Source organism: Nelumbo nucifera, chromosome 7, assembly GCF_055504915.1.
Source record: "Nelumbo nucifera cultivar China Antique chromosome 7, China Antique-T2T, whole genome shotgun sequence".
NCBI classification, from domain to species: domain Eukaryota; kingdom Viridiplantae; phylum Streptophyta; class Magnoliopsida; order Proteales; family Nelumbonaceae; genus Nelumbo; species Nelumbo nucifera.
Genome location: NC_142655.1, coordinates 9,855,560 through 9,927,648, shown reverse-complemented (window position 1 = coordinate 9,927,648; position 72,089 = coordinate 9,855,560). Strand labels below are relative to the sequence as shown.

General features: G+C 36.9%; 2 protein-coding genes, 4 long non-coding RNA genes and 1 pseudogene across 11 annotated transcripts; 6 read left to right on the top strand and 1 right to left on the bottom strand.

The window, feature by feature from the left end:
- The first annotated feature begins 523 nt into the window (after window positions 1–523).
- LOC109115533 (uncharacterized) lies at window positions 524–3,693 on the top strand. Its single transcript, XR_002023294.2, has 5 exons — window positions 524–611; window positions 775–1,658; window positions 1,768–1,847; window positions 1,935–2,611; window positions 2,693–3,693. It is a non-coding gene; the product is annotated as an uncharacterized LOC109115533 (long non-coding RNA).
- A 122-nt stretch (window positions 3,694–3,815) lies between these two features.
- Window positions 3,816–9,961, top strand: LOC109115526 (uncharacterized). Of its 2 annotated transcripts, none has more exons than XR_016078795.1 (13): window positions 3,816–3,905; window positions 3,996–4,053; window positions 4,163–4,555; window positions 4,910–4,983; window positions 5,075–5,134; window positions 5,243–5,322; window positions 5,678–6,070; window positions 6,152–7,199; window positions 7,277–7,514; window positions 7,624–7,703; window positions 7,963–8,186; window positions 8,296–8,375; window positions 9,630–9,961. It is a non-coding gene; the product is annotated as an uncharacterized LOC109115526 (long non-coding RNA). The 2 variants fall into 2 exon arrangements; XR_002023291.2 differs by having other exon boundaries at window positions 7,932–8,186.
- A 9,785-nt stretch (window positions 9,962–19,746) lies between these two features.
- LOC148790149 (uncharacterized) lies at window positions 19,747–34,074 on the top strand. Its single transcript, XR_016078948.1, has 8 exons — window positions 19,747–20,093; window positions 31,207–31,286; window positions 31,368–31,454; window positions 31,626–31,864; window positions 31,971–32,050; window positions 32,132–32,217; window positions 33,072–33,782; window positions 33,910–34,074. It is a non-coding gene; the product is annotated as an uncharacterized LOC148790149 (long non-coding RNA).
- Window positions 34,075–46,221: 12,147 nt separating this feature from the next.
- LOC104608884 (uncharacterized) lies at window positions 46,222–51,844 on the top strand. Of its 5 annotated transcripts, none has more exons than XR_016078447.1 (7): window positions 46,222–46,953; window positions 47,119–47,190; window positions 47,319–47,417; window positions 47,902–48,291; window positions 48,522–48,623; window positions 48,959–51,556; window positions 51,689–51,844. It is a non-coding gene; the product is annotated as an uncharacterized LOC104608884 (long non-coding RNA). The 5 variants fall into 5 exon arrangements; XR_016078446.1 differs by having other exon boundaries at window positions 46,224–47,190; window positions 47,902–47,932; window positions 48,115–48,291; XR_016078448.1 differs by having other exon boundaries at window positions 46,224–47,190; window positions 47,902–47,932; window positions 48,108–48,291.
- Window positions 51,845–55,158: 3,314 nt separating this feature from the next.
- On the top strand, window positions 55,159–55,654 carry LOC148790148 (uncharacterized). Its single transcript, XM_088891529.1, has 2 exons — window positions 55,159–55,468; window positions 55,632–55,654. Exons 1-2 carry the CDS (start codon window positions 55,159–55,161, stop codon window positions 55,652–55,654), a joined length of 333 nt encoding a protein of 110 aa, XP_088747655.1.
- Window positions 55,655–59,606: 3,952 nt separating this feature from the next.
- LOC104608945 (L-type lectin-domain containing receptor kinase SIT2 pseudogene) lies at window positions 59,607–60,608 on the bottom strand (annotated as a pseudogene).
- A 5,776-nt stretch (window positions 60,609–66,384) lies between these two features.
- Window positions 66,385–68,244, top strand: ERD15 (dehydration-induced protein (ERD15)). The gene is made up of 3 exons (XM_010275006.3): window positions 66,385–66,541; window positions 67,309–67,713; window positions 67,812–68,244. Exons 2-3 carry the CDS (start codon window positions 67,368–67,370, stop codon window positions 67,973–67,975), a joined length of 510 nt encoding a protein of 169 aa, XP_010273308.1. The 5' UTR covers window positions 66,385–66,541; window positions 67,309–67,367; the 3' UTR covers window positions 67,976–68,244.
- The last annotated feature ends 3,845 nt before the right edge of the window (window positions 68,245–72,089 follow it).

Below are 72,089 nucleotides of genomic sequence, written 5' to 3'. Positions count from 1 at the left end.
TGGGTTTAACTGCTCATGGATGGCTAGAACTATTCACTCTGCCCTCTTTGTGGTGGAGGGTGATTGAAGATATGCCATATGATGGGCTGCTAACCAAGAAGAGGTTCCTTGGATTTTGGGCCACTTGCTCAACGAAACTCAAGAGCTTTTTCTTCTTTTAGATGGGTTCTAGGGAACTGAATATGACTGATTCTTTAGGAAAATCAGGGGTGGATAGGGCTTCACTGTATAGTGCTAACACATTTCCATTGTAATTTTTTTGCTTTTTTGGGCTCTCAGTTTTTTGTACATACTCTCATGCACACCGTCTCCTTTTGGTTCTTAATGAAAGTTACCTATTGTCAAAAATAAAAAAGAAATACATATTAAGTAATTAAAATAGCAGCTCAAGAATATTCCATGTCCCCAGATATACATTCTATGCATTCGGTGTATTCTTTGGTGTAAGCTTCTCAATTCTCGGTGTCATTTGGTGTTCTCTTGTGGGTGTATGGGTTACTAATTTTCTTGGGCTATATGTGTAGTTTTGGATTGCTCGAGGAGCTGCTACTTTTGGGGATGGACTTGCCGACTCCTGTGCCTTACCATTGTTCTCGATTTACAATATCAAGGTAAGTATAAGAGACACCCCGTGCTTAATTGACTTCCGTTTTATTTTAATTCCGTAGGATAAGTGGCTGGTTGTTTCTTCTGGGTGTGTGGGTTACTAATTGCTCTATTGCCGTTGTTGAGCTTGTAATTTTTCTTAATTTTTTTTAATACTCCTCTTGACAGACATCTTCAGGCATTGCCACTTTTAGGAGATTTAGTTGGCAGAGCTGATTCAAGCGTTCGAATTGTAGCAGAAATCAGCCATATCCTAACATACGCTGGAGTCCAGAATGAGCCACTCTAAACCATTTCTTCTATATTTACTTTTAAACTATTTCTTCTCCACCTATTTCTCTTGTGGGTGTATGGGTTACTAATTTGCTTGGGTTATATGTGTAGTTTTGGATTTCACGAGGCATTGCTACTTTTGGAGAAGGGCTTTCCGACTTCTGTGCCTTACCATTATTTCCTGTTTTTGGTAACAATGTAAGTATAGACACATCCCATGCTTAATTGACTTTCATTTTCTTTTAATTTCTTGGAATAAGTGGCTCACTGTTTCTCATCAAGCATTGAGTGTTGGATGGACCGGAAATTGGCCGCCATTCAAGATAGGGTTGTCAACGGGTGGGATCCGGGTTTGGTCTAGGTAGAAGCACTCCCGAACCAATCATTAATCAAGACAAAATCGTAGACCCAAAACCATCCATTTTGACTTAAAATTTAGGTAGAAACAATAACAAAGGTTAAAAACCAAACCATATAAACATTAAAAAAAACCACTTTTCTTATTTAAATCGCAACCTAAAATTGAATCTTTAATAATATATCATTAATAAAATTGATAGAAAAATCCAAAATTATTTATATGTTAAAACGTTAAACACCTTTCTGCATCTATCTATCAAATTTTACACTTTAAACCTATGATAAGAGAAAAACTATAAGAAAACAAAGGAAATATTATATATGGCAAACAAAATAATAGGTTTTGGGCTTGAATCAATTCGAAGGGGTGAGAATCGGAAAGGACACTTGAAAGTGATACGGATTCGAAAGCAGCACAGGTATGTGATTGTTGTCGACTGTGTGCATCCCTAAATTTTAAAATTTTTAGAAGAAAATGTTTGTTGGTTGTAGAGGTGACAATAATATCCTTGGTTCTTATGGGTGCAGGCACAAAAAATGCTCGACTTGCAGGCAAAATGCGCAACCTCTTGTGGCAATACTATAAGGAAGCTGATCAACTCTTCGATGTAAATTTCTCGAATCTCAGGATCATTCGGTGTTCTCTTGCGGTTGTATTGGTTTCTAATTTGCTTGGGTTATATTTGCAATTTTAGATTGCTCGAGGCATTGCAAATTTTGGGGATGGGTTTTCCAACTCATGTGCCTTACCATTGATTTCGGTTTTCGATATCAATGTAAATATACGACACATCCCTAGCTTAATTGTCTTAATTTATCTTTTAAATCCGTAAGATAAGTGACTAGATGTTTCTTGTGGGTGTGTGGGTTACTAATTGCTTTATTCCTGTCATTGTGCATGTAACTTTTCTTAATTTTTTAATACTCCTCTTGACTGGCATATTCCGGCATTGCCGCTTTCAAAAAATTGCGTCTGCGGAGTTGATTCAACTGTTCGAATTGTTGCAGTAGCCAACCATGGCGTCGCATACGCTGGAGTCCAGAATGAGCCACTCCAACCCATTTCTTCTATATACACTCTTAAACCTTTTCTTCTCCATCGATTACTGGTTTGATATTCTTGATAGGTGAATGGCGGGGGTGCGGAAAGGAGACTCGGAACTGATACGGATTCGTAAGCGGCACAAGTATGTGTTTGTTGTAGAATGTTTGCATTCCTAGATTTTAACACTTTTGGAATATAAGTTTGCTAGTTGTGGAGGGGGCCATAATATCCTTGGTTACTATGGGCAAGCACGAGGAATGCTCGATTTGCAGGCAAGCTGTGCAAGCTCTCACGGCTTTACTATAAGGAAGCTGGTCAATCTTCGATGTAAGCTTCTCAACTCTCCACTTCATTCTGTGTCCTCTTTTGGGTGTATGGCTTACTAATTTGCTCTGCTTAAATGTGTAGTTTTGGATTGCTCGAGGCATTGCTACATTTGGGGAGGGCATTCCGACTATTGCGCCATACTATTGCTTCCGGTTTCCGTTAGTAATGTAAGTATATAGGAAACATCCCTTGCTTAAAGGACTTCCATTTTCTTTTAATTCATTCGGATAAGTGACTAACTATTTGTCATCAAGCTTTGAGTGGTGGCTCGACCAGAAACTGGCCGCCATTCAAGATAGGGCTGTCAACGGGTGGGATCCGGGTCCAGTTTAGGTAGAAGCACTCCCGAACAAATCATTAATTGGGACAAAATCTTAGACCCAAAACCGTCCATTTTAACTTAAAATTTAGGTTGAAACCAAAACATAGGTTTAATACCGAACCATTTAAGCTAAAAAACACCACTTTTCTTATTTAAACCGCAAACTAAAATTTAAACTTTAGTCATATATCGTTAATTAAATTGATAGAAAAATACTAAGTTACTTATATGTTAAAACGTTAAACACCTTTATTTATCTATCTATCAGATTCGACACTTTAAACCTATGAGAAGAGAAAAACTTTAAGAAAACGAAGGAAATAATATAAATGGCTAACAAAATAATCGGTTTTGGGTCTGAATCGATTCGGGAGGGGCGAGAACCGGAACCAACCTAATTATTTATTTCGACATAATCATGGAGCCGGATCCTTTATAAATGGTTGGGTTTATTCGGGCCAGTTGGGTTGACCTGAACCGTTGACAGCCCCTTCAAGAACATGAACGATGAGAGGGATTGTGCTGCAGCAAGGTTGGTATCCCTTTTTCTTCTCGCTTTGGACCTGTACTTCGAGGTAAGGACCATTCAAAACCGCACTCGATGTTCGTACCTTTGTTATTGAAGCATAAGATTTTGCCCTGGGAAGTTGAATTTGGATTCACACGAATTAATAAATTGTGCTAATGCAATTTCTGCCTCATCATTCTAGGAACATTCTAATGGGTTCGCATTGTCAACTGCCGTATCAGAATGACTGCGATAGTGTAAGCCAACATCAGTTATATCTGTTGAAACTTTTTATATGGGCTTCTTTTGCTTTATTGACGTTGTTGTGCTTGTAACCTCTTTTAATTTTCTAATACTCCCCTTGGCTTCTACAGGCATTGCCACTTCCATGAGATTGCGTCATTGGAGCTGATTCAAGCATTCGAATTGGAGCAGTAGTCCGCCGAGGCCTTGCATACGCTGGAGTTCAGAATAAGCCACTCTAGCCCATTTCTTCTATATTTACTTCTAAACTATTTCTTGTCCACCTGTTTCTAATTACATATTCTTGACAGGTGAACGGCGTGAGCGCATAGGAGACTCGGAAGCGATACGGATGCAGAAGCTGCACAGGTATGTGTTCTTTGTACAATGTCTGCATAGCTAAATTATATCATTTTTGGAAGACAAGGTTTGTCGGTCGAGGCAGTGGCTATAATATCCTCGGGTTTTATGGGTGCAGGCACGAAGAATGCTCGACTTGCGGGCAAGATAAACAACCTCTCGCGGAAAAACTATAAGGAAGCTGATCAACTCTTAGGTGTAAGCTTCTCAATTCTCATATTCATTTGGTGTTCTCGTTTGGATGTATGAGTTACTAAATTGCTTTGGTTATATGCGTAGTTTTTTATTTTCTCGAGGCGTTTCTACTTTTGGTGATCGACTTACCGAATCCTGTGCCTTACCATTGTTCCCTGTTTAAGATATCAATGTAAGTATAAGAAACATCCCGGTTGTGGAGGTGACCATAATATCGTTGGTTCTTATGGGTGCAGGTACGAAGAATGCTTGACTTGCGGGCAAGATGCGCAACCTCTCGCGGCAATACTATAAGGAAGTCGATCTACTCTTCGGTGTAAGCTTCTCAATTCTCAACTTCATTCGGTGTTCTCGTTTGGGTGTATGGGTTACTATTTTGATTTGGCTATATGCGTAGATTTAGATTGTTCGAGCCTTTGCTACTTTTGGCGATCGGCTTGCCGGATCATGCGCCTTACCATTGTTCCCTATTTTCGATACCAATGAAAGTATAGGAAACATCCCGTGCTTAATTCAGTTCCGTTTTATTTTAATTCCGTAGGATAAATGACTGGATGTTGTTATGGGTGTGTGGGTTACTAATTGCTCAATTGCCGTTGTTGTGCTTGAAACTTCTCTTAATTTGTTAGTAATCCTCATGATTAACACCTTCTTGCATTGCCACTTTCAGGAGATTGCATCCGCGGAGCTGATTCAAGCGTTCGAATTGTAGTAGTGATCAGAAATTCTTGACTGGTGAATGGCGTGGGTGCATCCTCATGATTAACCCATTTCTTCTTTATTCTCTCTTAGACATTTTGTTTTCCACTTGTTTCTGATTAGAAATTCTTGACAGGTGAATGGCGTGGGTGCGGAAAGGAGACTCGAAAGTGATACGGATTCGGAAGTGGCACAAGTATGCAATTGTTGTCGAATGTGTGCATCCCTAAATTTTAAAATTTTTGAAGAAAAGGTTTGCCGGTTGTCAAGGTGACAATAATATCCTTGGTTCTTATGGGTGCAGGCACGAAGAATGCTCGCCTTGCGAGCAACATGCACAACCTCTCGCGTCAATTCTATAAGGAAGCTGATCAACTCTTCAATGTAAATTTCCCAAACATCCGGCTCATTCGATGTTCTCTTGTGGTTGTATTGGTTCCTAGATTGCTTGGGTTATATATGCAGTTTTAGATTGCTTGAGGCGTTGCAAATTTTGGGGATGGGCTTACCAACTCCTGCACCTTACCATTGATTCCGGTTTTCGGTATCAATGTAAATATTTGACACATCCCTAGCTTAGTTGACTTCTTTTATGTTTTAAATCCGTAAGATAAGTGACTAGATGTTTCTTGTGGGTGTGTGGGTTACTAATTGCTCTATTCCTGTCATTGTGCATGTAACTTTTCTTAATTTTTTAATAGTCCTGTTGACTGGCATATTTCGGCATTGCCGCTTTCAGGAAATTGCATCCGTGGAGTTGATTCAATCGTTTAGATTGTTGCGGCAACCAGCCATGGCCTCGCATACGCCGGAGTCCAGAATGAGCCACTCCAACCCGTTTCTTCTATATACACTCTTAAACCATTTCTTCCCCACCTATTTCTGATTAGATATGCTTGACAGGTGAATGGCGTGGGTGCGGAAAGGAGACTCGGAAGCGGCACAATTATGTGTTTGTTGTAGAATGTCTACATTCCTAGATTTTAACACTTTTGGAATATAAGTTTGCCGGTTGTGGAGGTGACCATAATATCGTAGGTTCCTATGGGTAGGCACGAACAATGCTCGATTTGCATGCAAGCTGTGCAAGTTCTCACGGCTTTACTATAAGGAAGCTGGTCCAATCTTCGGTGTGAGCTTCTTAACTCTCTACTTCATTCTGTGTCCTCTTTTTTGTGTATGGCTTACTAATTTTCTCTGGTTATATGTGTAGTTTTGGATTGCTCGAGGCGTTGCAACTTTTGGGGTGGGCATTCTGACTATTGCGCCATACTATTGTTTCCGGTTTCTGTTAATAATGTAAGTATATAGTACACATCTCTTGCTTAAAGGACTTCAAGTTTCTTTTAATTCCTTCGGATAAGTGACTGACTATTTCTCATCAAGCTTTGAGTGGTGGCTCGACCGAAAATTGGCCGCCATTCAATATAGGGCTGTCAACGGGTGGGATCCGGGTCCGGTCTAGGTAGAAGCACTCCCGAATAGATGATTAATTGGGACAAAATCTTGGACCCAAAACCGTCCATTTTAACTTAAAATTTAGGTTGAAACAAAAACATAGGTTTAATACCGAACCATTTAAGCTAAAAAAAAACCACTTTTCTTATTTAAACTGCAAACTAAAATTTAAACTTTAGTCATATATCGTTAATTAAATTGATAGAAAAATACTAAGTTACTTATATGTTAAAACGTTAAACACCTTTATTTATCTATCTATCAGATTTGACACTTTAAACCTATGATAAGAGAAAAACTATAAGAAAACGAAGGAAATAATATATATGGCTAACAAAATAATCGGTTTTGGGCATGAATCAATTCGGGAGGGGCGAGAACCGGAACCTACCCAATTATATATTTCAACATAACCATGGAGCCGGATCCTTTATAAATGGTTGGGTTTATTCGGGCCAGTCGGGTAGACCTGAACCGTTGACAGCCCCTTCAAGAACATGAACGATGAGAGTGATTATGCTACAGCAAGGTTGGTATCCCTTTTTCTTCTCCCTTCGGACCTGTATTTCGAGGTAAGGACCTTTCAAAACTGCACTCGATGTTCGTACCTTTGTTATTGAAGCATAAGATTTTGTCCTGCGAAGTTGATTTTGGATTCACACGAATTAATAAATTCTGCTAATGCAATTTCTGCCTTGTCATTGCATGAACATTCTAATGGGTTCGCATTGTCAACTGCCGTATCAGAATGACTACGATAGTGTAACCCAACATTGGTTATATCTATTGAAACTTTTTATAAGGTCTTCTCTTGCTTCATTGTCGTTTTTGTGCTTGTATCTTGTTTTTAATTTTCTAATACTCCCCTTGGCTTCTACAGGCATTGCCACTTCCATGAGATTGCGTCATTGGAGCTGATTCAAGCGTTCGAATTGGGGCAGTAGTCCGCCGAGGCCTTGCATACGCTGGAATCGAGAAGAAGCCACTCTAACCCATTTCTTCTATATTTACTTCTAAACTATTTCTTGTCCACCTGTTTATGATTACATATTCTTGACAGGTGAAGGGCGTGAGCGCATAGGAGACTCGGAAGCGATACGGATGCAGAAGCTGCACAGGTATGTGTTTTTTGTTCAATGTCTGCATACCTAAATTATATCAGTTTTGGAAGACAAGGTTTGTCGGTCATGGCAGTGGCTATAATATCCTCGGGTTTTATGGGTGCAGGCATGAAGAATGCTCGACTTGCGGGCAAGATACACAACCTATCGCGGAAAAACTATAAGGAAACCGATCAACTCTTCGGTGTAAGCTTCTTAATTCTCTTATTCATTTGGTGTTTTCGTTTGGATTTATGGGTTACTAAATTGCGATATCAATGTAAGTATAGGAAACATCCGTGCTTAATTCAGTTCCATTTTCTTTTAATTCTATAGGATAACTGAATGGATGTTTCTTGTGGGTGTGTGGGTTACTAATTGCTATATTGCCATTGTTCTGCTTGTAATTTTTCTGAATTTATTAATAATCCTCAGCACCGACACCTTCATGCATTGCCACTTTTAGGAGATTGGATCCACGGAGCCGATTCAAGCGTTCGAATTGTAGCAGTGAACAGCCATGGCCTCGCATACGCTGGAGTCCAGAATGAGCCACTCTAACCCATTTCTTCTGTATACACTCTTAAACTTTTTCTTCTCCACCTATTTCTAATTAGATATTCTTGGCAGGTGAATGGCGTGGGCGTGGAAAAAAGGCTCGGAAGTCATACGGATTCGGAAGCGGCACGGGTATGTGTTTGTTGTAGAATGTGTACTTCCCTAAATTTTAAAATTTTTTGAAGAAAAGGTTTATCGGTTGTGGAGGTGACAATAATATCCTTGGTTCTTCTGGGTGCAGGCACGAAGAATGCTCAACTTGCCGGCAAGATGCACAACCTCTCGCGGCAATACTATAAGGAAGCCGATCAACTCTTTGATGTAAATTTCTCAAACATCCGGTTCATTTGGTGTTTTCTTGTGGTTGTATTGGTTCCTCTTCCTTTTGTTTTTACTCTCAGCAAGGAGAGCTTGCAATCAGGTTTTATATTCTACGTTTCTACTCTCGAACTTACGGTATTTATTGCTCAAAATTAAACCAAACTATTGGTTCCCTTCAATGTATTTATTCATTTCTTACTTTATCAGCTGATATGTTATAAGGCTTGTAGATGGTTTGGGACCCTGATACACCATGCGTCCCATAGGTTTCATTGGAGACTGCATATATTATAATCAACCTATGCATTTCCTGGTTTCCTTTAAGTTGCAGTAGAGCTCTTTCCCACCAGACAAATGAACCCAATAATATGTATATAGTTACATATTCTGTTTCAAAAATAATATGTATATAATTACAGGTTGGCAATCATTGGTTTGGCTTATTATTAGCCCATCCAATCTCTGAAGTTGGTCCCATTCAATATGTGTGCACATCTGCTAGACTGCTACAAACATCTCAAATTGTTGAACTGCCTAGGTTGTATTATGGATCATTTAACAACCCCCACCCAAATCTGAAATATTGCTTATTAATTCTGTTCTGGTATCTTGCTCTGTAGTAGGTGATTTTTTTTTTAAGTAAAAATTGTCCTTGGATATCTCACTAGGTTCCATGGCAACTAGCAACTGTATTTCCGTGATAATTGTCCATGATTTTCATAAGTGTAAACTTAATCTTAAAGTATAGAAACTCAGCAACGAAGAATAATTTTATTACATTGAGTAGAGATAAAGTAAACAAAGATTGAAAGGATGGTCAGCCTCAACTAACCTTCAAATTCAGGTTCATTGTTAAGTACAAATCCCCCTTGTTGCATTCCCCTAAACATAGAACTCGTCACCCCCTGTTTTGCCAGCAATTCAACTAAACCATGGCCTCAGAATGATTTGTTTATATGCTTAGCAAATATATTCATGGCCAGATTGAGCAATCTCTAGTCTGTGGGCAAAAATTACTGTCTATTCTTTCACATAAATATGTAGGCAGTCTGAATGTCTGACCATTCAATATCCATTCTAATTCTTAAGACATCCTATACAAAATTAGCAGTTGGATATGTTAATGACGGTGATTTGATGGTTATTTTATTTTTCTTGCATTAAAATATAGAATGGAATCTGTGATTCCTAATCTGTGGTCAAGGATATGTTAATGATATCTAACCTTCCTTCTGTTTGAACTCAACCTGACAGGATTGATGAGAACATGGACGACACACTGGCAAATGAGAACTCAACCTCAACATTATCTCATCCAACCGGTGGCTGATGATTAAGATAATCTTTGTATTGATTGTATTCCTCATGATTTTCCTATTTTTTTGGGGCATAACATTATATCAAGAATAACTGAAAAGAAGAAATAGAAAGAAAGTGCCTTTTCAAAGGCCACGGGCCTTACACCGTCAAGTGATCAAGTCTCATCCAACATTTCAAAAATTATATTTGCAGTTTTGCACTGCCTTGTACATAACATCATAAGCTTTTTGTGTGTATATACAATTAGAAGTCTACCATTATTCTTCCCTTGTATCTTCTCGGGTAAGTTGCTGCTAGGATGACATGTCTTCATAGCTTCTTCTTCAGTTCTTTCCCATTTGCATTTCATCTGTGTGTTTGAAAGTTGAAACAGAGAGCAGAATTAGTATAAATTCATTGAGTGGTCGTGCTTATTCTCAGTTGATGTCTGTGAATGAACAAAAGTACACCTACTAACTATAAAGATTATGCATTTGGTTTGACGAGTTAAAGACGTATCAATTATCGATTTGAGTGAGACTGATGAACTCCAGCAAATTGTTAAAATATTGGTGGACGCTGGTATTGCATTTCTTGGCACTCCATTTGTTCTCATTGTAGTTTCATTTGAGTGCAATCTGGTCTACTTCTGTTTTTCTTTACTTTGCTTCATATTTTATTTTCCTTGATCCATACTGAAACAAACTAACCCATGCTGAAACTCAAAACTAAAATAAACCAGAATTTGCACTCAATAGTCAATTTGTTTACAAACATGGAAATGGGATCGCACAACAAACTAACAAGTAACAAGAGGGGACTGGGGATTCTCTTAAGAAGTAAGAGTTAAGAGGAAACAAACAGGCCCACACTTTAGCCTAGATCAACTCCTAGGCAGAAGTCACATATCCTGGATTCGCCCTTGACACATGAATATAATTCTCAAAAGATTTGACCCATGACCCGACAAGGATTTTGGTTTTGTATCAGGTTCGTCTGAAAAGAACTGATCCAAACATTACCAACTAAGATATTTACCACTGTTAATTACTCAATTTTCATGTTTAAAAGAACTGATATTTAGCCATCATCGTGTCTAGAGAACACAGGCTTCGGTTCCACCAAATGGGCTTAAGTTATAACTAAGTTTTAGGAAATGGACTTATATGTTATACACCCGATTGTTTGCCAAATCCTTTAAAATGCCTTCTACATTCTAACAATTGACTAATTGTACCAATACTGTCACATTCCATTGGCACGTGATTGTTGTAACTTTTTAAAACCCAATTTTCTCCTTAAAACCATTCATATTCCATTGTTGTTAGATTTGACAAGGGTCACCAATTTTCAAGAACCTACACCCAGCTATTTGTTATAACTTCATGTGGACCAAACTAGATTAGATTTTAAACTGCATGGTGCAGTAGCATAACTAGGGGTGCAAATGGATTGGATCATGATCCGATTCGGTCCTATTTGATTGAATTTGGTTCACCTCTGTTCAGATCTTCACATCGGATAATATGATCCGACCAGAAAGTGGATCAGATTAGGATCAACCCAATTACAAAGGGTTAGCAAAGGGAGAAGATATGGGAAGATGATGAGGATGAAAACAGACCTTTGTAGAAGATGAGGATGAGAACTCCAATTTCCAGAGACGAACCTATGCTCCTTGTCTGCTAAGCACCTAAAACACATGGAAGGAAAAACGTTCTTGATAAAAAAAATGCAAAAATAAAACATGGATGATGTGCGAAACGGAATCCTGTCTCCTTGCCATCTGAGAAGACGAAGACAAGGCTACCTTCGCTAGAGAAGACAAAGACAATATCCTATCTCCTTGTCGTCTGAGATCTAAGATCAAAGTTGATGGAGGAAGATAAGGGTATTTTCTGTAGAACAAAACACCAAATAGCATGAAAGCCTGAAAGGGGATGTGAGTATTTACCGAAGGCCGTAAACCTTGCTGGAGATGAAAGATAAAGTGGTTGGAGTTTGGACCGTTGCAGAGGTGGGAGATGAGAACAGTCCACCCTCAACAAAATTTTCTCACTCGTCATGCAACTTTTGTGTCTCACTGGGGTCGCACCTATTTGGTGAAACCCCACGTCCCTTATTTTGAGAATACTAATCCCATCTCATCGCATCATATCTCTCAAAACGAACATGAGAAAATAGAAATATTCGGCAAATATTCCTATTTTCTCATCCATGTTGCGCGAGCCAAATGGGTTGCAAGGGAAATGCTCTATATTTTTCCTTTTATATGTTCTAACCTCACTTCTAATCTTGCCTCCTTCACCCTCGCTTCCCCCCTCCTTCAATCCCTAATTTTTTCTCCCCTCCATTCTCCTCTACTGAACCTCTATCCCCTTTTTTCTCCTATGCTCCTCAACAGCTCTTCCACATCCCTCGTTTCCTTTGCCCCTTCAACCCCGTCCACCTCATCTTTCTTCAAGTTCCACTTCTGCGTATGCAGATGTTTCTAATGGTTCCTCGTTTTTCTGGATTCGTCGGTCCACATCATTGAACAGCTGAAGCTGGATTTGGAAAAATATCAGGTACCCGTATCTTGGACACATAAGGACCTGAGTAAGACTATGAAGAATATCCTAAACCTGCAAGAGTGTTGCAATAAACAGCCATTTCTACTCAAAAGGAACTTATCTTTTCTCTCTCTCCCATTAACTCTTTTAATAATCTCTGTTCATTAATTATCTCCTTCAATAACTCATGCCGCTACTTCTCTCTCATCTCAGTTACTCTATTAAATTGCATAAAATACATTAACTTTATTTATATATCCATTTCAATTTAACTATAATTTTATATATATTAGATATATTCGCATGGAACTATAATTATTGTTAAAGATTAATTATATTGAAATTGGGATATTCCATGATATATAATTGCACTAAATTATTTACTTCCATTTGAAATTATAATCCATTTATATTCCATTTGAAAAAAAATAAAAATTAATTAACCATAATAAAAATATTACAGTAAGTTACTTAAATAAAACAAAAATAATTAATAATTATTTTTATTGATAAAAATATTTTTATTAATATAATAAAAAGAATTTAATTAATAAAAGGAATAAGATAAATTAAAAACTAAGATGGAATTGTCAAAAAATTATTACTTTTATAATTAAATTCAATTTAGAACCAACTTAAGTGCTACTGAAATCAATTATCAAACAATTATTAATTTTAATATAGTTTGGTTATTTTCAAATCAATTTAAATTCAATTAAAAATAAGGAAAATTATAAAAAAAAAACTCATTGGGTTTTCTAAAAAATTTATGAAACTCCCCACTTTTTTGACCTCAACAAAAACCTTCACTATTGTTTTGAAGAAAAGGTGCAAATACCTTCCTTTTGTCAGCATTCCAAATAAAAAAAAATTGATGTAATGCATGAATTTTACTTCACATCAGCCTTTTTACCTTTGTCCAAGAAGAGCAAGGAGAATTATTCTTTGAAAGTTGTCTAGTAAAATAAACTAGTGGAGGGTAAAGTTAAAACTGTAGTTATGTATGATAATGCACTAACAAGGATAATAGTATTTTGATAACTTCAATGCCTTTGTTGCCAAAAAGCCAAGGGAAATGAGGTATTTGCACTTTTTTCTCAAAACTATAGGGGAGGCTTTTGTTAGGGTCAAAACACAAAGGTGGTTTATAAAATTATTATAAGAAGATATTTTTTTTATAATTTTACCTAATAATAGTATAAAAATAATAACAAACCAATAAAATTAGCATTAAGATATAAAAAAATACAAAATTATCTAGAGAATAGGAAATTGTCACTCTCATTAAAGCGGAACTTATATTGTGATTGGACAAAACCAAACATAACCCCCAAAAATAATACTTTAATTGAATTTAGATGGATACTATTTAATTGAAAATGTCGTAGAGCTTCATCTTCAACTTTGCTTATAAATAAAGTCCAAGCGTCTATGAGTCCTAACTAGTCTTTCACTTTATTTTCTGTAGCTGTAACTGCAATTTTCTCTCCCAAAGAAAGAGGGGAAATGAAAAAAGTGAGGAGAGGGGGAGGAGAGAAGGAAAAATATTTCTAATAAACAGTAAAGTTTTTGGAGGAGATTTTCGGTACACGTGTTCCATAGTAGTAAAATAATGGGACAACCATCGGTCCGTCCGTTATCTGACCCCTTGGCGCTCCTATTTCATGCCAATTGCCAAGTTCGCTGCATTGGATGTAACCCACTGGGCTCTTATTTCATGCCAGCTGCCAAGTTCGTTTTATTGGATGTCGAATGATCCTAATAGTAGCTAAAAGTTTTATGTTAAATTCTGCACAATACATCCGAACCGTGTATTAGGAACATCTACCAGTGACAAGTACGGGAGATGTTCCTATAGATGTGCATGTAGGACTGATGTGATCTCCCAAGTTTGCCATAAATCGTTGTTAGAACTTAGAACTGTCAATTGCCTCTAATGCTGCCGTTGGACTGCTAAAGTTGATGTCACCACTTCACCAACTACACCAACACCATCCACCGATGTAGGCAACTAAATCAGCACTGATCTCTTGACGATTAACTCATGAATCATGTCCTAAAGCCCTATGCGTGCCTCACTTTTAGAATCCATATTTACCCACATTACCTGCACCTAAATTTCTATGATCCACTCAATCAGTTCTTGTTGTTTACCAACCGCAAGGAGAGAGCAAAAAGAGGGAAGTTGCTGGAGAAAAAAAATGTCAGCGAAGATACTCTAAGCAAGGTTTAAGACATGATTCAAGCCATGAAAATAGGGAATCAGCAAAATCAACAGTGAAAAAAATCAAATACAGGAGCATAGACCCAAGCCTTAGATGACTTTACCAAACCTGTCATGACTTTGACCAACCCCATGGGTACCCTTGACCCAACCCACCCTCTTGACCCAAATGGGTTGCTTGACCCATATTGGCCCACATGATAGATGGGTGGGTTGGAGTCAAAAGTGTCAATCCTTAATTCTTCATGACTTTTTCACATTTCTCTTAAACTCACCATTTTCAAAATCTCTAGGGAGCCGCTCGTGAGTGAGTTTTATTGTCTATGACTCACCTTATGTTATATTTCCTTTAGGCCACATTGGTGAGCATAGACCCATTCACGGGCCGGGCTTTGCCTCTACATTAGCAGAATATGCTCAGGCCCAAGCCTGAGCCTGGCCAAAATTTGGAAAAAAAGATTTTTTTTCCTTTCTAATTCAATTAAAAACTATTTTATTTATATTAAAAGACCTCAAAACCTTAAAAAATTAATGAAAGATCTCATTATAACTTGAAAAAAAGAGAAGAAAAATAAAGAAAAACTATATTATATATATGCTTTTTTATTATATAAAATATATTTTTATTATATAATATATTATTAAGTCGGGCTTGGGCTCAGGCTAAGCTTTTTTGAGAAAGCCCGAGCCCAAGTCGAAAAAGGTCAGGCCCAATATTCTAGGCTCGAGCCCAAACCCACGGGCCTGAAATCCTATCCAAGCCTGACTTAAATTGAACTAGGTCGGGCTGGCCCATTGGGCTAATCGGCCCACGAACAGATCTAAGCACTAAAAGAAATTGTCCATATAGCATTTAAGCATTTTAAATGACCAAAACTACCCCTAAAATTCTCAATCAATCTTATTAAATATTTTTTTGTAACAAATTCTATTAATATATATTAAAACATTGATGACCACATAAGATGACCTCTCTTTGCTCCCTTACCCCAACCCTACATTCTAGAGGATCTACATTATTCACTCTCAGAGCCTAAGGAGTTGGCACCTAGCATGGCAATATTTTTCTTTTATGCCCCAAAAATTTAGAAACAAAATCTTTCAGGATTGTAAATCATGATCCAATAGGAAACTAACGACAATCACGCCTCTCTATATCCAAATTTATCTCCATCCTTGTACATTGAAATTATTGCCTTGTTTTTTTCCCATTGTCCCTTATTGTTTTGGACTAATTAAGCAACATTTATTCTTCATATCCCTCTTCCCTCATCGTTTTTTTTCTTCCCAACTTCCCTCACCGTTTTGAATGAAAAAAATAGGGTGGAGCTGGTTCACTCATGTTGATACAAATACAAACTTTGGTACAAATACAAACTTTAATTATTAAGAAAATACAAACTTTGAGGTAATTCTTTGCACCAATTTAAAATGTTTTGATACAAATAATGGGCGAACCATTATTTGGGCAATATATCGGGCGAACCATTATTTGGGCAATATTTGGCAGCCAAGTTACTATGAAAAATGATGGAGGGTGATTTGACCCGACCTCCTAAGAATGCGACACGTGGATGTGACTCAACATAAGCAACAACTCAGCATGACAGCCTGGCTACAACTGAGTAACGAGCTCGTTAAAGTCCTCGCAGGTCAGCTCGCCTCGGAACGAGCTCGCTACAATGCGAGTTCAAGGACCCCAGTATGCTGAAAGGGAGTACCCCAAGCCAATTCTATCCCAGCTCGCAAGTAGGGAGAATCAGCTCGCTCCAATACTTAGGTAAGAAGATTGCCCCAAAGGCAATCTACGGTGGAATCACCTCGGGATACCTTCAGGATCTTGCTACAAGGCAGTTCGCTATTGAGCGACGCGGCATTTTCAGGAAGCTTCTTATCTGATGAGACCGTACCCGTCAGACTGCCCCACGTCTCCTGACTGACGGCGTAGTCCCTGCCAGCCCAGCAGACTGCACCCACGTCTCTCGACAGGTGGTGTCGTGTCTCTCATCTGATTGGCCAGTACTCTGCAACGGTTACCTGCGCAGCCCTGACAAATAACGGTTGCGACAGAGGGCCAGTGGCGGTTATGCCCGATTTGACAAGAACATCTGTATTTAAAGGCCCCAGTTTCGAAGGGGCAAGGGTAACTGAACTTGAACTGATCTAGCGCTATCCGCACTTTTAGCTCTCTTTGCATCCTTTACAACTCTCCCAAGTATTCTAACTTAAGCATCGGAGTATTCCCACCGGGCAAGTCCCCCGGGAATCCTTCACCTTCCTCTTCTCAGGTACCGTCCATCGCCAGCTAGGAGCCAAACGTCCGCCAGCTAGGAGTGCCCGGATCGCACTGCATCAAAAAACAATCACTATAGCTGAACAAAACAACTTGATATTTTGGGATTTTTTTCATGAAAATATTGGCCAACATAACCTTTGGGTATCTTCAGGAGCTAAAACATTGTAAAAAAATGTGCTTTTTTGTTTAAAATACCAGTTTGTTTTGTTATTGTGATCGCGAATGACCACTGTAACTAAAAAATGAGTAAGGAAGGAGATATTGCGTTGGGTTTGGACAATTCAAACCGGATCCCAATCCATATCCATGTTTACATTAGTGATATTCAGTCTAGCCAATCAGTCTATGCCGTTTTCTAAGTCCAAACAACTCAGGCCCGACCAACTTGTCATTCATTCTATCAACTCAGGCCCAATTAACAATGGTTTGACCACACTTGTCAACTTAGGCCTAGTTAATAGTGGTCCGACCAACCCAAATTATGGGTGTTCACGGATCGAGTTGGATCGATTTGAGTGATTTTCTTAAATCGACTCGACTTTGTCGGTTTACTTATTGATTAAACCGAAATTGACTGGCCCTAAAGTTAAACTGACACAAACATGAAGGGTCGGTTTATCGATTTAGTCGATTTTTAAATATATTTTAAACTGAAATATTTATATCAAAATATCTATTTATATTTAAGTATTTTTTTAGTTTTTATGCAAAATCAAAATATATATTTAATTTGATTAGTTATCTTGTACAAAACTGATTTTTTTTGTCAATATATATTTAAATTTATACAAAACTGAACTAAATATTGTACCGTTATATTATATTTGTATTAGTTTTGCGTTTTTTTTTTTATCATAAGTAACCATAATAAAATATATCAACCTTTAACATATAAGGTAGGGACTAATTAGTGATTACATAAACAAAGTATCGGTTTGACTTTCATACATGAAAGTCAAAAACGAACCGAGTTGTCGGTTTATTTTCTCACACAAACTGAAACTGACCGGTGGTTTTGAAAAACTGACCAACTCGGGTTGGGTTGGGCCAATTTGGTCGGTTTGACATTTAATGTGAACACCCCTAACCCAAATTATTGTTAATAATTAATAAGTCTAGAAATACTATTAATAATTATAAAAAAATTATTAACATGAACAAATTACCATAATTTTTAGGAAAATTTTATTAACAAAACCATCATTATATTACTTCCTTTAAATTATGGAAAATTACCTATAGTAATTATTTAACTAATCAATCAATATTAAAATTATCAAAATGGTTATTAAAATTAATCATCTATGGTAATTAATATTATTCAAAAACCAACAATTGAATCAAGATAATTAGTTAATGATAATTAATATTACATTAATACATCTGATAATTTTTGATAATGATAATTCATATTAAAATTAATATTTCAGATAATTAATAGAAAATGAAAATTGATTTATGACAATTTTTATATCCACTCAAAATTATTTACTACAATATTTTATATTTTCTATAATAATTATTTGAAATAGTAATTAATAATTATCAATTAACAACAATTATTAACAATTAATAGAAATTATAAAAAATATTCATGATAATAACTTTTAATAATAATATTGATAATGATATTAATATTCCTTTGATAATATCTGATATTATTTAAATTTTTATAATAGTTGATATTAATAGTAATTATTTATCTTTGAAAATATTAATAGCAATTAGTACTTATTAAATATTTATGAAAATTCTACAATTTCTAAAAATATTATCAATTTAATAATATATGAAATTATTAATAATTTATTGTAATTATTGTTAATAATAATTAATTAGTATCATCCTGATAATATTTGATATTTCTTAATATTAATAAATAATGATAATAAATTAGTTGAAAATAAATTACTAGAACTTACCAAAATAACCAGTAATTTATGACAATGAATAAATAATTATCAAAAAATATTAATAATTATTATTAATAATATTTTCTATTAACCATAAATTAGTAGAAACTAAATTTCTATAAATTACCAATAATTATCATAAATTCGTAGGAACTGAATTACTAGAAATTACACGAAATCTTCAAATAAAATAACCAAAATAAATTACCAATGATTGTCAAAAATTATCATAAAATAGTAGAATTTTCTAGGAACTAGTAGAAATTATCATAGAATAGTAAGAATGTCCAAAAATATCAAGGTTTTTAAAACTGGACCAAACAAGAACCATTTTGGGGACCGGTTCCCTGGTCGAATGGTCCGACTGTTTGGCCTAAATGGACGACCATTCTGACACAAAAAAAAACAAAAAACAGCAAAAAACCACTATTCAGGCTGACGATTCAATGGTTTGACCGCTCAAGTCAGCGTTTTGTTGGCCAAATCAATGTTTTTTGGCCAAAAACCGGTTTTGGGGTGAAACAGAACCTATCATGTAATAATTTCCTAGTTTTGGGTCCGACTGTTTGGTTTGGTCTGGTTTTGAAAACACTAAAAAATATAACTATACAATAGAAAATACTAGAAATTAGGAGAACTTTGTCAAAAATAACCTGTTATTTCCAGAAAATACAATAAATTACCAATAAGTTATCTTATAATTAGTATAAAAATCTAGTAGAATTTGACCACAAATTATCAGAAAATAGTAGAAATGTCCTGAAATTATTAATAAATTACCAAGAATTAGCACAAAATTACAGATAACTACTATTGATAAATCAGTAATATAGATCATAAAATTAGTATTGATTTACCAAAAATTATCATAAAATTAGTAAAACTATATTAACTTTCAATATACATCATCTTATATTTTTGTCAACTAATTGGATTTATTTCATTTGCCTATAATTTCTATTATTTCATTTTTGTTTAATACAATGTAGGTTTTGCACTCCACATCTTTGTACTTGGTGATGGCATATGATATTAACGTCATTTTTTAGTTTATTAACGTCTACAGGATCCGATTTGAGATCGACGAGTATCCAATTTAACCGTTAAGAGGATCCAATTCGATACGATCTTGATTTCCTTTACCGAAGGCTTTGGCCGGGAGTGAAGGGTCCGAGAACCCATTCTGATAGCAAGCGTAGAAATAGGGGGCTTTGGCCTGGAGTGAAGGGTCCAAGAACCCATTCTGATAACAAGAGTTGAAGTAGGGGGACTGCGATGAATAGCCAAAAGATGCAGGTGAGTTGAGTCGCAGAAGGCAGGGGATTCAGAGGCGACAATGCATCTAACGCCACAAGAATAAAGCAAAGGATCGGAGCCAAAGTTCATCTTAGCAGAGAGGTTCGCCGGCTGGTCATCGCCTGTCTGAATAACTTGGTAAGTTCTGGTCCTTCTCCCAATATTTCCCCTTTGACGAGGGTGGGAACTCTTTATAAGGAGGTAAGTTCTGGTCCTCCTCTCTTGTAGGTTTGTTCCTTTGTTCCCTCCTAAGTTATCTCCAAGGCCAAGTTGTGACTTCCTGCTAAACTTTGTTGGAAGTTGCAGAATAATTTCAGATGGTAGGGGGTGGCAGGGATTGGTTTTCTCATAACCAACTCTGCTGGGACAGTATTGTGGGCTTATAGTGAACCTATTGGCATTACAGACGTGGTTGAAGCTGAAGTCAGAGAACTTTTTATGGGCTTAATCGCTTAAGGATGGCTAGAACTATTCACTCTGCCCCCTTTGTGGTGGAGGGTGATTTGAAGAAATGCCATAGGATGGGGTGCTAATCAAGAAGGGGGGTCCTGGGATTTTGGCCCACCTGCTCAACGACACTCAAGAGCTTTTTGTTCTTTTAGATGGGTTTCTAGGGAACTGAATATGGCTGATTCGTTAGAAAATCAGGGGTAGATAGATAGGGCTTCTTTGTATAGTGGTAACACATTTCCATTGTAATTTTTTGGCTTTTTTGGGCTCTCTATTTTTGTACATTCTCTCATGCACACCCACTCCTTTTGGTTCTCAATGAAAGTTACCTCTTGTCAAAAAAAAAAAAAAACATATTAAGTAATTTAATATAGCAGCTCAATAAACGATCCTTGTCCCCAGACATACATTCTATACATGGTTGATTAGTATATACCATGAAAGTCATTTGCAATTATATAATAAGTATTCGTGCTTATTGTCAGCAAGATATGATTTGTGGCAAATTAAGAAAGATATGATTTGTTGCAAATTTAGAAAGATTTGATTTGATTGATTACAGATTTGAATAAATTTAGGAAAGATTAGATTTGAATAAAATTAGGAAAGTCATATCCTAGGATTAAGGGAAAGATTTAATCAATCCCTAATTGAGAGAGATTCTAGGAGTAATTGAGAGAGATCCTAGGAGTTTGTCTCTCCTATCTTTTCTTATTTAAGTTGTGTGCTCAACATGTTTTATCAACACATTATCACTATAGAAGTATTTCTTCTTCTCTCCCTCTTCATTTCTTCTTTTCTTCCTCTTTATTTTTCCACATGGTATCAGAGCTTTAGGGTCCGATCATGAACTTTAAGGCCACCATGGTTGGCTCTGGTTCATCCTCTTCAGATGCTACCAGTAGTGTGACATCTTTGGAGGGAGGTATTCAGTTAGCGACCATCTCTCTTTCTGAGAATTCTCTTCAAATTACCATTCACAAATTGAATGGAAAGAATTATCTTGAATGGTCTCAGTCCGTGCGGTTGGTGATCAACGGCAAAGGGAAACTCGACTATTTGAATGGCAAAGTAAAACCGCCAGCCACTGATGATCCAAAGTACAGGCAGTGGCGTTCTGAAAATTCTATGGTTACCGCCTGGATGATCAACTCTATGGATCCTGTGGTTGGAAAACCATTCATGTTCCTGTCGACTGCTCGTGATGTATGGGAAGCTGTTAGGGAAACCTATTCAGATCTGGACAATCATTCACAACTGTTCGAACTGAATACCCGAATGTGGAAGATGCAGCAAGGTAAGCGTGAAGTAACTGCTTATTATAATGAGATGATGGCTGTTTGGCAGGAACTGGATTTATTTGAAGAAGAAGAATGGGAAAGTCTGAGTGATAGTGCTCGGTGAAAAAAGAAGATAGAAAGAGGCTGGGTCTTTGTCTTCTTGGCTAGTTTGAATAAAGAACTCGATGAGGTCCGAGGACGTATCTTAGGGCGAAAGCCCTTGCCTACCATAAGAGAAGTTTTTTCAGAAGTGCGTAAAGAAGAAGCATAGCGGCAAGTGATGTTGAAGAATGTTAATGAAACAAAAACTGAGAATGAAGGGTCCGCTCTTGTGGCCCGAGGTGTAGATGTAGATGGAGATAAACGAGGAGGAAAGCAAAGGCGTTGGTGTGATCATTGTAAAAAGCCATGGCATACTTGGGAAACCTGTTGGAAGCTGCATGGGAAACCAACAGGTTGGAAGAAAAATCAGACAGTGACAACAAGTCAGGGGGAGATGTCCACCTTCAAGTAAGCAATTCGGATCTAGGGCAGCAATCATCCTCAGAGTCTCTTCCTTTCACAAAGGAACAAATAGAGCACTTATATAAAATGTTTCAATCTCAATCGTTAAGAAACTCTAACCCATCCTGCTCTCTAGCCCAGTTAGGTAATTTTTTCACTGCAGCCATTGCTTGTACCAAATCTAATGGCTCCTGGATATTAGATTCAGGTGCCACTGATCATATGACCGACACTTCACAATTCTTCTCTTCATATACACCCTGTGCAGGGAATCAAAAGGTTAAAATTGCATATGATTCCCTTGCTACTGTTGCTGGGAAAGGAACTGTGTCTATTTCTCCTTCTCTAAACCTTAAAGATGTCCTACATGTTCCTAACCTATTACAATCTCTTATCTGTCAGCAAACTAACCATTGATCATAATTGTCGGATTAATTTTTGGTATTCTTGTTGTGAATTTCAGGATTTAACCTCGAGGAAGATGATTGGGGGTGCTAAACTGGATGGTGGCCTCTACCTCTTTAATAAAGGATCAACCTTTGGAAGGCAAGACCGACAGACTTGTTTCAGCTCTATCTCTGTTTTTAGTGACAGTGAAGTTTTGTTATGGCATTATCGGTTAGGACATCCTAGCTTTCAATATTTAAAGCATCTAATTCCCAAGTTATTCATGAATAAAAATCATTTGTGTTTTAAGTGTGAATCTTGTGAATTAGCAAAACATCATCGTGCTGTTTTTCCTTCCCAACCATATAAAAAATCAAAACCACTTACCATGATTCACAGTGATGTTTGGGGTCCTTCTAGAGTAACAACTCTTTCTGGAAAGTGTTGGTTCATTACTTTTATTGATGATCATACTAGGGTCACTTGGGTTTTCCTTTTAAAAGAGAAATCAGATGCTGAAACTGTGTTTAAAACTTTCTATAACATGGTTCAAACACAATTTCAGACTCAGATTAAAATTTTTCGAAGTGATAATGGAAAGGAATTTTTTAACAATGTGTTAGGGAATTTTTTTGCTAAGAAATGAATTGTACACCAAAGTTCATGTAATAATACACCTCAATAAAATGGGGTGGCTGAAAGGAAAAACAAACATCTCCTTGAAGTTGCTAGAGCCCTAAGTTTTCAAACTAAGGTTCTTAAGTATCTTTGGGGAGAATTCGTTTTAACAGCCACTTATTTGATTAACAGACTGCCTGCACGAATTTTGGATTTTAAAACACCCATACAGGTTTTCATTGACTATTTTCCAAACTCTCGGCTAGTGACAAGCATTCCCTTAAAATTTTTTGAAAGTGTGACCATTGTTCATAACCATGATCCTAAATGTTCAAAACTTGATCCAAAAGCACATAAATGTATTTTGTAGACTATCCCACTAATCAGAGAGGTTACAAATGCTTTGATCCAATTTTGAAAATGATGTTTGTGACTATGGATGCCACATTCTTTGAAGGAACCTCATACTACAGACACTCCCATCTTCAGGGGGAGAGCAACACTAGTGAAGATGGTCTTTTAGATGGTTCTGATTTAATGTTTGAATTTGTCCATAATGATGTTCCTCACAACCAGTCATCGAAAGAAAGTGAGGCAAAAAATACAAAATCAGTGGAAACAAATGAATTAAATATTGAAAATGAACAACCTCCGGTGATGCCATCTCAAAATAAAAAAGCTGAAACAACAGAGACGTATGTGAAACAGTATAAAGGCCTTGTATATTCAAGGGAACATCTAGCATTGAAAAGGAGAGGCACTATTCCGCAGCATCAACAAGAATCTGATCTGAGGGTGGATCATGAAATTCATGATAATTCTCCAAAAGTACCTGAAAATATTCCTCCAGGTAATTCTAATTCTTCCAATCAGCTTGATCTTCCCATTGCTCTTAGGAAAGGTGTTAGATCTTGTACAAAACATCCTCTATCAAATTTTGTATCTTACAAAAATATTTCACCTTCATATTGTGCCTTTATTTCACAAGTGTCTAGTGTATCCATTCCTAATAGTATCCAGGAGGCTCTAAATGTTCTTGAGTGGAAAGAAACTGTTTTTGAGGAGATGAGAGCTTTGGAAAAGAATGCTACTTGGGAGAAAGTGGATTTGCCGGATGGAAAGACAGTTGTTGGTTGTAAATGGGTGTTCACTCAGAAGTACAATTCAGATGGATCCTTGGAGAGATATAAGGCTCGCCTAGTAGCTAAAGGCTTTACTCAGACGTATGGAGTGGATTACTCTGAGACTTTTTCTCCAATGGCAAAACTAAATACAGTTCGAGTACTCTTATCTATTGCAACTAACCTTGACTGGCCATTGAATCAACTAGATGTGAAGAATGCCTTTTTGAATGGAGACTTGGAAGAAGAAGTATATATGGAGCCTCCAACTGGTTTCACTGAGAAGTTTGGAACTAAGGTATGCAAGCTAAAAAAGTCTCTATATGGACTTAAACAGTCTCCCAGAGCCTGGTTTGAAAGATTCACAAGGTTCGTTAAAAGTCAAGGATATAGTCAAGGACAATCTGATCATACTCTTTTCACAAAAAGATCCACCAAAGACAAGGTATCGGTTCTGATTGTCTATGTTGATGACATAATCTTGACTGGAGATGATATTGAAAAGATGAGCAGACTAAAGCAGAGCTTAGCCAAGGAAATCAAGATTAAAGACTTAGGCCAGCTAAGGTACTTTCTTGGAATGGAAGTGGCTAGATCAAAGAAGGGCATTGTGGTTTCGCAACGAAAATATATTCTAGACCTCTTGAAAGAAACTGGAATGAGTGGATGCAAACCTTCAGACACTCCGATAGAAGTTAAGGCTAAACTCGGAGAAGTTAAAGATGGGGTCCCAGTAGATGCAGGTAGATACCAAAGGCTGGTAGGAAGATTGATTTACTTGTCACATACACGTCCTGACATTGCCTTCGCTATGAGCATGGTGAGTCAATTTATGCACTCCCCGTACGAAGAACATCTTGAAGCTGTGTATCGAATTCTTAAGTATCTAAAAGGCACACCAGGAAAATGAATCTTCTTCAAGAAAAATGAGAAGAGAGGGGTTGAAGTGTATACAGATGCGGATTGGGCAGGCTCAACCACTGATAGAAGGTCAACTTCGGGGTATTGCACATTTCTTTGGGGCAATTTAGTTACTTGGAGAAGCAAGAAGCAAAGTGTAGTTGCTAAAAGTAGTGCTGAGGTTGAATTCAGATCAATTGCTCAAGGAGTGTGTGAGGTTCTTTGGCTAAAGAGGGTGCTAGCAGATCTTAAGAGACCAGTGAGTTTTCCTATGAAACTGTATTGTGATAACAAGGTAGGTATCAGCATTGCTCATAATCATGTTCTACATGACAGGACTAAACATGTTGAGATTGACAAACACTTTATAAAGGAGAAACTTGAAAAAGGAATAATTTGCACTCCGTTTGTACCAACCACGCAGCAAGTTGCAGATGTTTTGACTAAGGGCTGGTTGAGACAGCCATTTGAACTTCAAGTTAGCAAGTTGGGCATGATAGATATCTTTGCACCAACTTGAGGGGGAGTGTCAGCAAGATATGATTTGCGGCAAATTAAGAAAGATATGATTTGCTGCAAATTTAGAAAGATTTGATTTGATTGATTACAGATTTGATTTGATTAAATTTAGGAAAGATGAGATTTGAATAAAATTAGGAAAGTCATATCCTAGGATTAAGGGAAAGATTTAATCAATCCCTAATTGAGAGAGATTCTAGGAGTAATTGAGAGAGATCCTAGGAGTTTGTCTCTCCTATCTTTTCTTATTTAAGTCGTATGCTCAATATGTTTTATCAACACATTATCAATACAGAAGTATTTCTTCTTCTCTCCCTCTTCATTTCTTCTTCTCTTCCTCTTTATTTTTCCACACTTATCGAAAGATGCAAAAATATTTTTCCATCCTATTGATGTCTAAAGTTTTGTACTTCTGGCCTTCAAAGTACTTTAATATAGAGGTCCAGTCCATTAGGGTTCTTTCAATGCAACCAATGGGGGCTTCCACGGCTGAGCTTTTGTTTATTGGATATATGTCTATTTCAGTCTTTCCACATGAAACCATGAGAAAGCTTAGAAGAAAAGGGGCTTCCATGGGTGAGCTTTTGTTTATTGTCATGTTAGGAAGGGGTTTTTGACTCTTGTGCCTTACCATTCTGATTGGTTTTTTTGCTGACACTGTAAGTATAGGACAAACCATATACCATTCTTTTGCCATCTTGGTACTACTGGATCTTCTATGAAACTTGGAAATGAAAGGAGGATGGGGAATAAAAGAGGTGGCCAATGATCCGGTTTGCTATTTCTTAAATGTTATGGTAATACAGCACATACTCTCTCTCTCTCAGACACACACACATACACACTAGAACACATGCACACAGATACCTCTGAATAATGAAATATCTAATCATTCAAATTAGTGTTTTGTGATAAATGAAATACCTAACCATTCAAATTAGTGTTTTGTGACAAATGGGAGACTTTGATAACAATCTCTAAGTAGGTATCATACCATTCCAGCATCATAGATTTACACCAAACAAGGGTTGACTTTGATAACAAATGGGAGACTTTGCTGTTATTTGTTTCTTTTTGCCTCTTTTTTTTTTTGTAAAGTTCCAAATATTGGGGAGACATAGTCATCCTAGTACATCACTTATATTTATATCTAATGAAATTATTGTTATTGATTAAGAAAAGAATTTTTTATTTAAAAAAGGAAGAAACTTGTTTATGGAATAAGCATACCTGTACAAGTTTGTGCAGTCTTTGGCATATTGGGGTGTTTTCAGAACCTAGAACTTCGTACTTGTGCTATTTTCTAGAGAACCAAGTGCTGCTAAAATTTTTTATCATTCCAGATTTTTTTCTTCTTGATGCAGGTTGTTTGTTAAAGGAAAATATTATTTTCTTTAACTGAATAATGCAATTAAACTGTTGATGAGACTGCCCTTTCTGAGAAGCCAAATGTTACAAAACTTAAAACCCAACCAACTATTAGGCCACCATGCTGGTTGGTTGTTAGAATTTATGAACCATTGGGACATCAAAATAGAATGGAATATTAACTGGGCCTGAATTCTTAATTCCATCTTGCACAACAAGTATGTTGGACCCAAAACTATTTAATATACATCGACCTTGTTATCTACATTTTGTTGTTGTTGGGATTCTTCTTGACCTTTCTTTTACTTGTAGAGAGAAAGAAGTAGATGAATGGAATGTTAAGAATGATTTAATTGGGCCTTTCTCCATTAGATTCCAGCAACTAACATGCTTGTGTGCATAGTTATGTATTGCAACTCTTTGATGTTATTAATTTGCTTACTGAATCCATTTATCGAAAAAAAAAATGCTTACTGAATCTAATTACCTAACAAAATTTTACTTATTAGGGTAGAAGATGGGAACTTTGTTAAGTACTTGGTATTTGATGAAGGTTGTCTTGCCTGAGTCAGCTTAATAATATATAGGTTTAGGTTGGTCCCAACTTCCAAGTTAGATAGGAAGATGAAAGCTTTATTGGTTAGGGGATAAGTATTATTTACTTTCTAAATCTGTTATGTGGATATTTTATTGCTTTGGCAAAGGAAACCCTTTACATATTGTGCTCATTTTATTCAACAATCAAGAATACTATGCTGACCCCCAACCCCAAACAGTAAAAAAATGTTGGACTGACATGGGAGTTTTAGCAAAAAAAATGCTCTATACCAAATTGATGTAGGATCACTGGGTAATCTTAGTAAAGTGTACCTGGTTTAGGGTCAAAGGTGAAGAAGGCAAAAGTTTAGAAAGTTTGGAAAAACTAAGACTGTGTTTGGTTTGAAGGAAACCAAACCTGTACAATTAGGGAATTGATTTTATTATTTTCTGATCTACATTATGGATTCAATATTTAACAAATGGTGATCTGCAATTGTTATGTGCAGAGAGAGAGAGAGGTTGGAATTTATCTTATGTCTCTCTCTCTCTCTGATGAGTAACTTTTGTGCTTTATGAGTGATGTTTCTTTTAAGCTTTATAAGGGAGAGGTTGGAATTTTCTTTTAAGCAATTGTTATGCATCTTCAATTTTATTATTATCATCTCGAATCGATATTATCCTTGTATTGGTTTCAAATTTCTCATGAAATAGATAGAAGTTACTGAATTGAATGTGTTCTCCTCATGTGCTTAGTGATTTGCTAGTCAAATTGCACAATACCATGCATGTTTTTGTGTCTACATATATTGGTTTCATCTTACTATATGGTTGTTATGCCATTGATGTGTAATATTAGCCTTATCTATGGTGTTTTTGTTTTTACATATATTGGTCTCATCTTACTATATGGTGGTTATGCCATTGATATGTAATATAGCCTTATCTATGGTGTTCTTTCCACCAACAAAATATCATATGCATTTAAAAATTGAGTTCTGGTTATATTTCAGCAGTTAAGAAATACACCTACGAAATTTACTTACAAATCTAGTGCCTCTGAAATTTAGTAGTTGTACAGAGAATGGAAAAAATGGATTATGGTCACACATATTCTCTTGAAGCAAACTACATATCAACTTTCTGTTTCTCTCTTATTTTTCATCAAACCAAATAAAACTTAAATCATTTGTTATTACCTCCACCCAATATATCCTGTTTTTCCATTTCATTCATACCGCGTTTGTGTATTTTTTGAAATTTTAATTGGAATGAACATTCCTGTTGATGGTACTGACTAGTGCGTCTGAAACTCTCCCTGTAAAGCTTTGCTATCTTCAAGGGTAAGAAATCCATCCTGGTTTAACCCATGCAAGTACTAATGTATTCTTACCAGATGAACCTTTTAAAAGATTTTCATGCAAATACTAATGTTATTAACATGAACAGTTAACCATAATTTTTGAATAATTTTTAGGAAAATATTATTAACAAAACCATCATTATATTACTTTCTTTAAATAATGGAAAATTACCTATACAAATTATTTAATTAGTCAATCAATATAAAAATTATTAAAATGGTTATTAAAATTAATCATTTCTGATAATTAATATTATTCAAAGATCAACAATTGAATCAAGATAATTAGTTAATGATAATTAATATTAAATTAATATATCTGATAATTTTCGATAATGATAATTCATATTAAAATTAATATTTCAGATAATTAATAGAAAATGAAAACTGATTTATGAATTTTTTTGTATCCACTCAAAATAATTTACTACAATATATATTTTTTTATTTTCTATAATAATTATTGAAATAGTAATTAATAATTATTAATTAACAACAATTATTAACAATTAGTAAAAATTAAAAAAAATACTCATGATAATAATTTTTAATAATAATATTGATAATGATGTTAATAATCCTTTGATAATATCTGATATTATTTAATTTTTTATAACAGTATTGATATTAATAGTAATTATTTATTTTTGAAAATGTTAATAGCAATTAGTAGTTGTTAATTATTTATGAAAATTCTACAATTTCTAAAAATATTATCGATTTAATAATATCTGAAAATATTAATAATTTACTGTAATTATTGTTAATAATAATTAATTAGTATCATCCTAATAATATTTGATATTTATTAATATTAATAAATAATTATCATAAATTTTTTGAAAATAAATTACTAGAAATTGCCAAAATAACCAGTAATTTATGACAATGAATAAATAATTATAAAAAATTTATTAATAATTATCATTAATAATATTTTCTATTAACCATAACTTAGTAGAAACTAAATTTCCATAAATTACCAATAATTATCATAAATTAGTAGAAAATGAATTACTAGAAATTACATGAAATCTTCAAATAATATAACCAAAATAAATTACCAATGATTGTCAAAAATTATCATAAAATAACAGAGATTTCTGGAACTAGCACAAATTATCATAAAATAGTAGGAATGTCCAAAAATATCAAGGTTTTTAAAACTGGACCAGACAAGAACCATTATGGGGACCGGTTCCCTAGTCGAATGGTCAGGCCGTTCGGTCCGAACAAACAACCCATTATGACAAAAGAAAAACAGCAAAATCAATGTTTTTTTGCCAAAAACTAGTTTTGCGGTGAAGCAAAACTGGTCAGGTGATAGTTTCCTGGTTTTCTAGTCCGACCATTTGGTTTGGGCCGGTTTTGAAAACATTGAAAAATATAATTATACAATAGAAGGCATTGCTACTGGTCAGGTGTAGTTTTGGATTTCTCGAGGCATTGCTACTTTTGGAGAAGGGCTTTCCGACTCCTATGCCTTACCATTATTTCCTGTTTTTGGTAACAATGTAAGTATAGACACATCCCATGCTTAATTGACTTCCATTTTCTTTTAATTTTTTGGAATAAGTGGCTCACTGTTTCTCATCAAGCATTGAGTGGTGGATGGACCGGAAATTGACCACCATTCAAGATAGGGTTGTCAACGGGTGGGATCCGGGTTTGGTTTAGGTAGAAGCACTCCCGAATCAATCATTAATCGAGACAAAATCATAGACCCAAAACCATCCATTTTGACTTAAAATTTAGGTAGAAACAATAGCATAGGTTAAAAACCAAACCATATAAACATTAAAAAAAACCACTTTTCTTATTTAAATCGCAACCTAAAATTTAATCTTTAATAATATATCATTAATAAAATTGATAGAAAAATCCAAAATTATTTATATGTTAAAACGTTAAACACCTTTATGCATCTATCTATCAAATTTTACACTTTAAACCTATGATAAGAGAAAAACTATAAGAAAACAAAGGAAATATTATATATGGCTAACAAAATAATAGGTTTTGGGCTTGAATCAATTCGAAGGGGTGAGAACCGTAAAGGACACTTGAAAGTGATACGGATTCGGAAGCAACACAAGTATGTGATTGTTGTTGAATGTGTGCACCCCTAAATTTTAAAATTTTTAGAAGAAAATGTTTGTTGGTTGTGGAGGTGACAATAATATCCTTGGTTCTTATGGGTGCAGGCACGAAGAATGCTCGACTTGCGGGCAAGATGCGCAACCTCTCGCGGCAATACTATAAGGAAGCCGATCAACTCTTTGATGTAAATTTCTCGAATCTTAGGCTCATTTGGTGTTCTCTTGTGGTTGTATTGGTTTCTAAATTGCTTGGGTTATATGTGCAGTTTTAGATTGCTCGAGGCATTGCAAATTTTGGGGATGGGCTTGCCGACTCCTGCGCCTTACAATTGATTTTGGTTTTCAATTTCATTGTTAGTATATGAAACATCCCTACCTTAATTGACTTCTTTTATCTATTAATACCATAGGATAAGTGACTGGATGTTTCTTGAGGTGTGAGGGTTACTAATTGCTCTATTCCGGTAGTTGTGCATGTAACATTTCTTAATTCTCAAATACTCCTCTTGACTGGCATATTCAAGCATTGCTGCTTTCAAGAATTTTGCATCCGCGGAGTTGATTCAAGCATTCGAATTGTTGTAGCAACCAGCCATGGCCTCGCATACGCTGGAGTCCAAAATGAGCCCCTCCAACCCATTTCTTCTATATACACTCTTAAACCTTTTCTTCTTCACCTATTTCTGATTAGATATTCTTGACAGGTGAATGGCGTAGGCGCGAAAAGGAGATTCGGAATTGATACGGATTCGGAAGCGGCTGGGTATGTGTTTGTTGTAGAATGTCCACGTTCCTAGATTTTAACACTTTTGGAATATAAGTTTGCCGGTTGTGGAGGTGGCCATAATATCCTTGGTTCCTATGGGAAGGTACGAAGAATGCTCGATTTGCAGGCAAACTGTGTAAGCTCTCACGACTTTACTATAATGAAGCTGGTTCAATCTTCGGTGTAAACCTCTCAACTCTCCACTTCATTCTGTGTCCTGTTTTGAGTTTATGGCTTACTAATTTTCTCTGGTTATATGTGTAGTTTTGCATTGCTTGAGGCGTTGCTAATTTTGGGGAGGGCATTCCGACTATTGCGGCATACTATTGTTTCTGGTTTCCGTTAATAATGTAAGTATATAGGACACATCCCTTGCTTAAAGGACTTCCATTTTCTTTTAATTCCTTCGGATAAGTGACCAACTATTTCTCATCAAGCTTTGAGTGGTGGCTCAATCGGAAATTGTCCGCCTTTCAAGATAGGGTTGTCAACGGGTGGGATCCGGGTCCGGTTTAGGTAGAAGCACTCCCGAATAGATCATTAATTGGGACAAAATCTTAGACCCAAAACCGTCCATTTTAACTTAAAATTTAGGTTGAAACAATAACATAGGTTTAAAACCGAACCATTTAAGCTAAAAAAACCACTTTTCTTATTTAAATCACAAACTAAAATTTAAACTTTAATCATATATCGCTAATAAAATTGATAGAGAAATACTAAGTTACTTATATGTTAAAACGTTAAACACCTATATTTATCTGTCTATCAGATTCGACACTTTAAACCTATGATAAGAGAAAAACTATAAGAAAACGAAGGAAATAATATATATGGCTAACAAAATAATCAGTTTTGGGCATGAATCGATTCAGGAGGGGCAAGAACCGGAACCGACCCAATTATTTATTTCAACATAATCATGGAGTCGGATCCTTTATAAATGGTTGGGTCTATTCGGGCCAGTCGGGTAGACCTGAACCGTTGACAGCCCCTTCAAGAACATGAACGATGAGAGCGATTGTGTTGCAGCAAGGTTGGTATCCCTTTTTCTTCTCCCTTCGGACCTGTACTGACCTTTCAAAACCATACTCGAAGCTTGTACCTTTGTTATTGAAGCATAAGATTTTGTCCTGCGAAGTTGATTTTGGATTCGCACGAAGTAATAAGTTCTCCTAATGCAGTTTTTGCCTTGTCATTGCAGGAACATTCTAATGGGTTCGCATTGTCCACCCAACCAAACAGTTGGAATTGGAATGACCCATCAATATTCTAATTCCAATTCCAAGTATCTATTCCTACAGACCAAACAGGCCTTGATTCTCACCACTCTTTCATTCTAACAATGCCCACCCTCAAATACTAGCCTTGTTAGTCACACACAATGAATTAGACCAGACTCGTAACGTGATCTACCATTTCATTATGGGGATTAAATATAACGTATATTATATATGATTACAAGTTTCAATAAGGTGGAGCCAGTTTCATGGTAAGATAACAACGTGGCAGTGAATTTGGCCCACGTCCTCTTTCCTAGCTCTATATATGGCGGCCATGAGAGAAGCCCAACGATTGCACCAAAAACCAAACTTAGAGAGACAGAGTGAGTGAGAGATTGAGGAAAGGAAAGAAGAGAGAAAGAGATAATGGCTGGTTCTAAGTATGGTTGCTTGGCCTTGGCAGTGTCGTTGGTTGCCGGAATTCTAATTTCCGGCCATCAGGTATCTGCATAGGGTTGGGCCACAGGTTCCACCATCGCAAGCTTGTTGTGATGTTGTGAAGAAGGCTAATATTCCATGTTTATGTCAACACATCACCAAGGAGGTGGAGCAGATGATAAGCATAGATAAGGTCTTCTACGTCGCCAAATACTGTGGCAATCCGATTCCCCAAGGAACCCCATGCGGAAGAAGTAAGCAAGACTCAATCTCTTTAACCAATCCATCATCAGTTATCTCATTTAATTTGTCATTCTCTTCCTTTCTCCTAAGTAAAAATTGCTTTGATTCATTAAATACTGTTTGTTCTTTTGCTTTCAGGTTAATTGCACAGTCCCAAAGGAATGGAGTTAGATGAGAGAAGTAGAAGGAATAAAGGAAAATATTAATTTGTATTCTTAATAAATGAAGTGGGCAAGATTTTGTACGAGAAACAACCATTTTCATTTGTTCTATGTACCCACACTTACTAATATATAGTTCTCATATTTTATTTTCATCCAAGTATTTTGTGTTTGGGAAAATGCTATGTAGAGGGTCGGATATCAAAGTGGGCCATATGAATAATCCATCGGTGGGATGTGAGTCCAACATGCTCCATCTTACTCCTCAATGAGACTCGTTCGAACCCTTAATTAATTAAAGCGAATAATTAATTAATGACTTGGACTGTTAAACGAGGGAGTTCTCCAATTATTGGATAAATAAAATTTGAATTCGAATTCGATTAAATATTTGAATATTTGATTCGAATTGAATATTTGAATATTCAATTCGTTAAGACTCCTAGTTCTCATAATACCTTTCATTCTAACTTTTTATCTTTATAGTTATATACTAAACAAACTAGCAAGCCATAGCCCAAAAAACTATGACACTTCATCTGCATGCGCAACAGATGACTTGCTTGGATTTTCAAAAGCCCACTTTAATATCCCTTCCAAAAGATGGTTCAATTAAATTGTCTACCGCAGCTTAAGAGATAAGCTCTAATTGGGTACATACTGGTATATATGGACCTCCCTGTACCTTCTGGCAGATGTAGTTTAGCTGATAAAGTAGCAAAATTATCCAAATACCCAACTTTGACTATTTGGGAGGGCTGAAGTGCATCGGCTTTTGGCTTTCTGAGGTAGGATCCACATGGACAACTAATAGGCTGTATTTGGCAAAAAAACTGGAGAGCCCAAATCAATTGTCTATGTCATTTGAAGGGATTGTCTGCTTCAATCTCTTTGAATAGCTTATTGGAGTGCAATTACACACTTAATGCTTCGGTTGAATTGGACAAATGGACAATATCAACCAATAGTGAGCCACGGTGTTATGGGGCTAGTCAACGAGGCCCTGTGTGGCGTTCAATTGTGTCAAGAAAACCTACAAAATAAAGCAACAAGCAACTAAAGCAACAATGCTGGCACACATTACTCAAAAGGTTCTTTGTATTGCATAAAATAGTGACAAACACATGCATACAGTTTATTGTCGAGGGTATCTCGTGCTTAACCTTTACACATTCTTGATTCACTTGACTACCTATTTCCCCTCAAAGAGTAAGAGCTTGTTCGTTTCCTCTTAACTCTTATTTCTTAAGATGAACCTTTTAACTTTAAGAGAAAAATGGTTGTTTATTTCCTCTTATCTCTTATCTCTTAAAGTGCAATCATACAACTTTTTTGTTTTTTCAATGATACCCCCAAAAAAACAAACAAAAACTCTCATATATGAGGTTAAAATGGACATTTGATAATTTTCAGAATTTAGAATTCAGAATTTAGAACAACATTCTTTTCATTTAGAGTTCAGAGGAAAGAAAAGTTCAACAATACCAATATACCTCTTAAGGTAATTATTGTACTTTCAGATATCAGACTTCAAACCAAACGAATAGGCCCTAAGTTAAGCTTTTGAGGGAGTGACAGAAGAAAACATCAAAATGGTGAAAAATCATATTATATAATTATAAAAATGCCATGGACATTTCTCCCATACAAAATACATGTATTGCCCCACCCAAGACACACTTGATGGTGGCATGATGGCACGTCCCTGACACTTGATGGCATGGCGAAGAGTTCCCTTGCGACAGCCTCCCCCACTCAATTTAGTCTTTGTCCTTGAAAATTAGCTTTTACTTGCTGCTTAGATCTATTGTTGGTGAAGAAGGATTCTTTGGCTATTCTGCGAACATTATTTCTTCCAATGCCTTGGTACAAGGTTGGGTGGAAGGCTTGAAGGTGTTCTTGATGGTGGGAGAACCTATGGCTAATTCCTAAGTTAAGTCCCTTCCTAGCTGCTTCAAGGTAGGATTTTGGGTGTTCTGCTTTGGTGATTGGAGAAGTTAAGACCAGTGTCGGGTCAAAAAGATGGTTTGGATCCTTAAGGAAATGGTGTCCATGAATGTTTTCCCAAAGGGGTGTCTTCACAGGGCTACTAAATGTGTTGGGTTGAGGCCAAGTTGTGTTATGGTCCCTATTTCGGGTGGTTGGCACTCTCTCTCCCATGTTGGTTTGGCTGTAGATGGGTTTGTTGTCAAAGATGGCCTTGGTGTCTTCTTGATGTCTTCATCACCGTGTAGTTACTACATTGATGATGGCATTAGAACGGCTTTGGTGGAGACTGCTTCTTGATGATGACTTCCCAGTCCGTCCTTGTGCAAGTGTGAGATGCTGGAGTGGGGGTCTTCTCTGCTGCTGGTATGGCATTGGCATTGACGGTGTCTTCTTCCTAGTACAACTGTAATGCTAAAACTTGCTTCCCAAGTACCTTTACTATACAGTTGTCACCGGGATCATGCAAGGTGAGCTCCCGTTTAGGATAAAGAGGTTGTTAATGTGTGGCATCAAGTCTACTTCCACTTGTGTCAGGAACTCCATCCTAAGGACAACTTGAAAATCATCCAAGGATATCACAGATAAGTTGATGCTTCCCTTCCGGGGTCCTACTTGGAGCTCTACACCATGAGCTACGCCTTCCACTTCTTTGGCGTTGGAGTTGACCGCTTTGATCCACCCTGCTTGTTTGGATGTAGCCAAGTTAAGTCGCTTGGCACCGGAGTAGGCTTATTCTCATCGCTTTGTTCATCATCACTGAGCTTGGTGAAGAGAGCATTAAGTTTCTTCCTTGTAGGGTAGTCGCTTGTCCAATGCATCTTATTGCAAATGAAGCATGGTTGTGATGGGGTGGCTAGCCACTTGTACTTGTAAGTGTTGTGGTCTCCTTGTGACTTCGTCCCATTACGATACTCGGCTAGAATGTTGTAGTGGGGTTGCTTCTCTCGTGAGGGATTTGATTGTCATCCTCCCCCACTTAAGCACGGGGCACACGAGCTTGGAGGATTTTCGTCATATGATATTCTCATGTTAATGAGTTGTTTGGCTATGACCATTGTTGATGCAAGATCTTGAGCATTTCGACATTGAAGCTCTACTTCCGCCCATGGTTGTAAACCGTCCATGAAGTTAAAGAGTAAGTCATTCTCTGACATGTCACTGATCTCGAGCATGAGAGCTGAAAACTCTTTGACGTACTCATGGGGTGAGTTCTTGTGTCGGAGTCCTTTCAGCTTTCTGAGGGCCAGGTATTCTACATTCTTTGGGTAGAATTGTTTCTTTAGCTCTCTTTTGAACTCGGCCCAAGTGTCAATGGTGCATGTGCTACGTGTGCTTGAATAAGGAGTTCTATGTTCATGCGCATCACGTGTGCTTGAATAAGGAGTTTGCTCCCGAATTTTGATGTGGTCAAGAGTGAATGTCATTGCAGGGACTGCCGATCGAATTGGCGATTCCTCTCCTTAAGATGTTACACTCCTCCCTAATCTCATCTAGTTGGGCCTGCATGTTGGTTGAGGTGCACATGGCCGACTTCATGGCTGCCCATTTTTCCTTCATTACCTCAAATTGGGCCTGAACAGCCAAGGATGTTGACATGGTTATCTTCCACCTTGCCCATTCATCTTTCATTTCCTTGAGCCGTGCATGAAATTTGTCAAGCATGTCTTGAATGTGCAATTAGGATGAGCTTGCTTCTTGCCAACGCGAGGTGCTCAAGACCTCCTTAAGGGTTCCATTCATCACATTGCACACTTCCACCATCGACTCGACCGTCTCCATGGTGAGGTGAAGCTCCTATACTTGATCACGTGTCTCACCCACTGTTACTTCATAGCGTAGCATGCGGGTGTCAATGTTGGCGAGCCTATCCGTAGATTTCTCGTGCTTGTTGGATTTCGATGTCCGGCCCTTTGGGGCCTTGTCCTTGCCAGGGTCATCTTTAGGTACATCATTGGCCTCGTGGGTGGGGAAGAGTTCTTGTCGTATCTCTTCCTCAAAGTCCTGAGTATTCTTCATGTTGTCGCTACTATTAAGGGTCATGTGCTTGGTTCGCAGTGTGAAGTGAGCTCTAGTTTTGTTACCAATTGTCACGAGGCTAGTTGACGAGGCTTCATGTGATACTTGATTGTATCGAGAAAGCCTACGAAACAAAACAACAAGCAACAGAGACAACAACGATGGCACACAAATTAGTCAAAAGGTTCTTTGTATTGCATAAAATGGTGGCAAGCACAAACACACAGTTAATTTAGTGTCTAGGGGATCTCATGCTTAACCTTTCTTGATTCACTCAACTATCTACCTCCCCTCAAAGAGTAAGTTAAGCTTTTGGGGGAGTGACAGAAAAAATACCAATATGGTAAAAAACCATACTGCGTAATTATAATAATGCCATAGGCATTGCCCCATACAAAATACATGTATTACCCCACCCAAAACACACTTGATGGCAGTTTGATGACACATAACGGGCACAATGATGGCATTTGATGGTGTGGTGAAGAGTTCCCTTGTTACAACTCAGGCAAAGTGTTAAAATGTAGAAGTTGGTAGTATCTTTATCATAAATGTATAAATAAATTGAGGGGGAAGTGTTACCACCCCTAAGTATAGAGTGGATGTCTATAATTTATCTTTTTTCTTTTTTCACAATTTTAATTCCTCATATTCTATTTGATAGTTTGTTAGTTGTGCATAGGATGTCAAGCTATTCCTTGTTGGTAAAACCTTATAATATGAAGTACATGTAAGCTTAGAATTAAGGTAAGTGATCTAACCTTCTTCCAACATGGGGTCTCATCCCACATTAGGCCTCTAATTATAACACCATTTAGGCCCCCAAAATAAACAAAGGCAAATTTGTCAAAGTACTCCAAAGTTTTAGGAAATTGACTTACTCTTACTATTTAGAAATTGACTTAAAATACCCTTAAGTTATCTGACAATTGACAATAATTTGTTACCATTAATGAAAAGATTGAAAAGATTATTTTAACCTTCAATCAATTTTCAAATAAAAACAACTACTGCTCTATTTCTACTTTTTCGGTGTCTGCTTTGGCTTCCCCTGCGTCCTCTTCACATTGTTCATCAATCATCATCTTCTTGTCAATGGCGGCGGTGGAAACAATGTGTTTGAAGAGGAACAGGATCTGCTCCTCACACATGGGTGCCTCTCAGGCACATCCACCGTGCATTGGAAACATCTCCCATGAATAATAACTTATAAGTACGGGAGGTGTTCCCAATGCATGGTAGGATGTGCGTGTAAAGTTTATTTGAGACGCCCTGTGTGAGGATATCCGGTCTCGTTTGAAGACTACTTATGACAGTGGGGTTTCTTCCCGAGTGTTTGGAAAGGCAGCACTAATACTGTTTACTATGTGCAAGACTAATGTATCCAGCTTCCGGCACAAAAGATTCAAAATAACTTCAACATTAAGAAAATTAACTGAAATATTGTAACTATTTTTGACAAAATGGAAAGTTTAAATCCAGTGATATTGCCTTTGGTTGATGGCTGTAAGAGTGACTGACAACTTGATTTGAAGGCCTCAAGGGTTCCAAGCCTAATATTGGTTGAGGAATTTACACTGCCTTGGGCCAGGCCCTTGGGTTAAAAATCCTCTCAAGCAAGATTTTAAAAATTGACCCAGAATTAGAATCATTCTTCTCACCCGTTTCTGAGTTGACGGTTCAAACAGACAGCTCGTTCTAACTTAAAAAATAAAAAATTGAAAAAAAATTAAAATAAAAATGGCCAAAATTGTTGAATGGGTCAACAGTTTAATCATCTAAGTTGACAAATCATTGACTAAATCAACAGTTTTTTGCCAAAGACTGGGTTAAGAGTGAAATGGAACCGGTTGCCTTGACAAATCTTGGACCAAACGGTCCAACCATCTGGGTCAATAGCCGTTGAAAAACACTGCTCTCAAGTTTTAACAAATTCTCAATCCGAACCTTGCAAAATTAATTGCACCCATGTTTAGGAAGAAAAACTGACAAAACAATTCTGTTGAAGCAGTTCAACTATTAGCAAATGGTCTCAAAAAGTGGTTTCACACAAGGTTTTTAAAATTGAATTGGACAACAAATCAGTTAGGGTCCGGTTCCCAGGTCAAACAGTCTGACTATTCGAATTGAACAGACCATCCATTCTGACAAAAAAATAAAAACCACCAAAATCATTGGATAGTTCGAATGGTTCGAACACCCAAGTCAACAATTTGCTGACCAAATCAATAGTTTTTGGCAAAACAACAGTTCTAGAATAAAACGGAACCGATCAATTCTGAATTTTTCCAGTCCGACCCGATTCGGTTTTGAAAATCATGGTTTCACATGAAGAAAAGCTCAAGGACACATGCAAGCAAGTCTGGTCTGCTTGCCAATAGAGGCTATTGACATTTAATTTGGTCCTTTAATGAATTGAATGACAAATCAAGAAGAAGATACCGTCAGATAACAATTAATTAATTGTTTGAAACTGAAATTGCAATTCTTAATTAACAAACGGGACTTTACACCAATTTGGTTTATAATAATAAAAATAAAAATAATAATAATAATAATAATATTAATAATTAATAATAATAATAATAATATTAATAATTAATAATAATAATTAATAAAGGACAAAGCAATACTTGATTCAGTTAAATCTCTTTAGGCTTCATTTAAAGCGGCCCCTTACATGCATATGCTTGGTCCTTCCCTTCACACAATTCTATATATACCCGCCCTGCATTTAACTTGCTGCAAAGCAAGAAGGGAAGAGTGTGAGAGGAGAGAAAGGTAATTAAGAAAAACGAGAGAAGGAAGGACTAAGGAGATGGCAGCTTCTTCTACTATTCGGTTGTTTTTGGTGTTGGCAGCTTTGTTACTGGTTGCTGTGCACCAGGTCTGTGCACAGGATTGCCAAGAAGATATTAAAGGTTTAATAAAGGAATGCACGATATATGTTATGAAGATTGGACCAAAAATTCCGCCATCTAAAGGATGCTGTGACGTTGTGAAGAATGCCAACTTAGAATGTGTGTGCCAGCACGTGACTCGCAAGGTGGAGCAGTTGATTAGCATTGACAAGGCCGTCTATGTTGCTGATTCCTGTGGCAGACCTCTTCCCCATGGCCAGAAATGTGGAGGTGATTAATTACCATTTCATTCATTCAATCCTTCTTAATATCACTCACTTCTTTTTTTTCTTTAGAAATTGTTTAAAATTTATCACGAGTTTTCAGCATTTTTCTTAAATTTATCATAACTTTTTAAAATGTCTAAAACTCATCATGTCAATAAATTTTTATTTTTCAAAAATGCACTGTTAATGCCTCTTAATAAAGGTGTCCCCGTCAGCATAAATAACAATTTTAATGACCAAATTACCCTTGAATGATGTATTAGAGGAAAATGGTCATTTTCAGTTTTCAATTTCTTTTTTTTTCATTTTCTATTTTCTACAATCTATAAATTTTTCTGTATTTTTTTATTTATTTGCAATTTCTGTGTTTTTCTATAATTTTTTGTGTTTTTTCTACAATTTTTATTTTCTGATTTTGTTTTTCAATTTCTATAGTTTCTATAATTTAAAAATATATTTTTTTATTTTGTTTTCAATTTCTATAATTTTTTTATATTTTTTGTAGTTTCTTTGTTTTTATGTATTTTATATTTGAAAATATTTTATGAATTTTTTCCTTTTTTCATGTCTAAATATTAATATATATAATATTTTTCTATAAAGTCTAAAATGATAATATATTAATACCATTAGTCTGTTTAATGTCAAGTTATTGACATTGAATTTTAGACAATTTCCCTTTTTGTTCTTTTGTTCATTTTTTATCTACACAATCTCACATGAGTCTTGATTCATTGTTTTATGTTTTGTTTCAGACATCACTATTCCATAGGCATGAAGTTGACGAAAAGGTGGAGGAATAGAGGGAATAATTAATATTGTCTATTGAGTGAATTCCTTAAATGTAATTTCTTATCAGTTTCGTGGAATAATATATATATCTAACAATTACCTTATTGTAAGCAGATTCAGAGTTTTAATTCTAGCAGAAAAAAAAAAACAAAAAAACATAAAAAAGATGCATTAATTGCCAAAGAAATTAAACATAAGAAAATCTTGTTTAACGATTTTTAAATATGTCAAGGGATTAACATTTGCCAAATCTCACTTTTCTCAATGCAACAATGCAATCTAAGCACAAAAAGTCAGTTGGTTTATCAACAAATTAGGTATCTCTTCCACATTCCTAATCCTAAACAGATTATATATGTATGGCCAAATTTCACATATATACTCTGAATGATTGAAATTTGAATGGAGTTATGACCAACCCTGGATGAGAAGTTTTTCATGCCAAATCATAAGATACAAGTCTACGAAGTTGAATAGAAATGCATGGACGAGAAGTTGTTATTACCAAACTATAGAATCAGACAATCAGTGGATCGAACTGCCGTCCGGTAGTCTTACCTTGCCCTCGGCAGTGGGTAGATTTTTTATCATCTCTTGGGTCCTCTGGCTGGGCTTGGCCCCAAAACCCCGACTTTTTTATTTATTGGGCTGGGCTTGATACATATGTTGACACACGTATGCATGTATATACATACACATGCAAACATTCTTATATATATAATATAAAAAAATTTAAATTATTAATAATAAATAGGTTCACTCAACTTTTTCATACAGGCTCACTTAAATCCAATTAACCCGAACCTAACCCGTGCCTATTTCCCATCTGAATATGTCGAATTTCAGTTCGAGCTGGGTCTGGGTTGGGAAGTTTGGACTTGACCCCAAGCTCTGTACAGGTTCAACCTTGAACCCAATAGTTAGAGTTGTGCCTGAGTTGACTTTAAATTTCACTCAACCTGTTCGACTTACACCCCATATCTCAGAAAGAGATTCCATAATAAATCCACCTGCACAGCAGGTGAAACCAACATAGGGTTAAATATTATTAGAGGTGTCAATTGGACTGGATTTGATCGAATCCGATTCAGTTCAATGTGAATCCATCATAAATGGATCAGGTCTAATCCAATCCAATGAATATTTGGATCATTGTGGACCGGTTCAATTCAATTTCTAGATCATTCAATCTGTTCAAATTTGTTTTGATTTAGATTGGTTTCAACACAAACTCAATCCATTGACACCTATATTCTTATCTTATATCAATGAACCAGATATTAATTTAATCCAACCTAATTCAATATAAATTTATTATGGACTGATCAGGTCCAATCCAATCTAATAAATATTTTAGACCAAATTGATCCAATCCAATATGTCTCATTGGTCCGTCCAATCTGTCCAAATTGATTTTGGACTGGATGAATCCAATCCAAAACCGGTCCATTGATACCCTTAAATACTAACTTAAGAGCTTATTTAATATTATCATCGAAGAATTTACCGACCTGCACATTGGACTAATATGCATAGGATTAATATATGTAGTGAATCTTGCATAGTTGCAACCATATCCAAAAAAAATAAAACTGACAGCAATTCAGTTTGGGGTGATGATATTTGTTTGAGCACCTAACGAATTCGCCTTATGAGGCTTAAAAAAAATTCGGTTTGAGGCAGTTTGTATTGCCGATAATATTTCTTTGAGCACTTAATGAATTCGCCTTATCAGGCTTGAAAAAAAAAAAATCAGTTTGAGGCAGTTTGTATTGCCGATATTTCTTTGAGCACTTAATGAATTTGCCTTATCAGTCTTAAAAAAAAAAAAAATCAATTTGTATTGCCGATAATATTTCTTGGAAGTTGGAGCACCTAATTAATCCGAGCTTCAAAAAACTTCAGTTTGAAGCAATTTGTATTGTCAATAATATTTCTTTGAACACTTAATGAACTCGCTCGCCTTATCAGACTTCAAAAAAATCAGTTTGAGGCAGTTTGCATTGCCAATAATATTTCTTTGAGCACGTAATGAATTTGTCTTATCGGACTTAAAAAAATTCTGTATGGGGCAATTTGTATTGCCAATGATATTTTTTTGAGCACTGAATTCACCTTATCAGGCTTCAAAAAGAAATCAGTTTGGAACAATTCAACTATTAGCAAACGGCCTCCAAGAGTGGTTTCGATCACATGAAGCAGAGCTCATGGACATATGTATAATTCTTCCTCCCGGTCCCCACATCTAACACCAAAGTTGGATCGTCCCAACCATCCAAAAGATCGTAAAAACACAAGCAGGCGTCTTTCAAAAAGATTTACAACACATGATCATGATCTCTTGATTATAGAGTGTGTTGGCCCGAACCCAATCCAAAGTTGGGTTCTGATTGATGTTCGGGTTAGGATTAGGGTTGAAATTCATAAACCCGACTTTACTTTAGGTTGGGTTAGGATTGATCCCTTAGCCAATCCGAAACCGACTCTATAGTAATATATCATATATAAATATATAACATATATTGATTTGTTTAGATGCATGATATTTGTATAGCCCCCATCATATAGTATCATGTATTTCTTATAAGATAATCACTTCATTTAATCCTAATCAGAAAGACTAAAACCTTAATAACATTATTTTATATTTTTAAAAAGAATTTATTTTATGTTTTATCGTAAGTCATAACTCATAATAAACTATAGTCATTTCTAACACTTGTTTTTCTGAATTGTACCAAAAAATTAGAAAAAAAAAACGTCAACAAACAAATACTAATGAAACATAGGATTAATATATGCAATGAAAATTGAGTTAAGATCTAAATCAAGAAATTATATAAGGTTTTAAGGGATGGGAAGAAGGTTGGGTTGGGCCCATCCCAAGTCTTAGGGTTGAAGGAATTTAGTTAGGATTAGGGTTAGGATTGGGTTAATTGGTTGGGTAGGATTACAGTTGGGGTTTAGAACTTAGGGTTGGACTAGGATTGGCCTCAACCTGACCTAACCCAGCCCGACTTCCCCAATCCACTTCCTGAAACCGTTTCACTTGTAGAGTCCAATCTGCAATATCTTTTAATTGGGTCATGGCTAATAGGCGACTGAACTTTTGATTAAAGCCCTTAAGGCCTCAAGAGAGCTCAACTTTTCTGGATTGAACTATATATATCTACAATGGACATCATTCCAAAATGTCATTGCTCTTACAAAAATAAGATAACTAGTTCGTGAGTTCAGAGTTCGACTTCAGTCAGGGCAAAGCCCATTCTAACAATCTTTACTGCCTTGCACTGAGAATATCTCCATACTAGTATGCTTTATTTCATGGGGAGATATTCCCAATGCAAAGCTGTAAAATACTGTTAGAACAATGTGGACACAGATTTGCCCTGACAGAAGCTGATCTCATGAATTCAAAGCCTAACCCACAATACAGGATGGTTCAGTTAATAACATGGTCTCCAAAACATCGTTGATCTGGACGGTTAGACCATTCGGCCCAGAATCGTTAATCAAATAGTTTCGTTTTACAATTGAATTGTTTCTTTTCCGAAAAACTGTTGACTTGTTAACAACACACAGACCATCCATTCAGACTGGATGGTCAAACCTCTGATGGTTCTGTTTTGGCCATCCGTTCAAACCTCTGACGGTTAGACCATTCATTCAATGTTCTCATCATCCATACATAACGAATTGGTATGGTATATTCATACCATAACATATGAACAGTAAGAACTAGAATTCTTATCGATACTGGAACTCATAGGGAAGAAAATAGATTTATGGATGGAATCAAATATGCAGTATTTACGGACAAAAGTATTTAAAAAATAATATAGAATCGGAATTGTTTTGGGGTTTTGGATTGGCGGTTTAATCATCTAGTTCGAATGAATAGTCTGTTCTAACAAAAAAAGTTAAAATACAAGTCAGCCAAAAATTATTGAACAAATCGACAATTTGACCGCCTGGATTAATAGGTTATTGATAAATTTAATGATTTTAGAAATCAAGTTTGGAATAAAACAAAACCGATTGTCTAATGGTTCCCTTAACAATGCCGGCCACAATGTTCATGTTTTGACATCTGACATCAACCGACACTACAAGAAAAATGGAAGAGGCCGGCGGTTTTCTGTCGGTAGCCTTATGTAAATGTCAGCAATGATCGGCAAATCAAAAAAATGTTACCCGTTCAAGAGCCGGTGGTCAAGTTTTAAGTAAAATAGGTCACGTACCGCACCATGCGTCCAATGGTTGTTATTTGCAAATAAAATAAAAAAATAAATAGATGATAAAATTTTAGGGGTCCCACCAAAATGGTTTAGTTGCACAAGAGAGGGAGTCGTTATCGTTAATACCGAATGACGAATCCCTCGCTAGAATATCTTGGTTTCCATGAACCTCGATGGTATATCTTCTTCCTTCTTTGAGTATATACATCTTTTTTCCTCCACCGATTCAGAGAACTGAATCCTTAAATCTCCATTATCTTCTTCGAGCCTATTCTTCTTTCTTCACCGATTCAGAGAACTACTGTATCTCCTTCATTCGGAATACTCTCCACCGAGCTTACTATTTCTCTTCCTCCACCGATTCAAAGAACTATGAAGCCACGAACAGGGAGGTCGATTTGAATACTCAACCGTTTCAGAGAGGTCGATTTGATGAAAGGCATGAATAGAGAGGTCAATTTTGATAGAGATGGGAATGGTTAGCGGCTCGAACAACTTTTGTCTGTAGAAGCCAACAAAAAGAAACTGAACTTTATATTTGATGATTTAGCTGAGGTTTCTTTTCTTAATTCCGAAGAGAATTTAGAGGGGTGACAACATCAAGATCCGAGTAGGGACGATGAAGATGCCACAGTGGAAGGGAACTCTACAATTTCTCTTGAACCAATCACGAACCAAAAGGAAAGTAGGGAACTCTACAATTCTTTTATCCCCTGAAAACTGGTGAAGTTTCAGATATTCATCGAACCCTTGAAAAGAGTGCATCAAATTACCCTGCTTTTGATAGTAACGATGCTCTTTCGGCTGTTAACTCACCAACTATCCAAGGTATTGAAGTCAAAGAATCTCTTTCCTCGAGGTATGTAATACGTTTGTTTGACTAATAGTATATTTTTTTTGCGCTGAACTCAAATCACACTTAATTGTATTTGAACTTGGACTGTTAGATTTTTTTAAAGTTTATTTAAAGCTTTATGAAGATAAGTTTATTTAAAGTTGAGGTTGCTTATTGTTGTTGTCATAGAAAATTGTGTCTAAGTTTCAGCAATGGGATCACTTCAATTACTGCAATAGGTTGAAGGAGAGGATCATATCTGTAAGTTGTATTATGTTTATAAGAATAAGTTTTTAGGTCATAGCTATTGATCAAAATTGAGAATAAGGTTAAAATATCTTAATTTTTTTTTTCTACTGATCAGTATTTGTTCATGTGTACTCTTATAGAAGATCTTCGGGACCATCATTGGGCAATGAATTTTTCTTTCAGAGAAGCCTATGACATCAGAGGCATGTGCCCCATTGATTGCTACACTTCCTTTGGAGGTACTTTCAATCATGTTGTTTTCATTGTTTTCAAATGATACATCATCCTATGCATATGTGGCCTGCTTGTATGCCATTGTTCAACCAGAGGGTCAGTGATGCCTGCAGTACATGATGAATAATCATTGTCAGTTTAGTGCACCAATATTTTAGGATCTAGAAAGAAATAAAAGGAAATATCTATCTAAAGATTTTAAATATTAATTTAAATTTGCTGGAGTTTGTGATTTTTGGTGTCCCTCCAATTCAAACCATGCAATGGATGGTGAAAGATTTTGGGATAGATAATGGGTGGTCCAAGTTTACTGCATAGTGTGAGACAGTTTTTATGTACAATGTATTCTGCCCTTGATCAATGAAGAAGTTATTTCTCTATTTGAGTCTTCAACAGTTTTCATGTACAATGTATTCTAGTTGGCTTTGTTTTTGAGCATATTACTGTCTTCCACACTTAAGGTATACTTATATATTTTACTTGGCTCAGGTTCAAGACAAAATTGGAGAGTTCATAAAAGGTGTGTTGGTCTTATAAAGTTGTGCTATACTTTGCAGGTGGGGCAACATTGAGTTCCCACTGCCTTTTGGCAAAGTCCTGAGCCCTACAAAAAGCTTTGTTAATTCTCCCATGTTTTTGTTTTTTTTTTTTAATTCTTGATTATTATTCTTCCATGAACTTTAACATTCTATTAGTTCTTAGGGGGTGTATTTTAGAGTACAGAATCTGTCTCAAAAGTTACAAGAGGCAGATTGGTGAACTGATGCATGGGTTACATTGCGGACAAGCGCGTCCTTGAAGTTCAATGCTTTGAACCCTAAAGGACGAATCTGGACAATAGTAGCAGGTGGTGGTGCAAGTGTTATATATGCTGATATTGTAAGTTTTCTCATTTCTTGTCCTTCTAATGCTACTTCATTTTCTTTGATTGCCTAAGGTATATCTCTGCTAATGCCTGGTTGAAAAGTGCATGGTGAGCAGTGGTCCTTATACCATTTCCCACTTTTCAATTGCTGGAATGTTTCATATTTCATGTGGCTGAAATTCCACAATTTCACTTTTTCTCCCACCCGCATGCTAAAATTCTTCAATATTTTCTGTCCAATTAGGTTGGAGATTTAGGTTATGCTTCGGAGCTTGAAAACTATGCAGAATACAGTGGAGCTCCAAATGAGGAGGAGCTGTTGCAGTATGCCAGAGTTGTTATTGATGTAAGAACTCTCTAAACTTGGGTATAGGATGGAGCTATAACTTCTTCTTATGTCCATTTAACAAATAACATCTTGCATTTGCAGTATAATGACAACATCCTTTCACGTGTACTCTTTCAAAATATCAGTATTTTTATGAAAGTTTTGTTTACTAGTCTAGTCAGAAAAATAATGGAATCTGAAAAAAAGCTGACAGATTTTCAGATTTTTTAATGGTGCATAATCAGGAGAATTCCATATTCTTGGTAAAACAGAACACATGTAAAAGGTAGTGATGCCAAATCATAATATCTACACAATTGTCCTAACCTTTATTATTTTTTGTTTTCATTTAGGTACGATAGAGAAGAAGGTAATACAATATTTGATGATGATGGTTCCTCATTTTTCTTTTGGGATGAGTCTTCATTCCAAAAGAAAGAATCAGAATTGGCCAAGAAACTGGTTTGTTTGAATATAAAATAGGTAGTCTTTCCAACCTAAAACAATATTTCTATTCATACTAGTATGTTATTGCAGACACAAAACCTCCATTCTTGGATGGGCGGGTTGTTTTCACAAATCAACATAAATTCAAATCGACACACTTCATTTGGGTCTAAAGTTGGTTTTGTCTTGAATCAACACACTTCACCCAAATCGACATAAATTCAAATCAAGTTGGTCTAAATATGAACAGACCTGATCACCTCGGTTTGGTTCATTTGGGTCGATTGGCCCATCCTGAAATCGACCTGACCCAGGACATGCCAATCCGGGTTGACCCAAATCCGAAACGGTCCAGACATCTGCCCTACTTGCCATGCCTGGTTTGGATTGTCTGGTCCGGCCCGTATCCACACAACCCAACCCGAATTCAGACTGGCCTGATTTACTTCTCTTGACCCACTTTGGGCCAATTGGTTTGGTTCCAAAACTAGTGCATGAACCTGACATGGGTCGGGCAAAGTCAATCCACCATTGACTAAACCAGTCTAGTCTAGTCCAATAGGACTGATCCAGATCTAAACAGTTCAACCACCCTTGGTGTGATTAGCTCAAAAACAATCCAATTAGATAGTTCAAGTTGCTCTAACCAATTTGAACCTAAGTGGTTCAGTTAAACTTGAAACCTAAACATAGTCAAATGGCTTCGCCGCTTGTGTAAAACTAACATGCATGTAATGTGATTTGAACCTTCACCACTTGTGTAAATAACAACTACTATTACCATTAAACTATGACCAACTTATTTGTCAAGAGAGAGTTAGTTTTTTATTTTTTTTTTAAGTACATAAACATAAGGTTAATGGGTTTGGGCGGGTCGGATTGGGTTGAACCCAACCCATTTAATTTTATATAATTGGGTCATTAATGAGTTGGCAGGTTAGATGGGTTGGGTTGAAGCTCAACCCAAACCAAACCAAACCCAACCCAACTCACCCAATTGCCACCGCTAGTCACGAGGAATCTAAATGTAGTCTTACCTTGACTAGGGAACATGAGAACAAAGTTTGTTATGTCATTTGTTGGAGAGATCTGCTTGACGCATAAAATGGAGAAGATGAACCCTCTTTGACAAGCCCCAATAAACCTTCCCTCATTTTTCCTTTCCCACCGGGGTCGCATTGTTTTGGTGTGACCCCGCATTCCACTTTCTGAGAAATTATGTCCTACAATTTTCCTGTCCCATCCCACAAATAAAACTTGAGAAAATAGAATATTTAAAGAATATTCCTACTTTTTCATCCCTTTCTCGCAAACCAAATGCAACCTAAGGGTCAATATAGATGGATCAAGTGGGTCAATATGGGTGGGTCAGGATATATTAGGGTTAGGGTCAGTTATGACCCTTTAACAAAGATTGATAATGAATCGTGATGAATTGATATTCAACCCTTACCCAACTCAACCCAACCCAATCCACCCGTTTGCCACCGTAGCCCCCAACAGCCAAAGTTATCCCCAATCAAAATCCGTAATCCAGTTCTATATATACTTGAGCTCAATCTACTGAAGCCTGGAAATTTTCAATTCAATCTTACCACCTTAGAAAACTAATGATAAAAATTTAAATTTTCAAGAAATCTAGTCCGTTTTTCAAACTTACTTTCTTTATAACATTTGTTGATCCGGGTAGCGTAAAGAGATCAACTACAAATTAAGTTTCATCTGTTAAAACACCACCCGTGCAACAGGCCAACAGCTAGTCAATAACCATTACCTAAATTTTGTCAGATGGGATCGATGTGGATAATTCCTTTGGTCTTCCTAACGAATTTCGAGCCACCGTGCTTTTATTAATAAGTGATTCAGTTCAATCACTTTAGCCTTTTGGAAAATGCCAATTCAATTGAATGCCCTCTTTAATTAATTAATTTATTTATTAAAGCTACGTCGACATTTCAATCTCCATTCAATCTCAAAACTCAAAAGGGCGTTGAGGAAAACAGATTTCTCGTGACTCTCAGAGATGAAAAAGATGCATGAGCGATTTGGAGCTCGAAAAGAAAAAGGCCTTCACACGGCTCTATATAAACCCGCCTTTGCCAGCATCTGACTTGCAGCAAGCAAAGCAAGAGAAGGTAGAAGAGAGCGAGGAGAAGAAGTAGAAGAAAAGAAAAACGAGAGAGGACCGAAGGAGATGGCAGGTTGTAGCATTCGGATATTGATAATGGCAGCTCTATTGATGGCTGCCGTGCACCTGCAGGTGTCAGCACAAGAATGCCAAAGTGATATTGAAGGTTTGATCAGGGAATGCACGAAATACGTGACCAAGATTGGGCCAAAAATTCCGCCATCTCAAGCATGCTGTGACGTTGTGAAGAATGCCAACTTTCAATGTGTGTGTCAGCACGTCACTCAGCAGGTGGAACAGATTATTAGCATTGACAAGGTGGTCTACGTTGCTGACACCTGTGGCAAACCTCTTCCCCATGGCCAGAAGTGTGGAGGTACCTAGTTACCTACCTACCTATTTTTATTAATTAATTACCATTATTCCATTTCATCCATCCTGTTTCTGTTGATCTACTACACAATCAGCTGACATAAATTTTGGTTCATTGTTTTATGTTTTGTTTCAGACATCACCATCCCATAGGCATGAAGTGGATAGAAAGGTGGAGGAATAGATCTAGAGAATAATATTATTGTCTATCACTCTATTTGAGTGATGAATTCCTTCAATATCGTATTTTCTTTTCTGTTTCATGAATAAATGTTAGAATTTTGGAATAACATATCTAGAAGTTAATTTGTTAATTAACAGAAATTATATTAAAACAAAAGAAAAAAAAAACATAAAAATGCATTGCCAAAGAACATACATGAGGTAATGCATGTGGATTAATGATTTGTGCCGCCCATGTCCAGGAGTTAAACGACTCTGCCAAATCTCACTTTTCTCAATAATGCAACAATTAATATATACAATTTAAGCATAAAAGTCAGTTGTTATCAACAATAGTATATAAATTAGGTTTCTTTTCTACATTCTTAATTTGATTTCAAATCATAAGGATATATACCCTTATTCAGATTATATATGCATGGCCAAATTTCACATATATGGTCTGAATGATTGAAATTTAAAGAATGATGATATATAGATGTAACCCAATAACAGGATGAGAAGTTGTTTATGCCAAATCGATCATTTTTTTTTTTGAAATCGCTCATAAGCATCATATTTGATTCAATCAAGAAATTGATAGAAAAAAGGGCCGATGAGGCCAATCAGAAAACCTAGGAACAATTTCTCAAGAAAACGAAACAAGACAATGGATGAAGGAGGATCAAAAGATCTTTTGCAAACGAAAAAACGGTGAGATCAAATCACCAATAGAAGAAAACAAATACATCTCCAATCCATCAATCCGCCACAGACTACGAACGAAGCTGACAGAGGAGGAATCCAAAAGACTGCCATCACCGGAAACTCACTATGTGCAGCATCAACTGAAAAACCACGAACAGGACTCACAATGAACAGCAACTGCTAGAGAAATGCAAACTGACAGAGGAGGAAACCAAAAGACTGATTCGCTTACGAAGAATGAGTTTAAGTGAAAACCTCGAACAGAATCAAACCACGAATAGAGAAAACAAAACATTGAGAAAACTCAAAAGAAAAACCTTAAGAAAACTTGAGAGGGAGGCTCTCTCAAGAGAGAGAGAGAGAGAGAGAGAGAGAGAGGGAGGAGGGAGAGAAACCAGAAGGAAGAAGGTGAAGGAGAGCCCAGATGAGAGGCTCCCTTCAGGGGTGCCAAATTGATCATAGAAGTCTATAAGGTTGAATGGGTATGCATGGATGAGATGTTTCTCTAATACCAATTAAAATATAGACTTTCATATATACTAAGTGCATGCTAAGTGTGTTCAGAGCTGTCAATGGTATTAAAAAATTCAAATTCAAATTCGACATCTGATGTAATCGATTTGAATTTGAATAATTCAAATGATGCAAACAGTCAAATTCGAATATATGTCGACTCGATTCGATAATCATCCAAATTCAATTACTATGATAATATAATATAAAAGAAAGATACGTGTCTTAAAAGTTGGAACCTTGGTCAAGTGTCTTTAACTTTTTATTATATACTTTTATTTTAATATGAAAAAAATAAAAAAAAAGAACTAATTGCTTCTACCATGATAAGACCACTTGGTTCAAACTTATATTTTCATTAGTTGATAGGTGATAAAAGTGCATTAATTGCTTCAACCTGTTCTGTCTCATCTCCCCCCACCCCCCTTTCCCTCCCTTGTATATCTCATTTTTTTTTCATTCCCCTGCATTGACTTCCTTCCCGACATCGGGTTTTGCTGATTTTCATAGAAGAGATTTCAAAGAAATGAATAGCACATATTGAAAGCAAAGATCATGTATCAATGAAACAAAAGAGAGTTTCAAAGTAAATGAATAACACAGTTGCAGTTATCATCCATTTGTTTTATGGTAAATGAAAAAAAAAATGTTGCAATCTCTCCCTCTTCTCCTCTTTCTCTCCCTCTCTCCCTCCCTCCCTCTCTTGCTTTCTCCTTGTTCTTTGTCCATCTTCTCCGTCATTTGTTCTAGATTTTATTAGGTTTTTTGATTTTTGCTTTTTATTTTTTCGCTTGTTTGTTCGTCTTCTTCATTTATAGAAATAGTGTGTATCCTTTGTTCATTCAAAGCAAACAAGCTAAGACTTTCTCCAATAATTCATTCAAATGGAACAAGAAGGCTCATTCTTGGATTTCAAGAATTAGGATGTAATCCATCGATTTAGAATTAATCGAATATTCAATTATTCAATTATCTAGTCAACTTCGAATTCAGGTTTTAATTTTTAATATCCGTTTGAATTAGAATTCAAATTCGAATAATCAATTTAATATTTTTCTATTAAATTGAGTATCAGTACATATTGATATGATCAATGTTTAATATTTTTTCTATTATTTTTTCATAAAAATTATAGAGATGAGATGATTCATTTTAAAAAATTAAACCTTTTAAAATATGCATGTTTTAGTGTATCTCTATCACAAGGGCGCAACATGCACAGGCCACGCGCCAGGGTTGCATTCTGAACCAGTGCCTTAAAACCCTACCTAGGCCTGGGCAGTCCATGGAATTGCCATGCCATATGTAGTCCTAGGCAGATTTTACATACCCTTAACCTTGTTACCCGCTCTCTTCTCATTGGTCATGGCTTTTAGTCCAGAAACCTTTTGCCTTGTCAATGGTCATCAAGGTCAAGACATACCTAGTGAGGCCCTTCTGTACTAAATTTGAGCCTTTAATCTATCTTAGCACCTTTAGGCCCAACTTAGGGTTGACAATGGGTGGGTCCAACCCAATGGACCCAAACTGATTGGGTCGGTTCCAATTATAGGATCTAGTGCTGGTGGGTCGGTTCTGGATCCAATTGACCCAAATCAATTGGGTCGGTTTTCGGTTCAGGATCTGTCAATCTGGTACCAATGGGTCGTTCTGGTTTTTGATATATTGTTCGAATTGTTATTGGTTTGGAAATGGTTCTATTCAGTCTCGAACTGTTGATCCGTTCAACTCAGTTTTGCAACGAACTGTTACCAGTGGTTAAAATGGTTTCAATTCCGAGTCAGTTTTTAAAACATTTATTATTATGCATAAATAAGTTAAAAATAATTCATATTTAAAAAAATTAATTTTTTTTATTCATTTAAAACACAACAAAATGTTTATGGTTTAAATCCAAATTTGCGGATGCAGAGGTATAGATAAATTTGAATCCCATCCAATTACAGCCCTACACTTGATTGAATTCTAGTAACGTGTTCAGGTAACTAAACAAATTTCTCATGAGCCGTGAGAGGAGCAGATTCCAGGGATGATCAAAAGAGTGGCAATTTGGAGTTCCGAGTTCATATGGTTAATGTCATTCAGAACATGCCCTCAGTCCTTACCTTCAAATAGCTCTATATATACTTTCCTTTCATGCAACTTACACCATACAAAGGAATGAGAGTAAAGAGAGAAAGATAAAGGAAAAGAAAAAGGAGAGAGAGAGAGAGAGAGAAGGAGATGGAGGCTTATTATAAGGTTGGGAGTTTGGTGTTGGCAGCTGCTTTGTTGGTTGCCGTACACCAGGTGTGGGCACAGGATTGCAAAGCTGATATCGATGGTTTAATGAAGGAATGCTTGCAGTACATTAAGAAGTCTGGGCCACAAGTTCCACCATCTCAAGGGTGTTGTGACGTTGTGAAGAAAGCCAACATAACATGTGTGTGCCAGAACATCACCAAAGAGATGGAGCAGACAATTAGCATGGCCAAGGTGGTCTATGTTGCTAAATACTGCGGCAGAGATCTTCCCCATGGATTGAAGTGTGGAGGTAAGATCTCATTTCATCTTTAATTTTTTCTTCTTTTCTTTTTTATTCTGATTTATGATCTTAATAAATGGTTTCAAATTTTAATATGTATTCAGCTTTTTCAATATGTACACAATCTAACATGAGTTCTGATTCATTGCTTTTTTCATTTGTTTTGTTTCAGACACTACCATCCCAAAGAAATGAAGTGGATTAAGGTGGAGAAGAATAAATGGATTAATATTGTCCATTCAGTGAATGTCTTGAACGCTTAAATGCGTTTTTTTTTTTTTTTTATCAATTTCATGAATAAATGTTGAAAATCTTAAAATAATAAGAATAATGTGGCATACTATCTATTAACCACTTGATCAAGTATCTTGTTGTGATGATGTTGGGAACATGAAAATCCCTTCACATGTAAAAGGAAATAAAAGATGTACCACTCTTGTATACAAATCTTCTTTTGCACCTCTCATTCTTTTTCACTATGAGACTTTTCATACAGTATTCACATTCACACAATCAGTGTTTTCAACCCCTTTTTGACCCAGCCAGTCCGACCGGTGATTTGTTCACAATTCCGATTCAGGTCAACCTCTAACTCTCTATATCACTAATTAAAAACCATTAAAAGATATATTAGTGACAATTGACCCGTTGACCTGGAGGAAAGTATGGGGGTTCTAAACACTGTATTGATTGAAATTCATGAAAATTAATGAAGTTCCAGGCTAAGCACACTATGCATGGGGCATCTAAGGGACCTTAAAGTTTTCAATTTTGATTCTTTACAATTTTAACCCTTTTACAATGAAAACTTTGTTTTCTCTGCCCATTTTACTAGAACAAAGTTACAAAAACTTCAGTGCCCATTGTAGGATCCTTCCACTGATTTAAAACTACAACTAAGTACTTTGAAGTACTTAGACAGTTCTATAGAAAGTATAAAGCAGTTTGGTTTAGTAATAAAAGTTAGTTTATCAAAACCAAGTAACTGAATCCCTAATTAAGAGGTAGCTGTTGAGGTTGAACAGCCTTTGCAATTTTTTTAATCTAAAAAAGAAGCATTAAATAATTTAAATATGGTAGGTAGACCACAGTGTTCAGTAAAGGCAGATGTTAGACAATGAATGTGCATGTTATATTTAATAATTAATTATACGTTTAAAAGTAGTCTTAGGATCATTAAAGATAAAGGCAAGTGAAGTTAATAATAAAGTCATCCCCTAACTTTTATTTTATTCAATTTCTTTTTTTATGAAAATGGGAATTGTTTATAGAGCTCATAATCTGTTGAGATTTTGATAGGCACAAGTAGTGGCAAAAAAAATACTTGAAAAGATAGTTTGGTCATGCACATGCTCCCCCCTATTGATTTGGGTAAACCCCTCAATTTGTGATTAAAATGGTGTTCTGAAAAGACAAAACTACCCTTGTATAGTTATAATGTATAAGGGTATTTTTGTATTTTCACTAGGGATGTGCCGCATTGATGATTTATTAACTTGTATTATTAGATTTTCTTGAATAAGTCTCATCAGCATCTTAATTCATAGTTGGAAGCTTGACAGCTTTTCTGCAGACATGGCACCTGCCAAACAGTGAAATCATTTTCCTGGTTTCATTCTTCGAAAAAGAAGAAAATAATTTCGATCAATGCTGATATTTTGTGGCTTTTTTTTTTTTCTTGTGGTAGTGTGAAAGGACTGATGGATGTGTCCATGTAAAGCACAAAAAGAAAAAATGATGAATATGCTTTAACCTGTTATATTGTATTGATTATTGACATGTTCAACTTGTTGTCTTTCTGTGTGTGTATTATTTTTTATTTTTATTTTTTTTTTCTGGTGAGACAGCACCTGTTTTTGCTTGCTTCGCTAGCGTTACTTTTGCTTTTCTTCGATTAATTATATCAAATCTATTTGGCGATGAGCAGCACATCAACATGCTTTGTCAATTCAATCACGAGGTAAGGAAAAAAATCCAAAATTAAGGCAGACTAAGGCCACGTTTGGTTGGACAGAAAATTAGAGAGAAACAATAATTAAGTTGAGGGAAACTTCTTGACAAATTGAATTCTGTAAAATTCTTTAAGAGCTTTCCCTCAATTTGAATGGACTTGGGTTAAGCATTTGTCAAAATTTGAAGAGTCCAGGCCAATGCAATGTAAATTCTTCAAATAGGATACCCAATTTGCACTCCTAAAAAGTGAAAGGTATCCTTTCTTTGGTTATTACTTTTGTTTCTTCAATTGTGCTGTTGTTTCATTTTAACTCTAAGAAAGCTAAAAAAAGGTGCAATACATACAAAAGCTTGGAAGTTAAAGAAGCTCAAAAGAACAAACCAAACATAGCTTATGATATTGATGACCACCTTTGTAAGCCAGACAATTTGGCCATGCTCCAGTTTTTTTTTTTTTTTTTTGCCACCTCAGCTTGAAAACAAAAACTTCCTTTTTCTCTCCTGGAGGAGTTCTCTCAAGTTTCCTAACCAGTCAAATTGCTAAATTGAAGAAAACAAGTGTGGTGAAGAAGGAATTCTCTAAGCAGTTTCCCTACCTTTCTGATATAATCTTTCAGTTGTTAGGTCGCCCGTCTCATTTCCCAACCTCCACGTTGTTTCCCCAAGTTCTCAAGTCATATCTTTTAACTATTCAATCACTAAAATCAAGTAAACAAGGTCCAACTCTATGAAAGGCTTCTCATATTTTTCTTCATCTTCTAACTCATTTCCAAACTACCAGACTCTCACCCCATTTCTCCCCTGAATGAACCTGGGAAGCACATTTTCAGCCAGCAGAAAGCCTTGTATCTCATAAATTCCAAACTATCTTGACCTACCAAATACCAAGAAAGACCGACCATGCCATAAACAAACAGCCCGGCCCCGACAAGACAGAAATCCCAGAAATTCTTTACCATAAAACTAATGACTACTAGCTATCTAGGAAGAATGGGGATGATAGCTGCTAGTACTTTTTGCTAAACTTAGAGGTTTGATGGATGGGTTTGGTTTGTTAGCTGACAAAAGCCATACACCCATTAAAAGGTTGAGCTGGACCAAGCTTGCCCACTTTTATCTTGGCCTTTTAATAGAATGATTAGTCTATTAGGACTTAGGACCAGCTATCAAATATCAATTCTATTAGGCTGCATTTTGACTCCAGGAGTGGTATGTATTTGAATTTAAATTGTATTTTGATTCCGTGAATTTGAAATGATTAATTTTCTACTGAGAAGAATTTGAATTCTATGAGAGCATAAGATACTTAAACGGCAGTAAAATGTCCAGAGTCGTTATTGGGCTGTGTTGAATGAGCCATTTCTGAAAAATTACCTACAATGGCTTCACCCAAAGCCGTTTTTGGGCTGATTAAAGTTTTCTTCAATTTTCCGAATTTTCATGAAACAAGTTTTATTTTTTGGATAAAACACATACTAATCTTGTCCAAGTACACTTGACTTACTTCGGAATTGTGATGAGATGGCTTGATGAGTTTTAAGATTTATTGACTCTTGCAACTTCAGAAACCGCTGGGTAAAAACCATCTCAAAGATGCATTTAGCCAGTCATTAGAAGAGCTGTCTACTTAGCTCAGTCATCCCAAAGAAGACTAAACACACTTTTGGCTGTAATCTATTTGATCATTAGGCAAACCTAATTCAACCCCAATTCTCAATCCACTCAAATCCAAACGCAATTAGAGAAGCTCCTGTGCCTCTATACCGTTGAACCGATCCACTTTTATGATCCAAGTCATCCGACAGGAAAAAGATAATAGAGATTTGGTTATCTTTTGTCCCCTTGTAACAAGGTTGATCCATTACCAAAGCGATGAGGTTTATTGCTTAATGGGTCCCACACTTTATCATGATATAACACCAACAAGATTATTTTAACTTTTTATCACCATTAATATGCAAAAGAAATAATGGGCCCCAATCTATGAAATATGCAGCACATGATAAGGTATCGCACCAGTGACCGGACCCACCCGTGGGCCCGGATCCGACATTCTTGTGTGAGTTCAAATCTGCGCCCCACCCGCTCTCGCCCCACAAATGCCCCACACGCCCGTAGTGTGCCATCTGTCCCTTCACACGGCTTCCGCTTGTAGCGCGTGCAGGGCTAACGGGATGTCCGTTAGCCCCTCTCGTTACCCCCAAAACTCTATCATTCGAAATCTCAAAATCCTATCTCGAGTTAGAGTTCTCTTCTCCTTCTCCTTCTCCTTCTCCGGCACCGGCAGGTACCTCTTTGGTATAGGAGCAAATGCCCACCCGCTCTCTGATTTGGATTGCTTTTTCGGTCCTAGTCGAGGTAGCTTAGGAAGCTGGGAGATGGTGAGCTTTTTAGCAGGTCCATTCATCTTAAAGCTCCATCCCAACACGTAATGGGAAGTAGAGAAGGAGACCGTCGATGATGAGAAGCCAACGTACATGGAATCCTCCATGAACGGAGAAAGATTGCGAGAATAAGAAAGAAGGGGGATATGGGGTTTAGAAACATCAATTGGAGTCAACGTTACATTCATCTGTCCTTCTACGCCATTGTATTCTATCCATACTTGAATTGGTTTCCCAGTTACGAGGCTTAGATTCTTACGGTTATCACTTTGATCGATAGCATACGATACTTGGGCAAAAGAAACAGACGTCAAGCCGTTAATATCGATACCGACATGGTTGTAATTGATACCTGAGAACTCACTGTTCTTGATGGTGTCGAGCTCTACTGCAACAACATGATTGGACAGATTACCGTTGTTGGATTCATTGAACATGCCTAGATACTGGGTCGGTCGAGCTCCGGGAAGCGCTCTTGAAGGTGTGATCACGAAAGCAATTCCATGACCATAAAAATTTTGGAACTTGGGGAGGATCCCAAATACAAAAGTGGTAGAGAATGTGAAAACATTGCCGTCTGGTAGATTCTTGAAGTGGAGAGGATAGGGATAGAAGGCATGGCCCAACTGTCGTTTATATTGATACGTTAGCATCAAGAGCCCGTTGGGTATGATCTGTGCTTCGCCATCCAGGCTAACTTTGTCACCTCGAAATCCATTATAGATAAAGCCAGTATCTTCCAAGGCCACCGAGGACATGAGTAGAAAAACAAACAGGCACAGTAGCAGTGGTAACACGACCTTCAGAAACATTGTCCAGAGATCTTGTCTGAGAACGTTTTCTCGTATTATTTCCTATCCAAAATCTTGTTTACTTTCTTCTATGGTAGAGATTCAACGGATTCCTCAGGAGCGTAAGAACCAGCTTTTCACTTCTTCGATCGGAATCCACTCAGGCAGCGTTCAACGATGCAGTAGCACCTGCTCGTAAAACCCAACTATGCTGGAAAAACTTACAACCAATCAATCGGTATCATCTCTTTCCGGCATCATAGATTTTTTCATCAAATCTACTTTCTTCTCCGTGATCAATATTACAGGCCGGGAGTCCCTAGTTGATGCATCCATTTCCACCTACCACGTTAAATTATTCAACTATATCGATCTTATCATTAACCACCTTTTTCTGCTTCACCGTTTGATCTTATCATTAACCACCCCAGTTGATGCCCACCCGCTCTTTGATTTCTGGAAAACGAAAATATCAGAAAAAAGAGAAAAATGAAGAAATGTGTGAAAAAAGGTGAGTTGTAGAGTTCCTGCCGGTGCTGGAGAAGGAGAAGAGAACTCTGCCGTCGGTTTCTCTGATTTCTGGAGAGAACTCTGGCGAATTGGAGAAGAGAACTCGGGGTCAAGGGACCAGCTGCACGAACTCGAGAGGGAGGAGGTGGGAATAGGGTTTTGAGATTTCGAATGATATGTTTTGAGAGTTTTCGGGGGTAACGGGAGGGGCTAACGGAAGTCCCGCTAGCCCCGCATGCGCTACAAGCGGAAGCCGTGTGAAGGGACAGATGGCACATTAGGGCATGTGGGGCATTTGTGGGGCGAGAGCGGGTGGGGCGCAGATTTGAACTCTTCATGTGTAAAAGCAAAAGTGAAAAGTGAATTTGTTGGGTTTGGGGCCGTCAAACCTGCTTATGATGCCCGAGGCCACTGTAAGTATGTAACTTAAGGCAGTGTTTGGTATTAGTGCTGTTTTCTAAGAAAACAGAGCCATATAGGCACCACATCAGAAAAAACAATGTTAGAAGCAACAATCTCTTGTTTGGTATTATTTTTTCAAAAAAAAATGTTACTCCAGATTATACCTTAGAAATTGGAAAAGTGTAGTTTGGAGCAACGCCAACTTTGATGTTTTTTAGAAAAACAGAGCATTGGTGCCAATGACGTGGCATCATATTGAACGTTGGATAATAAATTCAATATTGAAAATATTACTGTCAATACTGATACCAAATAAAAATACTGCTATTTTTTTTCAAAAAAATGTTTATATAATAGCACCGATTTTAAACAAAAAAGAAACACTGGTTCTAACTCCACATGCCTACCACCGATGCCAAACACCTATTAAACCACTCGTTGCGTATTAAGATTTTTTAAAAGGCTTGCTTATTAAGATTCAAGAATCATTAAAGGATAGATGAATATTCAACCATCCGTTTTATTTTTTCCAATGTGACTATACAATGGGTAGTCCATTCCCATAATTGTAAATCGGACTGTCACTCGTGGCCCGATAAGGCCCAGCACGATTTTAGTTTGGCCTGGCATGACAGGACACATCACACAGGTACGATGGGATGCGTTGTGTCGGGTTTGGGTTTCCAGGCCCATAGCCAGCATAGCACGGCATGACCGAGTGGACTATGCCGCCCATGGCCCACATACCGGTATGGCTCAGCACAATCCATATATATATAATATATAAATATATAAATATATATAATTTTATTTTTTATTTTTATCTATTTTGTTAATATATTTTAAAATTTTCATTATTTTTCTATTTTTTAAAAATATATCTTTTATGACTTGGCCCAATCTGTGGCTCATCCTAGCCCAAGGCTCGGCATAAGGACCAGCCCAACTTATGGTACGACTCAGGCCAGCTTGAGCCCATGCCGAACTAAATCTTTGAAGTATCTTAGAAGTAGCAAGTACAACCCAATTTATACCTCTACCATTCCCCTAACCCAAATCCCCAAATCTGGTGCAGCAGGATTCAATGTCAAGTCCATGCGACAACTAATAAGAGACCTTATTAATTAGTCGGTTTATAGTAGTTTAAGAGTATACAGTTAATGTATACTTGGTGGGCTACGCTAAGTGGTATTATCATGAATTTTACAATACAATTTTATGGCATTTTCATGTTATCTCCCAGCAGAGTCTAAAAACTTAACGTCCTCTTTAAATAGGGGTGATCAACTTTATCAAGTGCCTACCTTGGCACTCCAAAAAACACACATCCCTTGGGGGATAGTCGAGGTTAATGGTTATCAGCATGAACTGGCACTGCGCCTCGTGCATGAGAGGGAGGATTTGCATATGGGTTCGCCATAACCCTACCTTATCACTACCAACCCTGTGTTAAGTTGATTGAATTATCCCGCCATAACGTTAAGGTTTGTTCAACGCCCAATGGTTACTTAGCACAGTCATCATCGGCATAATCCCCCTCCGACATGTAAATGATGCTCCATGGATTGGCATGAGTCAGACAAGAGCTTTGACAATATAGAATGAGATCATGATCCAGTTCCACCAACCTCGGTGGAGCCCTTCACGGGCTATGGCAACCTCATATATAACAATAAAAATGACTCCTCGTATACTATAGAACTACTAGATCTACCACCACTCACTACCCAAGACCTTCCCTCCTTTCTCCTCCCTTCCAATACCTATTCTTCTCTTTTCCTCGTGGTCTAAATTTTAAATTTTCATAATAAGATAACGAATATGCATTTTCAAAACGTGGTATTTATGTCATTTTCACAAAGGGCATTGTAAAGAAAATTAGATGATGTCCAAAGGGCATTTGTGATATTTCACATGTCACTTAACATCTATTAACGGTTTTAGACTAAATTGATAGTTTTCAAAAATTTACACTTTTAATTAACTTGACACTATCAGGGTACTAAACTAAATATTTTCCTTTTAAAATTAGGACAAATTTCTTATACTAATCCTAACGTTTAAGAAATTGATTAACTATATGTTTACTGTTTTAACATTATCTTAAAGTACTCCTATTGTTTTTGACAATTGATTAGTGTTATCATCCATTAATATTCCATCAAATTTCGTACACTCACGACACCATGTCGCCTATAATTTTTTAAAACCCAATGTTACCCTTCACTCTTTCTCTCTCTCCTTCTTCCCCTTTGTTCTCTCTCCCACATTTCATCATCTCCACCTCCGGGCCCCTATCTCACTCATTCAGAAAAAAGTGCCCAAGTGCCCAAGTCTACCTCTCTCACTCCTTCTTCCCCTTTGTTCTCTCTCTCTCCTTCTTCCCCTTTGTATCTCACTCCTTCTTCCCCTTTGTTCTCTCTCTCTCTCCTTCTTCCCCTTTGTTCTCTCTCCCACATTTCATCATCTCCACCTCCGGGCCCCTCTCTCACTCACTCACTCACTCAGAAAAAGGTGCCCAAGTGCCCAAGTCTACCGGAGATTGAAGCACTTGCCAAGATCAATGGAAGGTTGGGTGCCTAGATCTGCTAAGTATCTCTTAGATCTGCAAGAAACCCAGATCTGAAATCTAAGAGATACTTAAATGATCAGATCCATTGTCGTTGGTCAGAGCAAGGGTTTGTAAACCCCTATACTCCAACAGTGTCATTTCCTATTCATTTCTCTTCCAAAAACCAAAGCTTCAAACACGAGCTCCCTCAGAAAGTTCAACCTTTTCGATGCCAAGGGCAATGGAGGCAGCGGATTGCCGATCATTTCATACCTATTTTTATGCCTTTTCAGAACGGGGTTCTGCTTTCTGGTGTGATGGAAGAGAAGAATAAGAAAGCGAGAATGAAAGGGATGCTTGATTTTTACGTTTAATGTGCGTGTAGGTTAGGGATGAAACATGATGAGGAGCTTGTCATCGTCATCAAGGTTGCGGCTTCGTCACCAAGACCGAGGCTTATCACCTCCTTTACCTCTGCCGCTTCAAAGAGGTTGACGACATGCTCCTACTTGGAATCGCCCCTCTCCTCCGATAATTCTTCCCAACAGCTTTCAATGTAGGAGATAAAACTGGAATAAATAAGAAAAAAGCAAAGGAAGAAATAGATCCCTCCTTTACCACTATCGCTTCAAGGAGGTCGGCGACATGCTCTTAATTGGAATCGTCCCTCTCCTTCCAATAACTCTTCCCAACAACTTTTAATGTAGGAGACAAAGCCTGGAATAAAGAAAAAAAAATAAAGGAAGAAAAGACAAAACCCCTGCAAAAAGAATGATATGCTAGAAATCGCAAGAGTTGACGACATTTTTACCATCTTGAGAGATTGAGAAAGAATCGGAGAGGAGGACTACCTTGTCTAGGAAGATTTAGATTCAGCAAACAGTATCTCTCCCTTTCTTTCTCTCTCTTCCTCTCCTTTCTTTTTTACTTCTGTCAATCCGACAAGCTTTTCTCTACCATTTTCAGGGGAAAACAAGGCCTAGAAACTAGCCATTTTAATTGGAGTTGGCCTCGATTCCTCCTTTCTTGTTCTGGTAGTCGCCCTCTTCATTGGGTGGCGGAAAGAACCAAAAGACCCAAACAATATTGAACATAAACGGTTAACAAACGAAAAAACTCATTAACAATCTCTCTTCAAAAACCAGAAACCCACCAAAAATTTTCATTAATAACCAATTTTTGAGCTCATTTGGTTTTCTGGCACAAACAAACAAGAGGCTGGTTCGATAAGCCTCGACAAGCTGAGACAATTCACGCTCCCTGTTAAACATTGATAATGTTTGTCGAATTTGTTACTTCTGGGTCGACCAAGTTTAATGTTTGATCCTGCTTGGTCTCATCTATAAATCATGATTATTCTCATCTACAAATTAAATCATGGTTCTAGGTCCGCCTCTTCGTACAAGTTTTGTTTGAAGTTTTCATTTTAAATAAGGATTTTGAAAATTAAAAAAAATGATAAATAAAATTATCTTTTTAATCCTTTCGTTAACAAACATTAACTATGGAAGATTTTAGTTAATTGTCAAAAATATTAAGATACTTTAAAACAATAAAGATATAATTAATCAATTTTCTAAACCTTAAAAATAGTTTAAACAATTTGCCTTTAAAATTATGGATTCGAATATTCGATCGATTCAGTTAAATGCAATTTTTTATTCAATTTTTCCATTCGATTCGGTTTTTCGTTTTTTATGAATACCCCTCTTGAACCAAGAATGGAGGCATGTTAAAGTCGGTACAACCGACCCAACCAAACCGCCAGATTTCCACCATAAACCATAATCAGCAATAAACCGAGTGCCGCCGAACCATATACGGTTCATACTCGTAAATAGCACCATGGCGCCAGCACTATCGTTTTCTACAAGGAGTCCTTTTTCAACTTTCATCTATTGTACGTTTTTCGATTCCCCACGCCCGTTTCCTTCGGCATCTCCACCCAATTCCTTCAGTTGACCGCTAAGTGACTCGTTCGACCGATTCTGACCGTTGATCAAACATAACATCTTTTCCGAGTCAATGATCAATTGTTCTTGAACGAAACATCATAAGAAGATTCAATCACAAACTGGACCCCAGCCTTTTGATTAGAATCTAATGACATTTCAGCTTGATCTTTTATCAGGAAGGTTCTTTCTTAATCATTTTCCAGGTATATAACCTGTATGGGAGCAGGGAGCTTTCCGTAGTCATCAGCTGGCCCCACGCGTTTTAAACACCTACAGGCTACAGCCCAGCCCAATTATGCCGAAGGTGACCAGCTTCTCACCGATTTCGACAGGCTGTAGGCTGTAAAACCAACTCCCTCTAATTGAAAATTCCGTCCCTTTCGAACCTCAGGTTCGGATTGCCGAAGCAATCAGGTTCGTAACATCCCCTCCCTCGGTCTATATATAGGACTTTCGAAGCATCAGACATAAACCGTAGAACAGTTCTGGTCTTATCATTCGTCCGGGCGAGATATTTTCCTCTCTGTGTCCTAAAGGTAAATCCTAATCGCTTTAGGGGAATACGTAGATCTTCTTCAGGAGTGTCTCCGATTTGGTTTTATTTCGCTATCTTTTTATTTTTTGTGAAGTGTTAAGTTTTTCATGAGATCTGATGGTGAGATTTTCAATTCTGGGTGGGGTAATGCAGTCTTGACTCTCTTGACTCTGAAATTTGGGTTTTATGGTTTAGATGAATTGGAGGTTTGTTTTTGTCATGAGGTCTGCTTGCGATGATGTTTGATTCTGGAGTAGGAGTTGTGCTTCCGGTTGAAGTTCATGGTGGATCTGGTCCATTAGGCCTATGATCTTGAAGATCGGCTAGGAACTTCAAAATTTTGTGAGGACTGCGGCCGATCTTTAAGGAACTTCGTCATTTGCAGGGCCTAGGTGTCTGATTTTTTGATTTCGAAATGTTTTTAGTTTTTGCAAAGCGGCTTTCGTTCTGTAGTTGAGTTTCTTTTTTTTTTTTAATTCTAATTTGCATTACCAGTGAGATCTAAGTTCTTCGATGTTTGATTGTTGGGTAAAAGGCGCGGAATTTATTATCGAAAGTGAAACCTTCAGCTTTGGAGGTCTTAATAGCTATGACCAGTGTTGATCGGGGATAACAAGAAAAGATTTGACGCTTTAGACAAAATAACTTGGCTAGATCTAAAACAATTTGGTTATTTTTGGAATTCCAGAATTTTCCACGTTATCGTCCTTCCTTTTTCTCCAGATTTCCTATGTCATGGTTGTGATCTATTCTAATGCTTCTATCCAGGCAAGTTTGAACGTGACTGGTACGAGAACAGGGGAAGTTAAGGTTATATAGAAGTAGTGATGGGACTAGTATCTGGAGGAAGATCTACACTTAATCCGAACGCCCCTCTCTTCATCCCAGCAGCTTACAGGCAAGTGGAGGATTTCTCTCCTGAATGGTGGGAGCTGGTGAAGACATCAACTTGGTTCCGGGACTACTGGCTCGCCCAGCATCAGGAAGAAGAAACCTTTATCAGCACTCCTAATGACGACGATGATGGCGTTGACATTGCCGATCTGCTCCCAGAGTCGTTTGATTTCGATGTCGATGAAGAATTGTACAACGTGGATGCCCAATTCGAGGAGTTTGTTCAATCTTATCCTCAACAAAATGGGTCAGCACTGTTTGCTTCCAAGCCGGTAAATGGTATGCATTTATGTTCTCCATCGATGACGATATTTTCGTTCTAAAGTGAAATTTCAATTTTTCATTCTATTAATGTTGTAATTGTTTTGGAAAAGCAGGCATGGAGATGAATACTGAAGCGCTGATGAAGAGCCTGATGACGACCTCCATGAAATCTCCAAAAGTCCCCAAGTCTCAGATGGAACCTGCGAAGTATCGAGAGAAGGCCCCACAGTCCATTAGCCCCAAATGTAGCCCTCGCCGCATCCATCAGCCCCGTTGAAAGAAATCAAAGAATAACTTGTAGAAGCTCTGGGATCGTCGTAGCTCTCTTTAACATTACTGGCAAAGTAAATAGTTTGTTTTTTTCTGTCCATCTCGTGTATAGAACAAGGTGACAACTCCCTGCTAGGGTGTAGCAATGTAGCAATTCCTCCTGTCTTGTTTCTTGTTTGTGTCCCATATTGAACAATCCATCCGAAGAACAAAATGTATAAAAAAGTAAAAGAGAATGTAAATTAACAAAAAAATGCGTTGTTAATTGTTAGTTTATTTTGTGCCGGGAGCTATTTGTCCATAAATTTGATTATTTGATCCTAAAACAAGTGAGGAGGAATCTACGAAGGACAAATCAATCCATTGGCTTTGGCCCCAGAAACAGAACTTAAAATCCTGCCGACATCGGCTCAAAGTAGTAAACAGATAAGAACTTCAATATGATCAAATAAACCATACTGGGATGATGTTGAGGGAGCTATCGGAACTGATGACTTACAGTTCGTTTGGTTCACAGTTGGAACAGGAATAGTCTATTCCCAGTGTTTGGTTCAAATTGGAATTTAAATCAACGGATTCTCAATCCAATAGGGGAGGGGAGGGAATAACCATCACCCTCGTATGGGGAATGCCATTTTACTAATAATGGGAAACTGATGTCCATTCAATTTCGATTTTAGGTCTGTTCCCGCGAACCAAACGAATCCTATTTTTTTTTATAAGAATGCATTTTGTAGGAAATAGGAATAATGCTGCTGCGTCAATCTCTAAAGAGAGAAGATGTAGTTTCACTTTCACCACATTATTAGTTTTTACATTATTGGCATGAACATGCTCTACGGGTATGGCGGATTGATAGAGAAGGGAGAGAGATGTCTTAATAAACTCATGCAATCATCCATTAGATTATGAATATAGCAGGGAAGATGCACAGGATCAAATTCAAATCAGGATAAATCTGAATCCAATCCAATACTATAAATCGTAGATCTGATTATTCGAGTCAGAATCCGATAAGGATGCAAGATATCCAAATATGATTTGATCCAATTTAGCTTAAAAAATAAATTATTAAAAGGAAAAATATAACAGTTTAAATAAAAAAAAATAAAAAATACAAATATTTTTTCAACTATTTTCATCATATACATATATATATAATTTTTACAAAAATGCATTATAAAAAACAATTCAAGTTTTAATCAGATCCTATTATCTCCAATCTGATAAAAAAACCTGAAATGGGGATATTGGAACCTAGCAAAATAGGATTAGAATTTGGATCGAATCCGATCCATTTGCACCCTTACCCTAATAAATGACTTACCAAGATACAAATCAGAGATCTTCATGTAACATTTTATTTTAATCCTAATTATGCCTTATATTATATCTTGGGCTTTTCTAATTCCCATTCTCCATTGTGTTTGGTTTGAAAGAAAATGTAGGGAAAGGGAGGTAAACTTATACAAGGTTTTTTAAGGTTTCCCTGCATTTTCTCTACCTTCTATTTCAAAGCACTAGCTTGGGTAGAAAAATTTGGGTGATTGTTCATTAATTTGATTACTTTAAAAGAAGTTGAATTGCTTAATCGACAGAAATCACTGAACACATGTAAGGGGCATTTATTTCTGTTTTTAGAAAGAATGGTCGGTTGAATCGTTTAGGCCAGCAACCGATGGCGAAGTTGGTAATTGGCCAAAACGAGAATTTGAATTTGATTTTAAATGCAAAACGCAGAGGACAGAGCTCAAAATGCAGAAGCTCAACCGTTGAGGCCTAGAAGCCTAGTGGTAGAATTAGGGTTGTGCTTTATAATTAATCAGGTGGTAGAAGTAGGGTTTTGTTGTTTTTTTTATCAGGTGTTGGAACTTTGAACTAGTTACTTACTGTGTAATCAGGCTGTATTCCATGAGTTCGCGTTCTGTGCACCCATTGGTGCATTGGACGCGTGAACCCACCAAACACGTTCGACCATGTCGATTGAGCGTGGGATGGGTAACTTTAACATGGGTCTGGCCATCAATCAATGGAGGCCGGTTCAATTGGACACAAAAAAGACAAAACATCCATTTTTATTTCACAACTCCCCCTCCCTATCCTCATTTCGAACCCCAGCACAACAACAGCTCACTGGTGCCTTCACTTCACACCGGCGCCCCCGTGAACGATGAAGCCACCGGTGGCCCTGTCCATGGTTCTTTTAATTTCTTACTGAACCTCTTCGTTTTGCAGAGAACATAGTACATGCAAATGAAGTCTCTTTGTATGGGATGGAAGGAACAGGTGAAAAAGTGACTGCAAATGATGCCGTGGAAGGTATACACCTCAAAAGGAAAGAAAACGATCATGCCCTGAAACCAAGCAACCACAATGTGTTGGATCCATCTGCCATGTTTTTATCTCTGGGAAGTGGTTGGGCCAAGAGCTCGCCCCAAGGATTTACAGATGCTTTACAGAGTTGGAGCTTAAATAGATCTGTAACCTCTTTAGCTGGATCAGAACCTATATGTGCTAGCCCTCATTCTATTAATGACATTGGAGTAATGGTTGAAGAATTAACATTGAATAATTACAAAAACCTAAATTTATCTGTACATGATAGCTCAAACAATGGTTAGGCAGGGCAAGTGGCAGATCCTTTATCAGCTATCAAGTGGATTGGGAAGTGAGAGTTCACATGGACATATGGTGCATGTATTCATAACTGAAATGTGTGTATTCATAGCTGTACTCAGAACCATGTTTTAAAAGATGTGCCTAGGCTCATAGGCAGGATATGAACCAAGTGGGTGGTTTTTGTTCATATGAACCAGGTGAGTATGAAATGAAAATGGATGTTTTGTGTTTTTGCATCCGGTTGAACCGAATTCCATCGATTGACCACCAAACCCATGTTAACATTACCCATCCTGCGCTCAATCAATGTGGTCAAACGTGATTGGAGGGTTCACGCGTCCGGTGCACCCATGGGTGCATAGAACACGGACTCATATTCCACATAGGTCTAAAGTTGTGTGAGTCCTAAATCGCAGTAAAACGGAGAAATAATCAATCAACTCAAACGAGTTTTTGTTCTTTTTTTTTTCTTCTTCTTCTTTTCTAACTCGAGTATACTATGGTCCAATATTAATTTTCTTTTCCATGTTTTTTTCTTAATATTTGGCTTTCACTGTTCATCTGGGTTGCTATTTTTCGATATACACAACGTGGTCTTGTATGTTTCTTAAGGTTTACTAAATGGTTCATGAAGAAGTCTGGATTATAGTACTCTTCTTAGGCTCTGTTTTGTTGGGGACTTGGTAGGATTTCAAGATGGGTTTTCTAGATAAAAACTGAAATGGGGATGGCACTGAGAATCAAGGGGGTAGAAATTTAAAACAGAAAGTTTACAAGTAGAATTTTGATGGAATAAGAGAAAAAAAAAACTATGAAAAGGTGCAGAATATAAGACATAAGGTAGAGAAGATGGACAATGAAACAGAGAATAATACGAAGAAAAAACAAGATAGTTTTGTTCCAAATTTCTTATTGTTTTGATTATTGCAGTAATCTTCAAGCAATGCCTTACAACCTAGAGTTTTCCTGTTTTACAAATGGAAATGCCTTACAGTCTTTAAGAATGACCTTGTAATCTAATATTTATAGATTTCACCCTAGCCACCTAGCTTACGGAAATTATAGAAAAACAAAATGTAAGGTACCTTTGTTGTCCTTGTACTAAGAACTGTCATGGTCTAATGGTCCATGGCTCCATGCTGAACTGATTCTCCATGTTGTAACCTGTAACTATTAGGTTTCTAATCTATTTAGGATACGTGACCTTCATCCAGTCCTTCACTCCTTCAGGCTGATAATTGCTTGTTTTGCAGCTTATTTTCTTGATTTAAATCTAGTTGAGCTTCTTCTGAGGCAGTGGTTTAAAAGTAAATATTCAACCATAATGAATCGTTCAAAATCAGAGCTAGGTGATGTCCATGCAGTGAAAGACTAAAAAGGGGGGATTAGAAAACCAACTTCGAGATGAAGGCCCGTGCCAGATTCTCCCTCTCAAGCCCAGAGTTCAAGTTTGAAAGGAACATAAAAAACAACTGAAGATCACCTTACTGGTTGTGAGAATG

Coding starts and splice junctions, on each gene's coding strand:
- ERD15 (XM_010275006.3), top strand. CDS start 67,368: ATGGGACTAGTATCTGGAGGAAGATCTACACTTAATCCGAACGCCCCT. Junction 67,714..67,811: donor TGCTTCCAAGCCGGTAAATG/GTATGCATTTAT, acceptor TTGGAAAAGCAG/GCATGGAGATGAATACTGAA.
- LOC148790148 (XM_088891529.1), top strand. CDS start 55,159: ATGGAGGCTTATTATAAGGTTGGGAGTTTGGTGTTGGCAGCTGCTTTG. Junction 55,469..55,631: donor CCATGGATTGAAGTGTGGAG/GTAAGATCTCAT, acceptor GTTTTGTTTCAG/ACACTACCATCCCAAAGAAA.